General features: G+C 43.3%; 1 protein-coding gene across 1 annotated transcript; it reads right to left on the bottom strand.

The window, feature by feature from the left end:
* Window positions 1–17,980: 17,980 nt before the first annotated feature.
* On the bottom strand, window positions 17,981–69,090 carry NIPAL2 (NIPA like domain containing 2). The gene is made up of 11 exons (XM_072851161.1): window positions 68,986–69,090; window positions 51,244–51,312; window positions 47,903–48,074; window positions 37,856–37,915; window positions 35,745–35,866; window positions 28,698–28,794; window positions 24,284–24,419; window positions 21,789–21,877; window positions 20,011–20,074; window positions 18,585–18,679; window positions 17,981–18,269 (listed from the first exon to the last, which is right to left on the bottom strand). The coding sequence occupies exons 1-11, from the start codon at window positions 69,088–69,090 to the stop codon at window positions 18,148–18,150; spliced, it is 1,131 nt and encodes a 376-aa protein (XP_072707262.1). The 3' UTR covers window positions 17,981–18,147.
* Between the last annotated feature and the right edge of the window lie 2,999 nt (window positions 69,091–72,089).

Here is a 72,089-nt window from a genome sequence, read left to right as displayed (position 1 = left end):
CCTATCTGTGTTTTAAATTCCACTTCGGTCCTGCTCTGAGTAAATCTTGGCCTTCATTTTGAAATACTGTGTATTTTTTATTCAGATTTCCTTCTGTAAAATGCCGTCAAAAGCTGAAAGATTACTGTCCCACAGTACAAGGAGGGATGCTGTTAGTCTGGCCAAGCAGCTATCAAAAATATGCAGGAAATACAACATAAATTCCATTTTCTCCAAATGTTTTCTACAGACAAGATCCCAGGCTATTAGGTTAACTCCAGGGACTATAAAGACAATAACTTGAACTAGAAGTCCCAGGACAGTAGCCAGGTTTCATGTGGTCTTCAGGGATGAGAACAAAAAACCCTACCAAAAATAATAACTTCCCTTTCACCATTGAAAACAGTGAACTGCACGTCAGCTAGATTTCAGAGTTTATTAAGAAGTAAGAGAGGTGACCTCTTCTATCTGCAAGGTCATTAAATTGATGACCATTAAAAATTGATTCTTATCCAGATCCATTTGTAAAATTAATTTGCATATTTTCAAGAATATAAATTAGTCTGTGGGGACCTAGACTTGGAGAAAAACATACAAGTTGTAGTATCTGTTTCCTCCTTTTCATTCCTCAAAATGTTAAGACCACTGAGTATTGAAAAATATGAAAAGCTTCAGCCAACCTCCTGACTGAAGTTTGAGTCTCCTTCTCAAACAGGAGCTAAACAGAGTTTCTGACCTCACAGGCAGGATATACTTTTATCCCGTAACATAAAATTATAGAAAACTCTTAAAAGATTCCCCTTTGAACTTTGGTTGCTATCATTAAAATTCCTGTCCTTTAGGATATCACCTATCTTCTTTCATAGACTGCAGTAGGCACCCTTCAATTAACTGGACGCTTTTCTGTGTGTACCTTCAGTTTTTGTCATGGTAAAATTTTTTCAAGTGGAAAATACAAGGGGGAAAAATGAAAAGCAGATATTTTCTCTGAGCGTTTAGACATCCAGGTAATTTTTTCCCAAATATGAAGCAATATATCTTACAGAAAACTCTATAGGAGTATGATTTTCCAATAAATTAAAATATTAATTTAAATTAAAAATACAAATATTTTTAATAAGTTTTCTGTTTCCGTTTTCAGGCCCTGAAATACCCTTGGACAAACTTGCAGGGCACTTCTTTTCCCTAAGTCTCTTTTGGGCACCAGCATGAACTCCGAATTGATTCCTTTCCTCTAAAGAATAAAACCATCAATCTCTATTTCCTGCCACTTCAAATTCAAGCTGGATGCTGAAGGAAGAAAAATAGTGATTGGCAGAGCTCGGAGAGGGAGCCAGGAGCAGAGAGGAGTGCCAGCTCATCCAGCAGAAAAACTCATGCGAAACAATTCCTGGTCCAAGGAAACCAGACCAAAACTCTCACTATAACATCCATCATTGATAGAAACAAAAGCTGTCGTGCTTCTGAGTGTGTTCCAATTTAATGAAGGGACAAGCAACCAAAAGGAAAAAAAAGAGGAACCCCCAACTGTGACAGCACATATGAACAACATCTCTTCACGAGGGAAATAAGGCACTGAATTAAAATTTATGGCTTCCCAGTAGCATTACATACCCTGGGAACAGTGAATGTTTTGTTCCTTCCCAAAATGACAAGTGTTAAGATCATAAAATCAAACTCAACGGGAGTAGCAAATTGATTCTAGACTATCTAGTTCTTCCAGGCTGTGTCATGCGGAGCGGAGTCGGTGGTTGGTTGCCTAGGGTAGCAAAATATTAGGAATAACACAGTATTTAGTGACTGCTCCTTACAAGAGTGCCTGCGAGAGGGGAGGTGTGTTCATGTGTTACTGTGCTTAGCACAGCAGAAACCCTAGAACTGAGTCAGTCCTGAGTGTTGCCTTTCTAGCCAACTTTCCAACAGCAATGAACTAATAGCATTTCCAAAGGTTAACACTTCTGTAACTTTGCCAAATGGTAGGGTCATGCCCTGTTTTTCTGCTAATACAATTTACTTCCCTCATTTTTTTTCTCATGAACTTTTCCCCACTATTTGCCACCATCCATTTTGGCCCTTTCCCGTATTGCTACAGACCTCTAACATACTGTGAAATTATCAGCTTCACGTTTGTGTTTTGCTCTGTCTGTGCAAGTAAGTGCTGCAGAACTGCTGTAGCTGTAATGAATCTGCCTACGCCTTAGCTGCTAATCATGCAACAAACAAGGTAGCCTCTTAACTTCAGATATGCGCAAGGTTACTCGTGCGTCCAGTGTCTTCAGGGCTTGAATCTGTCTTTAATGGAATATTAACTTGTCGGCAGTAAGCGCATAAGCATGTGGAGTTTACCGTTACACTTTGGTGGCACGTCCTCCCCCCTTTCTTTTTGTTTCAATGAGGCAACACTGCGTTCATCCTAGAAGAATGTGTTCCTAGAAGCCTTGAGTCTTGATAAGGAGACCATGAACACTTTCACCCAACATGCAGTTACCGGATACAGGTGTTCCTGCACTTTGCTCTGGCACCACCTGGTTGTGGCCGGAGACAGGATAATGATCCGGATGCGTCGCTGGTGTTATCTGATGTTGCATGTCTTTTATAAGTTTAGTAGTCCTTCACTGTTGGAGGATATCCAACACGTGGTTCTCAGCCTGAGAAACTCTTCCCTCTGGGTCTGAAACTTTTTCTTAACAATTTTTTTTCACAAGTATGGTGTTTTAATCTTTTCCCCTTGGATGCTACGTGCTATTCCTGATACCGCTGATGTGATGTCTCAGAGGCCCTGCAAGAGATCAGGGCTTCTGTGCCTCTGTGCCATCTCCTGGCTCAACAAAGCCATTTAGTAGCACGAAATGCCGTGAGGACAGATCAGGTATGTACTAAGAAGAGATGCCACTCTTAGCCAAAAGAAAGTAAGAGACACAAATAAGAGATGATCCCTGTCCAAAGATGTCACTCTTCTGTGCAGGTTTCTCTGAAGATATGGCGAGCGTTTTCTGTATCCTTGTGTTGCTTATTGGGCTCTATTATTCCCTAGTTCTCAGAGAAACGGGTCTTCAAAACTATAATTCCACTGTGACCATATTCTCTAGTTAGATGTCCAACTTGTTTGCATTTTCGGAGCACACTGCATTTTTTGTAGCTCAACAGCATCTGAAGGCGGCACTAGCAGAAGAACTTACACAGTGAACAGGAGCTGGCCCACAAGCTTCGGCAAAGCTCTCACCTGCAGCCAACAGGCGGCCAAACGTGCCAGGCTGAGGCTTATAGGGGAGAGCACTACTGTACAATTTTGCAATGTGCAAGAGCTCACCCCGGGCATGGGATTTGTCCTTCTCTCCAGACCCTTGGCTTCCTCAGGCCATTTATTTGTGGAGACAGCAGTTCTGCACGTGGCTGCTGCACAGAAATGCACCAGGTGCAGGTTTAATGAGTGAATGAGACAGTAACACCCTGCCCCACATGCTCGTTAGGTGATTTCCAAATACTTGTGACTATCAAGTGAACAACAAAAATTTCCTCCGGGACCCAGTCCTGTGCTGCACTCCACGAACGTATTTCCATAGCAAATGTCACTGCCCAAGACTGCCTTTTGCTTTGGAGTCTTGCTTGGAGGGTGGGGGAAGGCAGGGAAAAGGTCTGAGGATATTTTTATAATGAGGAGAGGGTTTTTTTCTTCACTTCCCGCTCATGCAGTAATGGCTGAACTTTGCTTCCTTTCTTCTTGTGAAGGAAATGTTCCAAAAGAAACAAAACCACCGAGTTGCAAGCAGCCATGATGCTGGGAAACCTGGAACCAGGAGGCAGCAGTTTCCTAAAGTTAGGGACTGAAAATGAGGTTACCACCAAAGCCTTTTTACCTGCCAACCTCTGTTCTCACCCTAGGTTTTCATATAAACCATTGCCTAAGTAACTTACGTGAAGCCAACATGAAGAGAAGCAACAGGAGAAGGACATGTTGACCAAAAAGGGGTATTCTGGATATCCTAACAGTGGGGCGGTCCACAGAAGATGCAGGAGAGACAGAGGAGCTGTGTGGTGTGCCGCATGGTTATCCACAAGTGCTGAAGGATAGAAGGACAGAAAGGGAGAAACAAACTGAGAGGCTAAAGGTGCTGGGGCCGGTTAATGGGAAGCCTCATGTGAGGAGGGACTGTGAGATAGCTGGTGGGGGACGCGCCTCTGAGACCAGGGAAACGTGCCTCTCTGAGATGTGAAGCTGAACAGAAATGAGAGGAAGGAGATCCCTGCCCACCTTCTCCGGGGACCATCCCGGCTGACCCGCTGGCCCTGGTCCCACTTGCGTGGTGCTCACAGCCTGTCCCACCTACCCCCGGCTGCGCATCAGCTCCTTAGCGGGGCCAACTATTTTTCAGCTGCTTTTCAAACTCAGGCTTGGGACCTGTATTTTAGCTCAAAGATAAATATTTTGAAAGCTGTCTTCTTTCTCACACTGCAGGCACGAGGTGTTTTTAATTATCTTAGGAAAGCTTTCCTTGGCCAGGCCAATTTGTTCACTGTTTCTCTTGTGTAGTTGGTCTGTTTGTCTTGTGGAGCTGGCCTATAAACCAGCTATCAGGGCTTTATTGTATAACATTATCAAGAAAGTAATATTTGAAAAAAAATTAAATTGCTTATAACAACCCTTTTTTCCTTTGCAAATAACTGCATAGAAGCCAAATGATCTGCACAGCTGACCATCGAAACCTGCTGGAAAATGCTTGCTCTAAATGGAGATGTTTAGGTTTAGTCATGTTTTAGTCCTAAAATGTTTTAAGTGATGATTTGGGCAGGAAAAAGAAAGTTCTTCCTGTAGGGGGATGGTATGGGAGAAAGAAGACTTCTTTATTTTTCAGAATGATATATTTTTGAGTCATCAATGCATGATAAGAGCAGAGACAAGCAAATCTTGCTCTTTGCTAGATTTATGTCAGTTTTACACACACACACACACACGTGCTCTTATATAAAGAAAGCGATGGGGAGAGAGAACAGCAGCGATTATTACACCTACTGGTTTTATTGGTTTTGCTGTGCAGACTCTGAAACATGTGGGTGTTGATGGTTGACTTAAGAGACTTAATGAAGGTTACCTGTGGAAATTGTGACATTCATGATGATAAATGTGCTACTCACTTAGAGGAATTCAGTTATCTTAAACAGACTGTAACAAAAATTTAATTTTCCTTTTTTTTTCTTTGACATACTTCTGCACTATACCTTTTCAGAGCTAATGCCAGTATTTTTTGATGACTGTAATTTTACTGCTTTCCTACTGACAAAGGGAAAAGAGGTATCTTTCTTAAGTGCTCCTCAAAAGGAACAGAAAAGCAAGACTGTTGTAAGTACCAAAAGGAGACTCCTCAATATTTACACTTTATTACTATTCAAAAGGAAACTTGATGGGGGGGAGTACTGATTCTAGTCAGACTATCCTTTTATGTCTCATTTCTGAGGCACCTCTCACTCACTGAGAAAATGTTTCCAGACTCTTAAAAGGATACTCCTCAACCCAGAAAATGAAAGAAACCCATTAGGAAACCTGGCTCTTTTCAGGGGTCTGTACATTTACTGTCCGTATCTTCTAGAGCCCACCCACCCGTCTTCCTTGGGATGCTTTTACACTGGTGACTGCTGATGCAACTTTCCTTAAAATCTCTACTCCCTCTCAGTTCTTGCATGTTTTGATCATCACTGACATCAGTTAGAGCGTACAAGGCGTTGAATGTATCAGCTCTGATTTTATACTCCAGTTCATGGGAATACCCAGGAGACCTTACATCTCAGGCTTTCCACGCATGCTTGCAGAAGAACAGGATGGGTTACATTTGCATTGGGGTTTAAACATTTCCTTCGCTATGACAACAATTAGAGCACTATTTTCTATTTTGCTGTAAGTTAGAGCTGTGAATAACAATGGAGAGGTCTAACCATCCCCTGCTCTCCGAGCAATCCCTCATGAACTTGGCAGCTTTGGGGAGCAATGCAGTTCTGCTCTCACATGTTATTGTGTCCATGGGAGAGTATTTCTCAACCTGTGCTCTGGGGACCACTCGTGGTCTGAAAGACTTCAGAGAATGGTTTCTGAGATCACTCTAGAGCAAAGCAATTCTCCCCACTATCTCCCCCATCCCGAAACTGCCCAAACCCACGCACACGTTGTCAAAACTTTCAAAGGGCGGCCTAATTTTTAGTTGATTATTCATGAAGACCACTGCATTCAGACTTTTCAAGCAGCCTGCAGCTTAGTCCTCCAAAATGTTCAGGGATCTTTGGATTAAAACACATGGAGGAACACTGCTTTGGAGAAGTGTGTCCACTATTTTATTTGTTTGGCAAGACACAAAATATCTGCCTCATGTATTGTCTGTACTCTTTAGAGTCAATGACAGATTGCTGCATCAGGCTTCCATTCTTCCACCAAGTGCTTAATACTCATGAATGAAGCATACTAGATGCAATAGTGCTAGTAATAAAAACCAGCAGTTTTATATTATTTTACTCCACTTCTTTTGTCTCCTGGACACCACCTCAGATGCTGCTGAAGCCCTTACTACCACTGTTGCGGTAGGCTGGGTTGGCTTTTCCAGTATAAATATTGCTCCTGGAATATCTCAGCTACTGCATAGCCTCGGCTCAAATGCAAGTCTTTTCCCTTCCTCACAGCTCCACTATACAGAAGGGAGGTGCTTTCTGCTATACACAGAAGCTCACATTGCAGCTTTATAGCTGCAGGAAGCCAAGACTGAATGTAACAGCTACATCAGATTGTGAAGCAAAAGACAGGGAGAGACCTCCATATCAGACGCTCCTGTGCTATTGCAGACAAACAGATCATACGTTTTGCGGGCTCCATCTTAAGACTAGTTAGGTTTCTTGCTCCTGCTGTTTCTATTGTAAAGCTTGTTGGAGCCTTGTTCTAGAGCTTGCTTCTACCAGAGCTTGCTAGAAACTTTGTAATTCCAGACACATTTTTACGGTACATGTAAGCCTATTTATTCTTGTGTTCATGCTGCCTTTTATCTTAGTGGATTATTTGTACTGCAGTCACACCCATGGGCCCTAGCCAGATGCCGCTGAGCACCCAACAAACTCTGTGTATGGAGCCGACCCAAAAGGATTCAGGACGAGACTCTAAGCAAAGATGCCAAACACATATGTGTGCAGAGGAGTCAAACTGGTGTCCTGACTGCTGACAGCTCTGGTGCCTCTTCCATCACAGGGAACACAGAAATACCCCAAAGTCCTGCTGTGAAAGGCAAATGGAGGGAATGGGGAAGAGTCAACAGGAGTGGTTGCTCCAGAGAGGAGGAGGCCAGGTTTTATGGCTATACCTACTTCACCTGAATTTGATTCTTTGAAAAAAGGAACCAAAACATTGCCATACCCACGAGCACACAGGAATTCAGGATTGTCTCTTACCTGTGCTGGGGCACAGTCTGTTGTAAGCACAGGCTCAAGGCAAGGGTCTGAATGCCTCCCAGTAACCCCCCAGCTCACCCCAGCAGTTTGGTTGTTAGTTATTAAGCAGCTGAAGGAAAGCCCAGGGACTCTGGTATCTGCTGAGGCTTCTGCAATCTATGAGCACCAATGTTTGCTGTATCTCAGGCACTCTCCTGTGTCTCAGGACCATTTTGCTGTGTCTCAGGACCATTCCTATAATTTTTTAGCACAACTGTATTCTCGTAGGTTGATGTTGAGATCATCTTAAGCAATGCTTTACTGCAGTGTGTGTTGCACATTTTACCCAGTTTCATACAGCTCCAACTGCAGCCTAGCTCTGCCCGTGGCTTGGTGTGTTTAAAGCCACCATTTAGCATAACAAAACAGATTAACATAGGCTTGAGTTTTGGCCAGCCAGACATGACACATTTTTAAGCTATGATTTTGTTTTGGCCAATGGTTAACGATGACACATTTAAAGCTGTGATTTTATTTTGCATTAGAAGACTTATTTATGCATAGCAAATTAGTATTTTTTCCAATTCTAATGATATGTACTGCATGTTGCACAACTTCAGTCTCTAAGAAAGAAATAAAAAAAAGGTGCACTCTGAGCACCGAGTGGCACACTACATTGCACGCTAATGAACACATGATAGGGCTGGTACCAGTGAGATATTAAGCTATGCCATACAAGTACCCAGTTAACCAGACATATCCACAAACACTTTTTCTTCCAAATAACACTATTTCAAGAAGGCAAATGTCCCGGTCTTGGGCACAGCTGGCAGCACTGCTTTGTTCTCTGCTGTAAGATCCCATTTTGAGCTTATCATAAACCTCTGCCAAATTTCTACCATCTGAGCTGAAATTTTTCATATGAGGTGTTTACCTCAGAGTGCTGCTGATGGCTATTTATAATCAGTTGATTTAACAATATGGTTTAACTTCTTCAGAGAAAAAGGCAGTGAAAACTATTTATTTCTTATCAAAACAACAGCACCGAATTTCTTTTCCTTTTAATGTAGGAGGAAAGAAGCATCTTGTCCTGATGGCCATTGAAGTGCCACCGCAGCACCCTCCGGACTGCAGCAGCAGGGTCACGGCTGAGCAGAAGTCCTCATCCCCCAACAGCCCAGTTCTTCCAGTTCCTGAAGACGTAGCTAGTGGTCTCCAGTTCAGACTAGGAAAGGATTTCAACTTGGACTTTTAAACTTCACATTAATATTTTGACCACTAAGAGGTACCCTGGAGCAGTGCATACCCTGAACTCGCTTAGGCCATAGAAAGCCGTTTGTTTTGTAAAGCGCTGCATCCTTTGAAGCCATGCCCACCTCCTCGGCCCAGGGCTGCAGGGCACCCTCGCAGTGTAGCTGGTGGATGGGGTTATGCGAATGGTCCCTAATCTGCTTCGAGCAGTGACGGTGAGATTAGCAGAGGTGTCCCTTCATCGACAGTGAAGGCAACACAAGGATGCTCAGCGTGCGCTGTGTAATGGCGTTGGCTTCGGTCCATTCAGCTGGCAGAGCTGTGGAGCGTGATGGCAAGCAGCTGGGGGAAATGCCATTTTTTACTGAGCACAGCCTTTGCAAAATTATGGTTTGTCTGCGCTATAAGTGTCTAGGTAAAGTGTCTGGGAAGTACACATCCAGGATACTTCTGGAATTCATGTGAGTACTTTTTTGACATAAGTGGGATTCATGAAAGGCTCAGCTCAGTTAACCATCTGCAGCATCAGACCCTGAATCAGGGAGGAGGGGGCTGACGTTCAGATCACTCCTTGGCAAAATTGACCCAAGACTTCTCTCTTTCCTTTTCCTTCCTTTTCAAGGGTGCCCTTTTGAGTTCTCAGATGAAGACTTTGCTGACTGCAGCTGCAGAGCAAGGGAGTGCAATAAACAGGAAAGTAAGAGTCTATCTAACTCTGGCGCAGCCTGCCTTTTTCTAGTCTGGATGGAAAAGAAGACGAAAGTCCACGGAGCACTTGAGTGAACAACAAATGGCATAAGAACAAATGCAGCAAAAAGGAATGCCAAGGTTGTCATCCCTCGTCAGCGGTTTGGATGGGTTTCCTCCTCGGAGAAGCGTTGGGGAGGCTCGAGGCGGGACCTCGTGCAGGAAGCAGGTGGTTCGCTTTACCAAGAGCCATGTGTAATGGTCAGGGAGCTGCACCGCGCGGCGGGCCAAGCTACAGCAGATGGGCTGCAGTTCGCTCCGCTCAAGGATATTTTTCATGTTATGTGTGGAAAAGAGCAGTAACCCTTGTTTGTTATATGAGGCCTTGTAGGACTTTGTTTGGAAAAAAGCCATTTTTGAGATAAAAAAAAGCCGTTAAAAATGTGAGTCACTGTAATCACATTCAAAGTGCTCCAGCATGGCCTTTTATTTGCAAAGACTTCACTATTAGAAGCAGCTTTTTTTTTTTTAAACAAAGAAGTCTACCACAAATTACCTCAGGCTAATTGAGGTGACATTACTGAGCTGTTAATTTGAAATTACTAAGAAAAACCACCCCAAACACCTCAAAGCACTGAATTCAAACTATTCACAGTGCAACGGTACCAGCAAAATAGCTGTGCCTGCTCTGTGGTGTAGTACAGGAGCCTGGGCTGTAAATGCACCACAACGTTCTCTCCAACACAAATGCATTTCAAAATCTAGATCCCCAAAAGGGCTGGGGGAGACTCGTCCCTTGTGCAGGGAGAAGAAGCAGGACCAGAAGCACAGGGTCCACCCAGAAGCAGGACCCTGTGGGGAGCCTTGGGCAATTCAGGGTGGCAACATCCACAGCCCAAATAAATGGCTGATCACCTGAATGAGCCAACGAGACCAGGGCTGGCACGCACATCCTGCTGCTCTTTGGGGTTTGGATGCCCCATTCAGCATTAGCGGGTCTTGTGTCCTCTTGGAGGGGAGATGCCCAAACTGTTGCTTTCAAATCACATCGTCGCCCTGAGGCTGTGAGCAGCAAGGGGCAGAGGCAGAAGAAGCCCTTCTGTCGTATATAACACATATCAGCATCCCTTCTCTCTGGTGCACCATCACCATCCTTGAGGAGTGACCAACTGACCTAGGCAGGGTCTCCCCACATCCAGGCACCCCGCCCAGAGCCTATTTACTTACTGCACCTTAAACAGTTACTGAATGAGTCACCCTCCTCTCAAATCCAGGCTGAGCTCTCAAATCTCCCAGGCACTGGAGAAAGGGCAGCTCTGCGAGGTTGCTTACTACCCCTGCCAAGTGCCACCATGTCTGTGCCAGCCCCTGGGCCAGAGGGTTTCGCGGTGTCCTGCTGTGCTGGATCTCCGAGGGACCTCTGAGCAGAGGCACCTACTCCTTGGACAGTCACCAAACTCAGCAATGAGTCAGAAGTCAAATCACTGAAAATAATCAAGGGTGCTGCAACTCTGGGCATGCAAAACAGCCGCTGTTACAGTGTCAAGACAGAAAGCGCAGGCACCTCCTGGGAGAGGTGGCCGGGCTGCAGCTGTGGGAAGAGGGGAGGCTGGGCACCCCATCACCGTGCCTGGGTCGGGTCCAGTTCTGTGCTACTTCTTCAGTGCTGCTAGGATCTGATTTTTACTCTGTATTTGGCCAATTGCAGACACTGGAAAAATGGACGGAGAGCAGAAAACAACCACAGAAAACAATGTGAGGGCTGACAGAAATGTCTGATGGTGAGAGACTTAAAAGGTCTGTCTATTTGGCTTAGCGAAAAGCCCAAGTCATCTTACTGTATTTTACTAGAGGGACTTACCGAGTGCTTTAAATCACTGGCAAAAGACAAATAGCTGCAAGCTAAATCTAGACAAGTTAAAATAGACATAAGGCACAGTTCAAAAGCAAACAATGACTCATTGCTAGTACAAATTACTAATGGCATTGGTGGATCCTCTACTTTGAGTAGTAGGAGAGGACGGGGTGCCGCCTTCTGTAGATGGGCCAAAGGGTTCACACAGAAGTGCTTGGAGGAGGTTGCCTGACTGGAGCTGTGCAGGAGGCCAGGCCAGATGACCTCAAGCTGCCTTCTCGTATCAGCAACCTGCTGGTATTCACACTGCTGCATCGAATCCTGCAGCACATCCACGTGTCACGGATGGAGTGATGCACTTCATTCATAAGGGCGAAGCAAAAATATGCTTTATTGATATAAAATAGTGAGTTAACAAGGTTCAATGGTAAATGCAACAGTGGTTTAACAAGATTCGATGGCAAGGTACACTTGATTATTTACTGCATGGAGGACAGGACAAAACTGTCAGGGAGACCCTCCTGTTGAGTCATGAGATTCAGAAAGGATCACCTTGCTTTCTAAGCTCCTTCTCAGAGAGGAGTCTAGGTGCAGCTGGATCCAATCCTAGTCCCAGACTTGGTCAATGGTTTATGTCCAAAGGATTATATATGCGCAATCAATCCTTTATATCACTTAGCCAAGATTTCAAAGTTTAGCATGCTATTAGTCACTTACCGAGGATCTGTTGCAGTAAGGAATCTCTCAACCTCGAGGAGTAACCTTGAGAGGCGTCCCTGCTCAAGGGGAGATCCTGGCGTGCAGCCCACTGCCATGCAGGAGAGCTTAACGGGCTCTTGGGCTGCTCACTATTTATGGGGGTAAGATGATCGACTCATAGTCATATTTGCATACTGACCACAGATTTTAGTTTTTTCACTGTGGTTAGGTGGCCACATCGCACAATAGCCCTTGGCTATTGTGTTGTTATCTCTTTCCCAAATGCACTTTGAGCCAGATGCAGCCATCATGACCAGACGCATCCATTGCGACCACCACTGGTGGTTATCGCTTGAGCAGGGTTACGGGAGATAAGGGTCAGGCTGGGGGCAAGGAAGCACACGGTCACACCATGCACCCAGCATCCAGTCAGTATTGTCAGGACATGCCTGTTAGTTAACTGTTAAATATTGCCTGGAAAAAATAAACACATGGGTAACTGCGATGCTTAGTAATAGTAAATCATATTCCTCAGCTCCTTTCCCTTGTAAAACACAGAACAGCTGTTCTTGGAAAACTGAATAGAAGCTCCAGTACTTTGTTGTTGTACTCTATTGCCGTATGATGTGTTACCAGCAGTAACCTTCAGTGACAGGTAAGAACTGCCTAATTAGGAGCCTCTGTGCCATGCAAGTTTTCTCTCTTACTCTTGACTGAGAGTATTACAGAGCATTAGACAGCATAAATCTCTGGGCCTGGTACACATGCTATTGAAACTCAAGAAAAACCTTTAAATTTTTTTTTAAATTGAGAGAAAAGTCCTGATCTCGTGTTCATGCTGCTCTGGATTTATGCCCACCAGCTATCAAACAGAAGACAAATGACAGTCCTGTTCTTTCAACCAATTTAATGATTCTGGCAGCAGACTCCAAAGATTTCATCTAGGCAAGGCAATGCCTATTCCAAGAGTGGAAATCTCCAACTGGAGAGCTGGCAAGCGCATGTTTGTGCTGGAGGCTTAAATCAATCATTTCTATTTTTCCCAATGTGATCTAGCAAAGTACAGAAATTGGCTCCTTCATCAATGGCCACAGGCCACTTTTCATGTTTAAGGTATTAGTGCCATGGGCTACAGTGATACATTCACTTCATGTAAAACAGTCAGCGTTAGAACCACCTGTTTAATAATTCCTTCACAGTAGCTCTACTTTGAAAACTGTCAACAAATGCCTTGTTGACACTGTCAACAAGGAGTCCAGGAGACCACTGTATATTAGTGGTCCCCTGGAGTCATTCCTCTGTGTTCATGCAAAACTCTCCTGCCACCATGGTACATTTCTGATTCTGCTGCCGAACATCATCCCTCTCATCGTTACCTTGTGAACTGACACAAATTCCCCTGGCACCGATGCCTGAGTCCATCAGCAGTCAAAATGCTACTGCAGATTTGTACTATTAAATGCGCTTTCTCCCTCAAAGGCTTGGACAAACTTTAGGGGCCTAACTGAAAAACTGGAATTCAGATTAAATAAGAAACCTACTCAGCAGCCACCTAACTCTTTATTTAGGGTCCATCTGTTGTGCCTGGAAGTTTCTGAGGTGCCAATAATTCTGCTTCTGTGGATACCCAAAGTTGCCCTTGCTTACTCCAGTGGGAATCCCAAAGTAAAGGGAACATAATCAAAGACTGTGGGTTTGTGCAACTTCCTTGTAGGGCAGCACCCTATAAACACTTCCCAGGTCAAGGGAAATGCCCTGGCAATACTGTATCTTCTTACCAGAGTAAGCCTGTGGTGTGTACCCACCACACAGTCTGATTTTCACACAGGGAGGACCTGGCACGAGCTCTGCATTGTGCGACAGGTACATGCCAAAGAAGCATCAATGGGATGATCAAGGAGCCCAGACCCCAGAGACTGGTTCAGCATGTTTCAAAAATACATTTATGTGCAGCCTAAGGGGCCAGATCAGCTACGTGTGCTCTGAACAGATTTAACGCATGACAAGAGGACAAGGATCCTTTCTAAATGGTCACGACTGCTTAATATGTAGTGATGTATTTGCCAGTGCTGCCTCCTTGTATAACTGCATGGTTACTTCAGCCAGGGTGCTTGGAAGGTGCCTCTACACTTCTCCCAGCTTCAAAAGATTGAAACATCTCCCATCTGCCAAGGGAATGGCTTATTTCCTCTCTGCTTCTCTAGACAGAGAATAGCCATCCTTCACTCCCAAATCAGTAAAAAAGAAAAAAAAAAGCCAAACTAAAATCACATACGAAAATATATGGAATCACTATTTATTCACTAATGTCCCTAATTTTATTCCAGAACCATTTCAAACACAGGATTTCTTAAGCTCCTGCGAATCCAGAGCACTAAACATTTCTCTATATTTTTCTCCTGAAGTGGCCTCAGGTTGTAAACCTTCCAGCTTGGCCCTCCAATAATAATTATGGTAATTAGCCTCTCTCTCCTTTGGGCTAGTTGCTAACACAGTCCAGCTGATTTCTCCAAAAGGAGTAAACAAACAAATTTAAACAAGAAAAAGGCCAAGCCTCAGAGGACAGTAACAAAAGGGCAAACTGAAAGACAGCACGGTCTACTCATCTGCACCCCAGTGTTATCAGAGTCAACATTTTTCTCTGCAAATAACCAACGATCCTGCATAAAGTGGGTTGGAAGGGGACACCATTTTGAGTTCAGAAGACTTTTAGTCCCAGTCCAACCTTCCAGCACTGTTTATGCACCTTATAACAAACAGTCGATGGAAAGAAAAAAATCAGTCCTTAGAATAAGTTGTATAGTCAGACACGTGTCCGGGCTTCCAGCTGACCTTAGGACGCTCCTCGTGCCACAGGATGCCTGTCTTAGCTCCATGTGGAGCCACTCAACGCACAGCCCAGTGAGTCTGGGTCAAGGTTTGCTTCAGGAGTCAGACACTTAAAAATGCTTCAAGAAGCTCATAACTGCTGCATTTGGGACATGGTGACACATGAGGAGTGAGCTTAGCAGGATGCTTGCTGTACGGTGAAGCTCCTCAGGAGAGAACTAATATAATACTTCCCCCTAAAGAAGAGAGGTCTCGCTCCCTCTCCTCCTTTTCCCCTTCTTCCCACCAAATGCTCCAGTCAGCCTCATCGTTGGCTCAGCTCAGAGAGCCAACCCAGCAAGGGGAAGAAAGCAGATGGTTTCTGTGGGATGAGTGAGCTGAACTGGCCCACAGAGAGCCACAGGCCATGAGGGACCTCACAGATGGGAAAAAGAGGATGAGACTTCTAGCAGCACTGAACCATTCGAGCAGCTCGCCAGGTGCATGAAACCACAGCTTCAAACCACAAAAGCTCAAGCCCCCATAATGTCCCACATCTCTCCTTTGGTTTTAGGTGACCACTGCCCTTACGTGCAAAACACGAGGCCACCAAAAGCTGGGCTGTAGTGAGGAGCAGGCAATAAGCCTGCCAGGTGAACGCCAGGCCCCTACCATGGGCAGAAATACAAATCCAGTCCAAAATTCATTTGTTTTTTGCCAGCTGAAACCATTTGGTAAATGCATCCCGATATTTTATGGCAAAAATTAAACGGACTCACTCTACTCCAGAGCTCCCATTTCCAGGCCCATGGCCAGTTAATACTTCATCTCTTACCGCAGCGTGACCAGCAGTGGAACAAGTGCTAAACGAGTCCTGCTGGTTCTGGTCTGTCAAAAATCCCAAGCTGGAGCCTGGGGGACCATGTGAGCCGCCGCCTGCCCACCACGCCTTCCCGTGGTTTGGTTTCCTCAGATGCTGTAGAGGATCTGTTCAAGAAAGTTCAGTCTGCAGGTGCAAGTTTTGCAGCTTATATCTGGCCCACATTTTTGATGTCAGGAAAAACATCGCAAGAAAATAACTCATTATTAAAGAGAAGGGCTCCAGAGACTTTTTTGTATTCCAGTGAAAAGGCTTTTCTTTTAGCAGGCATCTCCCTGTGGTGTTTGCAACCTAAATATCGCAAGCAGAATCTGAAAATGACATTGATTAGAAACTGATTCTTGAAACAAATCATGTCCCTTTCTTGGCAGAGCAGTAATGAATTCTCATCACTGAGTTTTTCCAATCTTGTAATACATTAATTAGTTGGAACATGCTCAAATCTCAAAAATCAGGTCAAATCACAAGTTTTAATTGCACATAATTCCTGCCAGTGTTTTGCTCCATAAATTAATTTCAATTACATTCAAGTTTACAGAAAACATTTTAACCCTTATAATTTTTTTATAAACCCATAGGAAGAAAAGAAGTGTTGTTCAAGAAGAAATACAGTAGTTTGAAATAAATAATAACATTTGCCACAGATTTTTACATTTGATTTCGTGCTTTAAAGAGAAAATCCTATAGCTGGTAACCTTATTATCTCCTCCAGCCCTCCTGAATCATGGAAACAGATTTCAGAAAGATGCCCAAGGCCAATCATTTAAAAAAGAAACAAACCCAAATCCTTTCACCCCTTTGTTTCCCAGTTCACAGAATGAAAAACTGTAGGTCTCCTATTTCCATCTTTAGCGCACACTCTCACTTGAGACTTAGAAAGTGGCTTAAATTTGACTTGCAAAAGAAAGATAGAGGCATGCCCTTATTCCCTGGAGAAAGCATACAAAAAGAATGTGTGGGGTTTTTTATTTTAAGCTTTAGAAACTTGAACTCAAGCTGTAAGAGGGGAAAGGAAGGCCACAGCCAGGCAGCTGGTACAAGTAAGGTGCAGACACAGTCTTGTCCTGTGCCAGCTGGAAAAGATTCACATTGGAAAAGAACTTCACAACCCCCCGCCCCGCGCCCTGGCTCCCGGGACATTGCTGCGTAGGAAAAACTGCAGCTCTGTGTGCAGTTCGTAGAGTTTGAAATGAAACTGTCTTATGGATCTTCAGCTGTACCTATTTTAACATGAAATAAGCAATTATTTGGGGAAAAAAAGAGACCTCGTTTCCTCTTATCCCACTGAAACAATATACGCACAACCTATGGCCCCTATCCATTACTGCAGGTTAATTCAAACCTAAAAGAAGTATCTTGTCCAAGATGCGAACGCTTTTCAAGAGCACTTTCACTTGTTTCTGCAGAGGAGGTGTCTGATCCCCACTGTGCTGGCTGAGGTAGATCGGTGCTACGAGGCAGGGCTAAGTGGACCCACGATGAATGCCCAGAGAAGCTTTCTTGCTGGGAGGCTGCGACTGAGGGACACCGAGACCTCCCAGACCTGAACACAGAGCCTATATTGCCATGGTTCGCATCACTGCTGGCTCTTCAAATCAGTGTGGAGACACTACTATTTAATGAAGGAAAAATTGTACTGTTACCGTGACTCTTTGTGATCCTGATTTTTACAGCCTTTCCTCTTCCAGCATTACCAGTGGTTTAGGAAGGAGGCAGGAGTTGCCCTACTTTTCTTTTTTAGGAGTATTTTTCCGAGAGACAACAAGGGAGGGAGCCTGGCTACCCCATGCCCTCTGGGGAACTTGGCACCTTCTTTACTGAAACCTTGTTTTCCTGAAAACAGAGCCTATACCTCAGGCTAGACTATACTAACAGATAGTACAGCCCAGCCCAGTCCAGCCCAGTGCACCAGACTCTACTGGGAAGATGTAAAATATCAAGCGTGGTTCCCTAGCTCTGCCTTGGCTGAGCACCACAAAAGTGCGCATGTGCCTATGTTTATGGCAAATGCTCTCTTCCTTCCCCCTCCTCACACAAGTGTTTATTTCCTTGGAAGATAAGAGAATTAATCTGATGGCAGAAGATAATCAGGATTTTCCCTCTACCCATAATATAAAATACTTTGTGTGTACATATTTGTGTATACTGTATATATGCCCACAGTTTTGACTCCTGAACAGGAAGGATCAGGTTTTTAAAGGTATTATACATATAGCAGAATACTTCAAAGTCACTTCTGAAAATTATTCTCATTTGCCACCTTTGTCTTTAAGCAACTACACAGACCTGGGGGGTTTCAAAGGGGAATTTTTATAATCCTGTTCTGTGCCTATTTGCATTTCAAGGCAATTAAGACTCTAAAAATATCCCCAAGAGGCATTGATACTAGGAGAATGTTCAGTTTCATTAATGGTTATTTAGTTTTTCTTAAGGCTTCCTTTATCTTCAGAACACATTTGGGACAGCCATGGGATAAATTAAGTAGGATTAAATAATACTATGACTCATCAACATACAGGAGTTCAACATATACTTGAATACATCCAACAAAAAGGTGCTGCTGATCCTTGTTCCAGTGGCGTTCCTTCTGTTAATTAGCATGTAAGATGCTTTCTTCCTTCAGCTTTGACTTCACTGAGTCGTCTTCATTATTCAGAGTGCCATAGCGTGAACTGTGAGAATCTGGTTGTATTTTGCCTGTCAATTTTTGTCCTAAGGAAATGGGGTGAAAGAAGGGAAAAACAACAACTCTGTGAAGAATTTTAATAAAACAAATCCCCCACCAATCCATCATTTAAACATTCTTTGCTCCAGTAATCATTGTTTTCATTTGACTGGTTGTAACAATAGCTTGGAAAAACTCTGAAAAATTCTTTGAAAAATCTGTTGGGAACAGGAATAGAAAATAAGGGAACAGTATATTTATTAAATATGACTAGAGCACATTTGTGACTCAACTCTCCTAGGTCATCCCATTAGCTGATATCTCATTTTTAAACAGAGAGACAGAAAAAAAGCCCTACTTACCAGGAATATGTCCACAGTCAATAAAAGGAATTTGTAAATGCTCTTCTTTTTTATTTCTTGCAATTACAAATACACCAAGGAAAGATAGGAGACACCTGCAAAATAACAGTGGCATAGTATCATTAGAAATAGTTCACTGCCTCTGAGATGAGAATTTCTTTCTAAGTTTCTTTTTCAAGGACTTCCAAACCCAAGCTGCTCAGTTTATAAAGAAACTTTTCTTCCTGGCAGCTCTATAAATTCATCTTGGGCTCCCTTTCAGTCTAGTTTTTGCCTCCTGAAGCTTTATTATCAGTTCCAAAGGCTCCGCAGGCAAAATTACACTTCCAGCAATATATACCTAATCAAATGCCTGTGAGTGTGAGACCACAACATTTGAATCCCTGAGCAAATCTTCACAGAGCATCTAAGCTAACATTTGCAATTTCATTAACAACTCAGTCTAGCTGCAGACAATCAATATCTCTGTTGTTTTTCTCGTTTGACTGTGTGTCTCAGGGGCAAGCTGTAAGCCAGGAGCAATGAGAAACTGCTATGCTTGGATAAATCTTCTATCCGCTCTGTGTTGGACACACAACCACTAATTCCTGCCTGCCAAATACATGGGTTGAATTTGCTCATCTCCATTTTTTGTCACTTTTCCTGCAGTCAAACAAGATAGCGGTTGTGTGCATCAACTCCAGTCTGACTGCAGAGCACGAAGACGTCTGTAGCTATCGGCCCCATTTATTTGACAGCGCTGTGGCAAGACACCTCCAGCAGTTCTGGGAGATGCTTTTAACCATCTCACACCCATTATCAAGTAACTGTCACCTGTCCCCAGAGTCGTTATGATGCTGGTGGTCAGCAGAAGGTTTCTGCTCTCATAACATCTAGGCCTTCCTTCAAAAATTTATTGTTAACAGCTTCTTAGCATGCTCTGAACTTTTCCACAGGCGTGCTGTGTCTTTCTTGGCACAGGAAGATGAAGGAGAGATATTATAGTACTGCCTCGTAGGCAAGCAACTCATGTAATTGCCCACACCTAATGGCAGCAAAGACCAGCCAGACATGCAAGTGGAAGGTAACATGGGAGGAGATTTCTCGCAGTTGTAAAAGCACCCCCTATAACATGATCTTTGGTGGAGAGCAGTGATTTCTCCTTCCTGCTGGAGGAACACATGCTGCTGGTTTTTCATTCCATCATGAGATTAGTAGTTCATAAGTGTCTCACATTTTTACATATTTGGATTCAAAACCAGGCCTCCAAACTCCCAAAGCACAGACATCAATCTTTCCTTTAATGTTTTTTTATCCTACTATAATGGCTATTCCATAATACTTTAATAACAAGATGGGTTTCTTCTTACTGAGAAAAGAAGGGATTCCACAAGGCAATGCTGTTTCAATACAAACGTTAGTGCAGATTTTAGGCCGATACACTTACCCAAACAGAAACATGAACACGCTCAGCAAAGCTGCACTTTGGAATTCCCGATAAAATATGACCCCTGGAATGTGACAGAAACAAGAATTGCAGATCTTGACTGGCTTCCAAGTGATATGAATTACAGCTGGGAGGGTCAGGAGCAGTGTCATGCTCAAATGGAGCAAAAAAATCCCAAATAAGGTATTAATACACATTGTGATGGGTTCACTTTATGTGCCCATATTCCATTATCTAGGCTTTCTCAAGATACTGCATGGGACTGGAGAAGATTTAGTCTATCAGGTTGGAGCATGTGCTCTGTTAGTAACTGCACAGATGCAGGTACTTTTTGCATTGTCAGCAACAGTTTTTATGCAGGTCAAACTCAAGGTCTTATTCACAAGCATAGTCATACCAATATAGCTAACAGGTTCTTCATGGATTTAGTTAAGCCACTCCAACAGACCATGTGGACATCTTAACTCCAATTGGGAACAGGTTTTCGATAACTAGCTGTGTCCCTGATGTTTACACCAAGTTAAGGGCTCGAGCAGCCAAAATCTTTCTGGCTGAAGGGATCACTAGCTCTTTCTGGTCACCCCTCTTCCAGGAATTAGCACCTCTGCAGTGGAGGTGACAGAACCAGATGTGTATCTGGATCTCAGCTGCCCCAATTCACAGCCAAGTACATTAGCTTTAAACCACTGATGAGCATAGTTTTGCTTAGAAACGCGAGTGTGAACCAGTCCAGCTGAAGTGTGACTGTATCTTCAAAGGCTGTAACTGGGGGAATCATGAGATGAGGTATCTTCTACAAGCACCCCAGCAAGATTCAGCAGAGGTTGTTCTTCTAAGCCCTACGCTGGTTTAACTAACTTGGTGCAAATGCATGTGTATCCAGTCTCAAAGCTATTAAGCCATTCCTGAATAGGTACTTGATCTTTTAAGGAGGCACAAGGCCAAATTCCCCATATGGTCACAAGAACGCAACCCCCTTTTGGCACAAGTCTCCTCTCAGTCACAAAGTGTAGGTCTCTTCTAACACAGGTGCTGAGGCAATCTGTGCATGAAGCTAACTCCCCTTCTCATTAATGGCAGCTCTGCATGAGAAACTCCTGCACAGCAATGACAGGAAAGCCCCCAGTGTGTGTTAAAATGAGTCATAAATGTTCTAACAACATGATCATTTTGGCTCATTGCTGATACAGCATCCTAGTCGTCCTCCCTGCTCATGTTCTTACGCTGTGCACCATTTCCAAGATTTGCAGTCCCTCTTTAACAACGCTGAGTTCAAAGTTCTCACCCAGAATAAAATGTTAAATGCTTAAAAGGTCTTTGGAGTAATTTTATTTCCTTCACTTAACCTAGAATTCCACCTTCTGAAACGGAATATATGCTAACCACTATGAAACACAGCTGGTTGTCATTTGAGTAGTTTGCCAGGCTGTTAAAATTACTCTACCAGTTCAGATATGGAGAGGCTGGTGTGCACATGGTAAATGCATTTACTGGATGTCAAGATGAGGCTAGGACAAATGCAGGTACTTCTAGTAAGCCAGCAAGGCACGGTAAATAATACACATCAATTCTGGAAATGCTAGAATTTAATTATTTTTCTTTTGCTTCAAAAGTTGTGAACTTGCTCATTTTCCAGAACTTAAACACCTGTCACTTAGGAAAAACTTATTTTTGTGGAGATAAACATGACTGGTTTGTGTTCCTGTTCACAGGCAGTAATTCTTGAAAACCTGATGTTTAGAAAATCATTCTGTAGAAGCAGAAGGCCAGAAACAAACCTGAAATGATGGCACTGGTGGTGAAGAACACAAAGTTAATGGGCACAACTGCTGTCGCTTCGTACAGATGCATTGCTTGATTCAAGAACCTGGAAGACAAGTGTTATTGCACCTCATGCCTACAGAAGGTTCATTGCACTTTAAGTCAGGTTAAACCACTTTATGTCAGTTTAACAATAAGTGTGACCATTTCTTACCACAACAGCAAGTAGCCCTGGACAGATGCGTACATGTATTGAATTTACCTTCTGGTTTTGACTCGGCAGAGTGCAAACAAATAGGCAAAAGCAAGAAGGTTGGCGTGGATTCTTCTGGCCATAGGCTGTCATTGGAGAGTCTTTTGAAGCAGTGTTGGAAAAATTTTGTCTGCCACAGATAAGGGAGGAATGCTAGGGTATTACTGCTTATGGTCTGCATCGGTTCTTGGAAGCAGTGCTGCCTGAGAGCAGCCAGGGACAAGTTGCTCTAATTTAAACAGGTTGTGTAAGGGTGTATTTCCAGCACAGACATGAACATGCGAGTACTGGTAGGAACTGTTTCACTTTGCTGAAGTCTGCATTGCTGCTACTGCTCAATCCAACTTGGCTAAAACACATATCTGTATGTTTATCCATGCAATCATACCCCAGACACACTCTGTCCTGATGGGAAAGTCCAGGAAGGTGGCTCCAAGCCTGTGCTCCTTGGGTTGGAAACTCTCTTCTGTGCTCCTCAGAAAGGCAACACAAACCCCCACCAGAATCATAAGCAAGAGTGTGCAGGACCACAGGAACGTACACTGCACACAGACCTGCAGGACCGAGACATTGGTCACAGTCTGCATCAGCAGATGAAAAAGGCAAAGCAATTAACCCACTTGTATGGAGACCAGAGCTATCAACATTTACCCACAGGGTGATGAATCATGAGTGTGAACTCTCAGATGCACCAGCAGATAGTCTGTTATGTGAATGGTGCATTTCAGACCGAAAGAGAAAAATCAGGAGGCTGCGGAGTGTATTCAAAACCTATAAAAAGAACCATACTTAAATGTTTCACTGGTACAATATATGTGCACAGTAAAAATCCAAGCTTGGATCTGTTTTAACCATTAAAGTAATTGCACGGTTATTTTAGCAACTGTTGAACAGTCTCCATGGTGCTTTAAAAATAAAGAAATCCTACATATCCACAGGATAGTTAGGATTTTGAAGTCATTGAAAACACCTCATTATTTTCTCCCATTTGCAACAAACTTGGTCACAGGGACTAAAACAGTGATACCAAGGCCCAGCATTGAATCCAGGAGGATGTTGCAGCACAGGCTGTTCTGAGCTAACACATGACAGTCAAATAAAATAAGAGAGGAAACAAATAAAATGAAAAATTTAGACTGACAGCACTATCTCCGTTAGAAAATGTGTCCAACAGAGAAGAGAGAAAGAGACACTGAGGCCAGGGAATGAAATGGGCACATTTCACTTCTGTTTTAATTTTGACCCAGCAAATGAAAGAAAGAAAAAACTGGCAGGAAGGAGAGGTTAATTGAGCAGCTTCCTATTTACCAAGCTTTTATTTCCTTTTTAAAATGCCCTGAGCTGTTCTCCCAGCGAAGACAAGCTGGATGTAAATCACTCTATAATCTGTTACAGGGGAGTTCCTGAGTCAGCCATGGAGAGTCACTGCATAATAACGCATGGGCTTTCTGATTCCACATGGGAATGGTATGTTCTGCCACGAGAAAGCTGGGTTGGCTCTCCTACCGGAAAATAATCATGCAAGTAAACACTCAGACTCACACTGGAGCAGCCTAGATGAGATTACTGAATGATGCTATCAGCACCTGAAGCAGAGGGACCAGCATAAAGGGAATGGACTCTCTGTTCAGCTGCAAGCTGTATTTTACCATGCTGCCACCCCCAGCAGTCTGCGAAGGCAGCATAAAACAATCACTTAACAGGCCAGAGGCCAGCAGGGAAAATTCTGATGTCCGCTGCACACTAAAAGTTAACTATTTCCTAAAAAGGTACAGACATACAGGGTAGCAAAGCACAACATAGAGATTTAACAGAGGCAGGGAGAAAGTTGGGGTAAACTCCCTTCTTCAGTCTGATGAGTGACATAGGCTAGGGAAAAGAGATGCATAATGAGAGTAAACGTGGCCATTTGATTATTCAGCAATGAAGGCTGCTAAAAGTAACAAAAAAATTTGCATAAACATAAATTTCATTTCATGAGTTCAAAACCTGTGCCAAAACTAGAACTAAATTTGGGAAGACCTTGTATAAGGTGATGATGAGATCAGGTAGCATCTGTGTAATTAATCAATTATAAACTGAGAAATAAAGCCTAAATAAACAATATAATCAGCTGTAGGCAATTCATGCATCTGTCAAGGCTCTGCCAGGAATTTGTTGCCTTTAAGTGCAACTTAGATCTGGAGTCGATATCAGTACTGAAGAAAACTGACAGATAAATGGGTACAAAGGTTAGGAGATAAGTAGAAACTCACTTACTTGACTTGGAAAGCACAAGAAGTTGCCATTAAAACAATCATGATATAGAAAACAGGATAAGTTAGCTGCATTTTCCCCTTTGCAGAGAGTGTTATCATGCTGGCCACAGCCTTTACAGCAATGACAGTCAGTGATGCTGAAAGGGAAAGGGAGAGATTAGCAGGACAGGATTCACAGCAGGGACCTCAGAGCATTGGTGAGGGAGGACAAGGTGCCAGGTCAGAGCTACAGAGCTGATCACCTAAAGACACACTGAAGTAGGATTTGGGCACCTAAAGCCAGGCGTGTGATTTTATAAACGCTTGCTAAGCTACTGCCTAAACTCAGAGTGACCTTAACTCCATGCGTGCTTTGTGTTTTGCTTGGAAGTTCTTGTAGTGCTGAGGTTTACAACCCTGCATCTACCCAAAGTTTCCCCATTTTCAACAGGGTAGCTGAGGTTAGAGTCAGATAAAATCTTGCAAGGTAGGACTCTAACCTCAAGGTGTGTGTGTGTGAGAGAGGCTGAGCTCAGGTAGAGGAAAGAACTGGATCCATTTCCCACTGCTGGGCACGTCCTAAACACTGGAGTACCAGCCAGAGGTACTACAACAGCCTCCACATCTTCCAGACTTACTCGATTTAGCTCCAGTTGCTAATTTGGAGCCCATGTTGCATTATTCAGGAGAGGTCTGAGAAGTCTTGTTATCTGTTCAAAGTAGCTGGGACACCTCCTAATAGCAGCCTGCATGTGACACCAGCAGCCTAAAATAACTCCTCACCCTCAGGATTTCTCTGCTGAGACACAAGCTGGCCAAAGCTGGCCAAAGCTGACTTTTGGGTTTGCATCACAGAGAGCTGACAACCAGCACAGGGGTCTGTGGTTTGTTTCAGGGGCCAGGTTCTTAGGACCACTACTGGATTTAGCCCACTGAATAGAATACTTCACTAGTGTGCTTTCAATCCATTTAGTCACTGTCTTTGCATCACCACAAACAAATCTCAGACAGCAGGCAATGGTTTTAATACATGTCGCCAGTTCAGAGAAGTCTTGCAATATACATCTTTTAGAAAAGGGGCTGACAGTTCAGCTAAGAGTTACTTTAGATTTCCTTTTGGAGCGCGCTCTTGGTTTGTTGAAGCTAACCCAAGTAGGCTGTGATTACTGCAAATAAAATGTAACAAATTCAAAAGCAACTAAAAATGATAAGAAGAGTCAGGGTGCAGAGATGACCTTTGAAGAAAGGTAATTAATCATCAGGAGCACTGTCCCTCAGCTGGGATCCAGTTCCACCCTCTTCCAGAGCTGAGGAGTGTTGGATTTCGATGGTCTGATTCATCCTCCTGTAACTGCAAAATTCAGATTGGCAAGGAGAGCTGCACTGTGCAAAAACTTCAGGCCAAGGGTTGGGACAAAAGGTGGGGGAAGGAGAACAAATTCAGGTTTGCGGTTTTGATTGCAGCATTTTTTTTATAGCAAGTCCAAAAGTTCAGGGGGAGTTTAAGAGTTGCATACATCTTGTGATGACACTGTTCACTGTCATGAAATTCACTGTTTTCATGACAACCTTTCCACCTGGTACTTCACTTCTTGCTCTGTATTGGAAATAGGTGGAGCAGTTTAACAAACACAGTGGTAAAAGTGAGCAGAGGAGGTCAAATCCTGGCCTGCAGTGGTGCTAATGGTATGATAAAAAGCCAAAAAATACACTCAAGTCCCAACAAGCAGCCTACATAAAACCTGAGATTTGCACTCTAACATTTGGGGAGTTATTAATTTAAAATAACATTTACAAGTAAAAATTAGTAGTTTGAATTGTGCAGCTAAGGGTAAAGATTGCTGAAAAATTGTTTCTGATGAGAGGGCAATTTCCATCCCTTATAATTTTAACAAACCAGAAAAGAATGCATCAGGGTGTTTTTTAGTTTGGTTGGTTGGTTTGGTTTTTTTTGAAAAGTGGAATGATCTTTTTAGTTAAAGTAGCCCTGGAATAAGTTTCAAAACCTAGGAAATGGTTTTGCTATCTCTGATAGAATGACCCCCCCCAAGGCTAGTGTGACAAATGATGTCACTTTCCAGCTGTTAGGGCAGGAAACTCAGAAATCCCACTTTAATCTGAAATATTTCCCCCCAAACGTATGATAACTCCCAGTATATACATGAGGTAAGATAATTCTCACGAAATGAACTTGCAGAGTTGTACTAAGTAAAACGTTTGCAGATTTTCTGATCACCTCTCTATTTTCTTCATAATGAAAGTAGCTCTCATATCCAATGAAACACAAAGGCTGCCTTCTTTTTAAAGAAACCTTTCTACATTTCATTCACATCTGTACAAACCCTCCACCAGGAATGAATCTGTGCAGATATGAGAAAAGGCAGAAATCCCCTTCCACGAGCTGCCACTGAGAATTTTCTGTACAGACACCCCAAGCCTCGTCCACCCCTCCCGCAGCCAGGGCCCTCTGAGGGCAGTGCATGTGTCAGACAGCTGGGAGCAAAGCTGCTGGGCCCTCTCAGCCCCCCATCACTTTGCTCACCAGAAAGGTCAGAGAGCAAGCAGAAGGCTCTAAGTGTAGCTTTGTGGGGACTGCCAGGCACCAGGATGGCTGCAGGAACCGGAGCCAGCCACAGTTCTGGGTTTCCTGCTTGAGGGAAATGTCAGTATTTCAAAAGTTCCCATGAACTTGGGACTTGTTTGTTTGTGACTTTTTTAATAGAGCAGAAAAAAATGACACATTTTTCCTGAAGCTGCATATGCTCACCAAAACCTCAGCAGCCATCAGCTGAAATCGTTATTTTTGGTTGATTGCAGCCTGACCACCAAATTGCAGTTAGTGCCTGCTGGGGCACGGGTTTGCAGCCCTGCTGCTGTTCAGCAGCTCCACGTGTCCCTTTGGCACCGGTGGCATCAGGGCTGGCAGGCTCCACGGCAAAATAAGCACGCAGAGCTACGCAGCCCAATGGCCCAGGTCTCCCAGAGCCGTGAGTTGACCTTGCTTGGGGCAGCCATCATGGTGGGTCTGCCCAGAACTGCGGCAGTCAAGTACAGAAGCCTATCTGGGGATCTTCAGGCTTTCAGCTGTGCAACAGGGAGGCTGGACTCTCTCATCGCTCCTCGTGGCAGGGCTGGAAGCTGCAGAGCAGCTCCAGTGAGCTCTGCCAAAGCACCCAGGCTCCATGCTAGGAGGTGAGGGATGGCTGGACTCACACTTCACTTGTCCAAACCAAGAGCAGTTGAACAGTTAGACCTAAGGCTTTTGGGGATCTTCCATCTCTGCCTCATGCAGGGAGCATGGAAATCCTTCAAGGCTTCTGCAGAGCTACAGAACATAATGTTCCTAGCACTGGGAAACTTAAATGGAAATACTGTCCCAAAAAAGTTGATCTTAAAGTCTGAGCTTTTCAGCTGGGTAAGAAACCAGTCAGGGGTCTGAAGGAAGGCAGTTAATAAATCTGTGAGGGTTTTTCACATTCAGTTAAATCCAGATTGTGTAACTGGCAAACTTTAGTGAAATTCTGTTTTATCAAAACACTCATGACCAGCTCCATTAGAAACATGCTTTATAAGAGCAGACTGATACATGCATCCACTGAACTCAGTGAAAATATAACCATTGGCTTCAGTGGCACAGTTCAAGCACCTTTCACTTCAACCAAGGAAATGTGGTGTCCCATCAGGGTTTCATGGAGAAGTGACAAGACAAGGATGGGAGAAGACATGAGGTGGTGACAAATTCTTAATATATGCCTGCAAGCAGTAGAGCTTTAGAGATAGCCTCCTGACATTTTTCAAAATTGATTCAGGTTTAACTTTATTGAAAGCTGCCTGATCAAATGATCTCCCTTGTTTCCCTGGGTATTGATTGTGGCAACGTTAATCAGAAGGCAAACCTCAGTGTCCCACTGAGTTCTTGCTATGCTTCTGGAAAGGTGGTAAAGTATGAAATGTTGCATATGCAAACAGGCATAGATAATTCAAAGAAAAGTTCCTGTACAGTCACAGCATATCACTGCATTTGCTTACAGAGTGCTTACAAGGTCTTAAGCTGCTCTGTTTTAAAGAACTGATTTGCACAGCTAGCCTGCTCTCCAGAACAAAGTTGCAAACAGTTCCCTTTCCCAGGATCTAAAGCTAAAGTGTTATTTTAAAAAAAAAGCTTCAGAATACCATTACATACAGCATATTAATTTCAGGAAAACTGTAAAAAGAAATAGTCCCAGTAATAAGCACAGAAACTATGTTTCATAATCAGCTTTTCTCTTCAAAAAGAGACCACAGTAAGAATAATGTGAAATGTTTCAATGATTCTCCTTCAGCACACTGAAAGAGAATCATTGAAATGTCCCTAATCTAAACTAGCTGGGGAGACTCAGTGACAAGGAATTATCAAGTAACAGACAGGAACACTAAAGTGAATAATATGTTCTTACCCAGTAGTGCTACCATCATTAACAAAACCACGATGTGCTTCACAGCCTTTCTTTTGTAAAAATAGAGGAGAATGCAGAATATTATAATTTCTAAGATCTGAAAATAAAGGGGAACAAAGTTAAAGCTGTGAAATTGTGTAATAAATGCTTAATTCAGAGTCTTTGAGATATCACATTCATTTGCTCTAACAGTTCAAAGGCGAATTACTTTATTAAGCATCTTCTGCTAAAAACTAACATTATTGCCAGTTGACTGAGCTATCACACAATTGTTGTCATTTATCTTTCCTATTATAGTAAAAGTTAAACTTTGAGCATTTCTTATTTCTTTAATTTTTCTTTTTTCACTTCTAGCTATATTTTGTCACTGGTACTGTTGAGAAGACTTTTTTAATGTGACAGCAAAGATGCCCATGTTTATTGGCAATAATTCTTACAGAAACTCTGTTTATAATTCCTATGGAGTAAAGCACTTACCTGGAGGAACAGCAGTCTCTCCTAGCTACGGTATTCCTAGTGTCACTCTTTGTGACATCCAAGCTTATTTTTGCTACCCTCTTTGCCCTTCTCCCCAGTCCTACTAAAAAAATTCCCCCAAACACTGTCTTTTTGTTCAAACTTTCTGCCATACATCGTAGAATCATAGAATCATAGAATCGTTTAGGTTGGAAAAGACCTTTAAGATCATCGAGTCCAACCATTAACCTAGCACTGCCAAGTCCACCACTAAACCATGTCCCTGAGCACCACATCTACACGTCTTTTAAATGCCTTCAGGGATGGTGACTCCACCACTTCCCTAGGCAGCCTGTTCCAAGGCTTGACAACCCTTTTGGTGTAGAAAATTTTCCTAATATCCCCTTAAACCTCCCCTGGCACAACTTGAGGCCATTTCCTCTTGTCCTATTGCTTGTTACTTGGGAGAAGAGACCAACACCCACCTCACTACACGCTCCTTTCAGGCAGTTGTAGAGAGCAAGAAGGTCTCCCCTCAGCCTCCTTTTCTCCAGACTAAACAACCCCAGTTCCCTCAGCCGCTCCTCAGAAGACTTGTGCTCTAGACTCTTCACCAGCTTTGTTGCCCTTCTCTGGACACGCTCCAGCACCTCAATGTCCTTCTTGTAGTGAGGGGCCCAAATCTGAACACAGTATTTGAGGTGCAGCCTCACCAGTGCCGAGTACAGGGGGACAATCCCTCCCCTAGTCCTGCTGGCCACGCTATTTTTGATACAAGCCAGGATGCTATTGGCCTTCTTGGCCACCTGGGCACACTGCTGGCTCACATTCAGGTGGCTGTCGACCAACACCCCCCAGGTCCTTTTCTGCCAGGCAGCTTTCCAGCCACTCTTCCCCAAGCCTGTAGCGTTGCATGGGGTTGTTGTGACCCAAGTGCAGGACCCGACACTTGGCGTTGTTGAACCTCATACAATTGGCCTCGGCCCATCGATCCAGCCTGTGCAGATCCCTCTGTAGAGCCTTCCTAGCCTCAAGCAGATCAACACTCCCACCCAACTTGGTGTCATCTGCAAAATTACTGAGGATGCACATCATAAGGAGGAAAACATTTATTTCATGTGGTGGTTCTCAAATCACAGGTACATGTCAGGAGCTTACCTTGAAAAGCTCAATGACACACTAGCAGACCACGCTGCAGGACATCTGCAGCTGCTGAAGCAGCTTTAACTACATTGTGCATGGTCCAAACTTGCTCCTTCAATAACATCTGACAGCTAAATGACAGACAGTTAAATTTAGTGACTTGCTGTTAATGTGTCTCTTTGCAGATTCCCTTAGTAACTCTTGTCTTTTGCCATCTTAAAAGTGTGGGTATTCTCCCTCCTGCCCATGTTGCCCAAATACCCCTCCATGCCTAAAGAAAACAGCAAGTGCAAGAGCCAAAAAGCTTTTGTGAAGCCCAGAAGACTCATGAAAACGGGGATGATGGACCTCTGCACTGAGAGGTGCTCAGAAGCCTGGTAGCCTTAGAGACTGCATGGAGAAAGAGAATTTCATTTGTGCATGTTGGAAAGTAATCGAACGGGGGAAATAAGACAGAAAATGAGATTGTCATCATTAATGAGTCTGGTTATTGTCATTTCTTACCAACAAAACAAGTCATAGAAAAACCTCATGTCTATCTCCTTGGTTTCATCAGCAACAAACTAATTTATGTTTTATAATGCCACTTCACTCTTAAACAAATAGTCGCCATAAGGCAGCACTAGACTCAGAAAGACCTGGGTGTTGCGCTGATTAAATTTCCAAAGAAACGACTGAACAGTTACTAGCGGCGGTTATGTAATGTAACATAGCTGATTTCTCATTTTGGAGAGTGACTGCAGCAGGAAAGCAGTCATCAGCTACATTCAGTTACTAAAATTCTCTACCACACTCACACCTCCCCCAGTTTAGTAGTGTTCAAAAAGATGAACAAAACGTAATTATGCTTTAATTCATTTTTTATTTACCTTCACACTGATCCCTTGCTCCCAAAGACAGCTGAGACACAATTGCATCTCAGAACATTAAAAACACAAATTTGGATTTTATACTACCTTTCTTTAAAAAATGTCAAATATTTATCACAAGGTTTAAGAAAAAAAAAGGCAAAGTGTGGTGGGTTTTTTTTGTAAAATGTGTTGAATATAATAAAACATTTTGCTGTTGGTTAAAAAAAAGCATTGCTGGACTACTCCTTGTTTAATAATCTTTGCAATCTCTTGTGGAGTGCTGGTCTTGCCTCTCTCCAGAGCGACATGCCTCCCCACTGGGCTTGCACCCAGAGGTGAAAGCTGGGCCACCAGATGGTAGAACAGAGGCCTTTGCCTCAGTCTCACAGTAAGTAACTTGGCCAGCGTCCCCAGCTTTATTCAACAGTGTAACACTGGGTATGTCTAAAACAGGAACCAAGGCAGAAGTCAAGTTAAGATCTGCAGACATGTGAGTTCATCTTGGCCTCCCTGTGGAAGGCTACGACATGGTTTTGAGGGAAGTCGAGAGGAGAAGTAAAGGTAGCAGTTTCGCTCTTCATGCTACTGGCAAACACATCTTAGGGCCAGAGGGGAATATCGCATTATCAGGCTGCAGCTACAACAGCCTCCAAATAGCTTCAGTTGCTATTTTGACAGTGAACAATTGCTAACAGAATGGAAGAAAGCTGTGCTAAATAAATATTCCCTGCATGGAAAGGTACCCAGGCTAAGAAAGAAGTTCCAGAGATGTCCCAGGTATCCTCTTCCATGCCATGCCAGTTCAGGACTCGCACACAGGATGGTGTGACTGGGATGGGGCCATGGCACCAGGTGAGACAGCACTGTGAGACCTGCTTCCACCCCAGTGCAAATCTGAGCACCCATCACCTCTCCCAGACCCTTGGACTGGTTGCCACAGAGTGTGCAGAAACCCATGAGACAGCCCTACTGTAGGCAGCCAGCTACACCTCAGGTATTGATTAATTTTATATCCCCTAGACAACTTTAATCACAATGCCAATAGAAGGAAGAACCATCACCTGCCCTGTGACTTAGATTTCAAACTACACAAGAACAATCATCCAAAACCAAGCCCAGGGACAGTTGCTGGCTCAAACCACTCCATCACACCAGCTCTGGTGCTCCACTCCCTCTTCCACCTCACTCCGACGCCCAGAGTGGCATGTAGTGCTGAGCACCACTGACCTTGACTGAGCCAAGTCACTGTTGCTGGCTCTGTCCATCAGCTTTCCATCAGTCCTCATCCTGTCATCACCTCTTCTCCTGCTAAATCTACCATAAAGTTCCACTGTGATCTCCTCCTGTTTAAAAGCAAACAAATGCACCAAGACGACTAATTTCTGAAAGGAAACAGCCAAGCAAAACCATCAAAAGGACATGAAAGAGTCCTTGATGGCAGCTCTGGAAGGGGTGCACAGGTCTGTGTGCTTGGCTGCTTCTGCCTCCTGGGGAAGACCCAAGAGCAGCAGTGGTATGGGGCCAGAGATGGTAGTTCTGTGACCAAACCTGGGGAGAAAGCTGATGTTTGCTTTTCAGGGCTGTTATTTAAGTTTACTCAGCTCTGTCAAGTCTCGCACACTAAGCATGAAATTCAAACAATTAGTTCTCACCTCATGCTGCCCAGCAGCCAAACTATTCTTCCATGGTTCTCTGCCGCTCAGGGACCTACCAACAGGTCACCTTTAATCACAAGACAAGGGAGAGGCCATCACCTTGAGTCACACTGTGAGCAGAGTGCATGGCTCCTAACAGGACCTCACACTGATGAGGACCCTCCTGGGGTGCCTCAGCTGTTACCTATGGTTGTGTCCTGAGAATTACCCAAAATATTGCTTGCTCTCATAGTTGATAGCTGTGATAGTGTTAAATACAAAGTCCAGGAATGGGAAGTGCGTAGATTGTATCAGCTTCTCATATTCTGTTTAGAGGAACTGAAGGAACTTGACCTGCCTACAATAATTTTTGCCGTTATAACTATTCTCTACTGAAGTCTCCTCAAGCCCACATCTCATCAACATTTTTTTATAATCATGATGTTTTCCACATTTCTAAGCATTACCAGAAGGCACCAGAACAAAATATCACATTGTCTGCCTCAGCTGTTTTTCTGGGATATACAGCAACATAGGGACCAATGAACCAGGAGGGTCTTCTAGGCACTTTGAAGGAAAGCAGAAATGCTTTGAACCTGATTTTACAGAGGTTAAATATTAACAACCCAATACTCACTATGCTTCTGTTTAGGGAAACCTAAGAGCTTCATCTATAATCGATGTCTTCTGTAGTGACTCAAAGTGCACATAAGCAAAAGAGAAAAAAAACAAGCTAGGATAGTCATTCTTGCTCAGACATGATTATGCTACTTCAGAGTCTCAGAAGGTGACTCAAAGTTGTCTCATGTGGGAACTAGAGGCTGTTTCTGCAGAACTCCTCTGATGCCAGTGGAGTGCCGCATAGGGATGGTTTATCACCCACACAGAACATTTTGTACCATTGGGGCTTTGTATTTCTCAGCAGACCACACTTGGGGCTACTTTTAGAAAGACTGTTGGATTGCATTATACTGCTCTACTGTCTCCTTGCTATATATACTGGAAACTCTGCAACTTCTGCTCCACTTTTTTATATCTCAGCAGCCAACCTGTGCTAGGCATTTTACAAACAATTATGAAGAGCTAGTTCCCTGCCCAAAGAGAATGTTTACAGCAGGGTTTGCTTGAACTTCCAGCAGCATACCAGCATAATCAGGCTAGTATCTCAGAGTCTTTTGTGGAGCCTTTCACTCCTCCCTCTTCTTTGGACAGAGGAAGCTCAAAACAGATGAATCCAAGGAGCAGAAGGAATAAATAAAGCTTGATATGTTGTTGAGTCAACAAGATTTGCTGTGTACTTGCTCCATCCTTCCCTGCAACCCATGCTGTACATGTAGAATTGGATGCTGGCTGAGGCAGGGAAAAGAGAGGAGAGGGGAAAGAAAGTCCAGGGGTTACCTACCACCTCCACTTAATGTCTCCTAAGAATACAGCACAGTTTTCGTAGGCATTCAACTGTGTTCTTATTGACTTTTCCTGAAACAAAGTTTAAAAAGTCCTCAGATGGGGAAAAGCCCTTTTTCAGCAACCTGTTGGTTTTAAGAAAATGTGAAGACCACACAGCACAGACATTTGTGGTGTCACTGGGCGTACATGGAGAGTTTTCTCACTCCACCACCTCTACACAAATCGTTGAGGCAGCAATTTAAAATCAGTGCCAGGCTGTTTTAGTACCTATAGGTGGAACTGCATGGTAGAGGGGGATATTCAGTAGTAAAGAGAGAGGGTCCTCCAGTGAGCACCAAGACCCCTGTTCTAAACCACCTCCTAAAGAAATCCCTCTCCCTCCGCTGATTACATGGATATGCTGAAGCTCTTGCTGAGACTGAAGCTACCCTTACTAAGTACCCCAAAACTCTTGGGCATTGCTTTCAAAAGCCTCTCTACTGCCTGATTGAAAGTGCATGTTATGATTTATGTAGCATGATCATTAATTTCTTCCACTGAGCTGTATCACCATCTTTCATGAGCTTTTAAAATGCACAAAAAATTGAGCAAGAGGATCAAAATGTTTTTGTGTTAGCATGTACTTTCTGCTTAATCAGTAGTCTCATGGATAGTTAAGACGTATTTAAAGCCTGCAGGTTGGATAAAAGATTAAGGTCCTTAAACTGTCTACTCAGTGGCTTTCTAACTGAGCTTCCTACTGAGAAAAGCCTGGGCACTAATAATCTAACCCAAGTGAGTCACTTTACTGGGAAAAAAGTAACTGCTTCTGAAGCTCCTGTATTGCATCTTTTACATTCAGCTGGAGGAAAAAATTTTCATCATTCCAGAGGAAAAGAGAGAGAGAAATTCCTCCTACTCACTCTGGTCTTGTTCCTGATGCTAATTAAATACATCAAAGAAGATGTATGGTATTTGAAGTTTGTATACAGATACTTTAATCAAAATGGTATTTTTGTATTTGAATTCAAACTCAGGTTCAGATTAACCGGAGTGGCAGTGAAGCAGGCCGCGTTTCCACATCTCAGCTCCATACAAAGCTCCTTTCGGCCGGGCTTAGCAACATGGGGATAAAACAGAGTGATATGAAAGAAAAAAAGCAGGACGAAGAGCATACGTAGCCTCGTTTTTAAAAACACAAGTCCATCACATTCCAGAAAAGCACTGTAACATAGACGTACATGCAGACAGTGTGGCATGAACACATATATAGGAAATATAAGCAGTGCCAATATGTAGGTTTTTCCTCAAGCCCACTAAAACCAAAACCTTTCCATTCTTGTTAATCCTGCACAACTGTGACTTTCCCCTGGCACATAGTTCAAAAGACATCTTTTGGTTCAGCCTATTTTCAGCTTGCGGACTGGAGTGATGACCCAGAGACTTGCTCTCTCTCCTATGAAAATCACACAATTTATCTTCACGAGCAGTTTTTCTGCCACTAATTCATAATGCTGCAAAAAGCCCAATAACCCCAGTTTTTCTGATTTAAGGAGTAGTATGAACCAGATACTCACCGAATATACCAAAAAAGGCCAGCTCACTAAGTAATTCTGTACTCGTCTTGCTGTGAGCTCTTGGGGTACATTTGGAGCAAATGTCACCAACAAGTATGTCCCTGTTACTGTCAGTGTTCCTCCTTTAAAGAAAAGGACACATTGTTTTGGTAATACAATAGTTGTTAATCATGGTCATCCTTGCTCTCCAGCTGACTTGGAAATAGTTTCTAGAAGAAAATTTAAGTCCATTTAATCAGATCTGGGCTTAGGTAATTGGGTTGCCTTGCATTGGTGGTCTTCTCTAGTGTGATTTTTATTAAAGACTCAAAGGGTTTTGGAAATATGAAAAAAGCTGTCAGTAAAGCCTCATGAATTAGGGTTCCAACTCAGCAATGTATTTTCAAATACTTTCAATTGTAATACCAAGTGCCCGAAAAAGGAGAATCGATCCTTTGTATTTCTCACAGGCAGAAAGCAGGTCACATAAACTTACCCTAAACTGAAAGGACAAGTTGGTAACTGAGGCAGACAGCTAGATCATTAACCAGGGTAAATAAACACAGTTCTCTTGAAATCAGTGTGGCCACAGAGATCTGCACCAGCTATGGACCTGCCCTGGAAACATTAAGCGCAACAGATATGTTCCAATCCAATGCTCATGTGAAGCTGTCATGAAGCCAACATTTTGGCCGCTCCCTGTTGTATTTGCAGACCTATGAACTGTTTTATAAAAGGTTGATTTGCAAAAGACTGTTTAGCCATTAGGTTGCCAGGGCCCCTTTTCAAGGTTGAACTTGCATTATTGTGCTTTCAATAAAAATCTGGAAGTTCTGCCTTGTGGACAGCCAGCTGACAAACACAGATGTTCATCGAGGTATTGAGATAGAAGTGAGCCGATCCTGAGCTCATAAACTGTATTGGATTAAGGAAGATATTAGCTAATCAATTTTTTTTCAAGTAATCTTTAAAATTCTTGGCAAACCTATAAATTGGTGTGGAATACAAGGCTCAGGAATACAAAGCAAAGCACATCCGGAGGACTTTGCTGGCACTGCTATTGCACACAGTTCCTTTGGAAAAGCAGAACTGTTCTATATTTATGTGCTTGCAAAAACATCACCATATTTCCCATCATACAGCTCATTCCTATGGAATGTAGCAACATTGTTAAATCCTTCTGCAAAGTCGAACTCACAGAAATAAAATAAATCAGTGCTTGAACACTAGTTAAAGCAACATACAATGTATAAGGCCATAAGGGAAACATGATCAGTCAAGGGAGGGGGGATTTTGAATGTAGCAGCTGAGCTGGCAAACTTGGATCCCAAACCTAAATAAATATTATATAGTATTCCTGGAAGAATACTGAACAGATCTCTCCAAAACATTTATGAGAACAGCTGGGATGTCCTTGTTATAGTACGGACAATCAAGCCTAGATGCTAGGGACCCCACAGAAATACCAGGTGCCCCATAGCAACATCAGGTGCACTGTCCCAGCCAAGATGGCTTGTGTAAAGCCCAAGCCCTGAAATATGCTTGTCTCTTGCTATTACTGTGTTCAAACAGGGCAGTTCTGATATGCAAAAAAATCTTGGACACAGACGAAACGTTGACATGCTTTTACAGTGAAGACCATGTTTCCCAACAAAACATTGGTGACATGGTTATTTGTTCTTTGAAGTGATAAAATTAATACCAAAAGGGAAGTTGTCACTTTTAATTGAGCTTGAATTTTTGTGCAATGTCTATGCAGTAAGAAAAAAAACCCTTATACTTGAATGAATAACTCAATAGTTTCATTGTTTTTATTAAAATTGTGTTGTACTCATAAAGATAATGCTAAATACGACCTCAGAGGCAAAAATAGACAATGAAAATAAATTTAAGCAATAAGGACACATAAGGAATGAGTTATGGTTATAAAAGCAGAGGATTTGGGAATGCAGTCTTTTCCACATGCATTGAAGATTCTGTCTCTTTTTGTCACTTCCTCCCAATTTTGAAAGTATCTGCCTCGAACCACTTGCTCGGGAAAGTGGGAGTGTGAAGGTGGGGGGCTGTGTGAGAGTTACAGCTTGCTAAGCATATGGCGACACACATGTCCATATTAGCAAATGCTTACTTACCCAATATATCAGCAGCCCTCATGGTCTTCTTTAGGAATAAGACAGAAATAAATGCACTACCTAGAACAGAAATATAAAGACATTTTTTATATTTGATAGAATATCAAGTGCTATAGCAAAAAGCTGCCCTGGGCCAAGTATAAATATATCTCATGGCCATTCTTGTTGCACCATACCATGACATAACCAGCCAGGAGTCCATTCCAGCAACCAACCAACCCTCAGTTTTTGTAAGATTTTAAACGTATCCAGCAGGCTCTTATGTGGTTGAAGAGATGCAATACCCTTCCCGTCTCCCACGCACACACTGCTTAAACTGCTCTAATTCAGTCATATATGGAAGTGTCAGGAAAGCTGGGCCCCGATCAGCCTTACCATTCCACTCCACGTTTTGCCGCCAGCTCACTGGATGGACTTGTCCAAGGCAAATTGCCTCATAGAAGGATAAAATTCTGCTTCTTTAGACTTCAATGTATTAGTAGAAGAAAAGTAGCAGCAGTACAACCGAGAGGAAGAAAGCCACTGCAAAAGTGTAATATTTAGTATGAACTAAGAGAGTGGTCATGATGTCTGCAAACAAGCAGGTGGAAGAACCAACATATGTACCATACAGGAGCACTGCCCATGGTCTTCTAGAATGACTTGTAATGAGGAAGAAGAATGGAAGTGAGCCCTGGAAATGACCTCCTGTTCCCTGGGGAACTCTTTCCCTTGTTCAGCTCTTGTATCTCCCCTCCACCAGCTCCTAGCCCTGCCTCTTCAGGATGGGCAGCAGTGGGGGGTGAGCAGCAGTGGTGATCAGGCCAGAATTTCTGGTAAGCAGCTCAGTGTGGACATGTGCTAGAGAGGGAAGAAGGGGTTTGGACTTTAGACAGATGAGACTGTTGGCCACCTGGGAGAGATGGCTTGATTCCAGCACACAACATTAGAGCATCTACCTCTAAGGAGGAGCAAGGCTGAATAGCTCCTATGTAAAAGATGAGGAAAGGCCTTTGGGAGAGGTTCATTGGTAATGTTAGATTCATTTAGAAACCTCAAAGAAAGACTCTGCCCAGGAGGGACAGTGAAGGGACACATTGAACCTGAATCATGGGATGCTGTTCCAAGAGCTCTGTTCCTGCCTACAGCGTGAAATTCTTGGTTTATTCTTGAAATAACAGTTCAACCTTTTTGCAACCATCTTTGCCTCTATCTCTATTGTTCTGACGGAAAATTTAATTTGTGGTTAGCTAGTAGAGGTACTCTAGATAAATCTAGGGAGGTTCATACCAAGAGGTGAACAGAGAGCTGGAATTCAGCATCGTGTCTGTGTTATCCAGTCAGCAGAAAATCAGATATAGCAGAAGTAATAAATTTAAACTATATCAAGGGTGATGGAGATCTATGCAAATGAATAAATGCAATAAAGGCAATAAAAGAATCTTCAACTGAAAATGCCTCACTGAAAGTAGGCTGCCTGACACGGTTTACTTTATTCAATGTTTCATTGGTGTATAAATGAATGTCTTTCCTCCTTTGCTGGAGGAAAGACACTGGTATCCAGGCAACACTGATAATAACAGAGCTACCTAGGTTTAGGAAAGAGAGAGGACAAAAACCAGGAAAGAAGCAGCAGCAACCCAAGATAGTGCAGGGATTCATTACTGCTCTGTCTCCCTGCTGTCATAGCTCTCCCAAATTCCACCTCAGCCCACCCACCTAGGCAGTCACTGTCACAGCAAAGACCTGTTGCTTAATGAACTGATGCTTCAGTGATTTTTTTTTTTTTTTAGTATCCCCTTGCCTGGTCTCTCTGCATTCAGCAGAGATCTAGTAAATGCAATTTAGGGTTCAATTCCAGTGTTGGCATCCAATTTGGGGTGAGATGAGTTATGCCCAAAATTCCACTGCCTACTTCTCTGGAGATGACAAATGGCAACTTGTGGGGATCACAGTCTCTGAGACTGGCAGTGGGCACAGGGAGGCACCGGAATGCATCCAGATAATGAAACTTGGCACTCAGCCTGTCATCCACTTTAATAATGCATTCAAATGCAGCAAGCTCTTTCTCCAGGGATAGCTGGTAATGCACAAGAGATCATGAGCTTAACAGAAAGTATGTATAATTAATGTTCTTTATGATGTGTAATATGTAGAGGAATCTAAAAACAGGAGAGGTTTTAAGAACATATATTAGGCCATCTGGGATTGGAGGAAAAACTGAAGTAGGAGGCAAGGTGCAACACGAAGGTGAGGAGAGTGAGACCCAGGAGAGACTCTGAACACAAAAGACAACTGTCCCTGTGCATAAGCCACCAACACTTCATATGCATTCAAGTGAAGAAGAAAAGCAAATGGGGTAAATCTAAATGAAGAAGCAGAGAACAGTTACACAGACCTGATGAGATGCTAGAGGGCATACATGACTGATCAGAAGCCTGGCAAACTCTGGCTATTACCTTCAGGGCTGAATTTTAAGCAAGTTATGGTAGCACAGCCAAGAGAGCACCTTGTTATTACACACTGGCTAACACAATATTTTAATTTTGTTAATTTTCTGGGATTTAAGCTTCAGAAGTTTGACTTTCAAATAGTCTTATATGTTATTCAATTTGCTAGGTGGGTTTGAACCAGGTTAAATCAAAGAAACCAAGGGCAGATTGCCTTGACGCAGACAGTGGCTCACTAGAAACGATGGGCCAGAGGAAGAGGGGTATGAAGGGAGCCTGTGAGCCCCAGGAGCACAGGCTGCCATTTGCTCATTTTGCCCTCTCCTGGCTTTGCAGCTTTCCCTGCCCAGCAAGACAAATGGCAGGCACCAAATGGCAGGCACAAATGGCAGGCTCCAGGTACCCCAGGAGCCCAGTAAGAACCATTTCTCACAGCTGCTCTGACCCTCTTCCTTAACTCCTTTGGGCTCTGGCTCACAGTCTCAGGTGCATTTAGCTGCTTAAGACATTAACTCCTCCACAAAAGTCAGTTTAAGACAATACGCTAGATGGCCAACACATTCCCCCCACCATCTCTGCTTTGCCTCGTGGCCTCCAAGATGACCCTGCTGTGAGCAGGAGGTTGGGTTAGGGACTTCCTGAGGTCCCTTCCAATCTGAGTTATCCTAGGACCCTGTGAACCCGTGGCAGAAGAGTAAGTGGGCATCCAGAGGCCATAGCTAAGCCTACCAGATATATGAGTTAAAGCCCTTACTGTGTCCCAAATTCAGCTCCTAAATGCAGCCCTGCTGAAACCTCTGTTCTCAGCTCCCCAGACTGTCCACTCCTTTCCCACCATCCCTCAGATCACAGGCGAGGTGCCTCCCATCTCTCCACCTCTCCTCCTCACTACCAGTGATGTTACGCCCTTGCACTTTCCTCCTAGCCCGCCTCCCCTTCACCATGATTTCACCGCATCACCGCAGCATGAGTCTAACTTCCTACCACCCAGCCCCAATTTTCCCTTTCCCATCCCAGGGTCTTCTTGTTCCCCCTCTGTCACAGAACCTGTGTACCTCCTCCTCCTACACCATTATACTGATCTGGGAAATAAAACACTGAACATTATGTTCAACTCTATGGATTAATAGACAGGGGAACTTGGGCAATTGCTGTGCTGAAAAGTATTAATGTGTCTTTGCAACTCTTCATTTGTTTGCCTGTTCTTTTTAAAAAAGCTATAGACAGTTATAGACATTGAGATCTCTGTCAGAGTGAGGAATAGTCTGTATTTTTTTTTAATTGACCAGCAATAGAATACAACAATACAGAAATGCAGACAAAAAACTGTGTCAAAGTGTAAGCTGGCAACAGCTTGGCAACAAAACAAGCAATTTATAATTGTTCTGAAGCCTCATTGGTTTTGAACCACTGGTTTTAGCAATACAACACATGCATGACTCCAAGCCCGAATTGTCAGCCTGTAAGTCATGGCAGCAAAGACTGCATCCCTGGTCGTCTGAGAAGACTTGTATACTTTGGGGTGAATCAGAACATTTTTAGCTTTATAACTAATTATTAAGGTAAAACTTTCAAAACTAGGCACAGATCCTGCTCCCACTGAGAGTGGTGGCAGATAGTCTGCTAGATCAAGAGAAGAGCAGAAAATCTGGGAGATGATCTGTTAAGGATTAAATATTACAGAACCAACACATCCTAATGAAATCCTTGGGTTCATTTCATGCCTTGATTGTGTCATGCTTGTATTAATATCTACAAATTGAGAAGTAAATAGGTCCTGTAAAATATCTGTATCTATATGACAGAGCCTTTCTGAAGGCTCATGAAGCTCTTCAATCTGGAAATAGACAGTTAGTATTTCAAATGAAAAATATTATGACTTGGCACTACATCAAAATCGTGATAAATAAAAACTATTGGGTAGAAAATGGGAAAAAAAAGATTGTTCAGGAGCTTAATTGCTATGTTGAACAACTTCATCTTCTCATACAGTAGCATAAAACAGGTTGTTTTGTAGTCATTATTGAATGAATATATATTCACATTATTGAATGAATATATATTCACTGCAGCATGTGAATTTCAATTTAAATCTAAAAAATGGTAGAAAATGTCCACTTTTGTCATGATATGCAATTAAATGCCTTAAGGAAGGGCTGTAATGCTGCTACACATAGCTTAGCCAGCTGCTTATTCTCTTAGGAGAGTAATCGTTTACAATTATCTCCATATGTAAGTTTTCTCCAGCACAAATAGAAATAAAAAGTAGTGTGATATGTGGGTTCTGCCACTAGCAGACACTGAATGGTGAGAACCCAGCTCACAAAACAACTCCTCTGCCTCCTAGACATGAAAGCTGAAGTTAGGATTTTTTCTTGTTTGTTTCTTTAAGAAAGGGATACTATACGACAGGGGAAGTTAAAGATAGAAAATACATACTGATCTGTAGAGTGTATTTTCTGGATTTTGTCCAATCCAGCCTTAAAAAACTCAAACGAAAGAGTGTCCATCACTTATTTTTCCTACACAAAACTATTTCACAAATAAGTATATTTCATTATTAAGTAATTTTCCTGGTACTGAGGCTATTTATGAATCTCATCTTTTTACCTCTATTTTTATTGTCAGGTCTTACACTAAATAATTCCTTGTTTAATGTTTGCACCTCTGCCAGTTTGTGCACCAAGAAAAGCATTTCACTTTGAGACCAAGCATTTATGCTGTTTTATGCAACTTAAGGGTCTGCCTCCATCTAATGAAGCAGTTTAAGGTCACCCAGTTGATTTTGCACTAAATCTGTTGAGCAGTGCTCAAGCTGTGAGGATGCAGTTGCTGCTGGTCACATTTTAAAATGTGACCTTGAAGTATGCTTTATGCAGACAGACCCTCAGTCTACCTTCCAAGCTGAAGAGATTCAGGACCATCCCAGTACAGAAGCACTTGGAGATGCTTTAATCCATCCCCAAACTCAAGCTATTGTAGTTTGCCACACAGTCAGGAAGATCTGGAGGGATGATGAGGCAGGTAGTGCATTTGATCACTGCAGATCAAATGAACAGGAGGTTAAGGGGGCAGAGAATGGGAGCAGGTCTTCCTGGGCAAGTACCAGTATTTCCACAGGGGATCCAGAGGCTGCACACTAAGAGGGGGACAAGTAAAAGGGCTGAACTGATGAGGTTGCTGGTCATGAGAAGAATGTGGTTTAGCTGAAGGATAGTGTGAAAAAAATATTTTTAAAAGTGCCCAAGAATTTTCATTAAGCACATTCAGAAAGAAAGGAGCTGTTTTGGAGAAAGGAGCTGTGCTCATAGCCTTGGAGCAGACTAAAATATCTCTCTCCCATGCAAAGGGCTACTGGGGGGGACACAGAAGGACAGGAAGCACAGACAGCCCCTCATGACTGTGCACAAAGCACAAGGACAGGCAAGTCCATGTGCACTCTGCAGGCACTGACAGATAAATCACAGCTTGTTTTGAGTGCCTGTAGCACCATCTCCACGATGGAGTCTGGATATAGACAATTCATGCCTGAGAATCTCCCTGCTCTGAGACTATTCGCTTAAAACCTCCTTCATCTTATCGTGCCTACATCTCAGATATACTGTTTTGTTCCAGGGGAGGGTAGGAGCTCAAGGAAAACCAGTCTGCTGACCTACTGTGGGTCATTTTGGGGTAGACAGGGGAGACAATCCAGGTATGAGGAGGATGGATGCATTTAGACCTGGTGGGACCTGGGTCTCCTTCAGGGCCAGAGGTGTGTGTCAGGGAGAATTAACACAAATTTGGAGAAACTTAAAGAATACCTGTATGCATAGCCAGAGTTAAACAGAGAGCTAGCTCTGCCCAAGACATCTGGGAACAAATTCATCACAGCTAATTGCCTACTCAAGCCTATTCTTAGATTATGTGATAGATATTAATGATGCACTGAACACAGAGGAAGATATTACAGAATTTAGTCAGTTGGTGCATGACCTCGATAGCTATCCTGCACACTGAACATGTTACATTCTAACATGATTAAATATTAGTACTGGAGAAGTGGGGGACAAAACATGAAACATTTTTCCCCATCCTTAATGCCAATATCCTAATAAAAAAGCAAGACAAATATCAGAGGAATTGCTCAAAAGAGAGACCATTACGGTGAGCTTAATTCTGGAAACTGGACTGTAGGACATACACACTGCAGAGAGAAGGAAGAACCCTGAAAATCCTTTTGTTGCATCTTCTAGACAAGTACAAATGAAGTATTTTAAAGAATAGTCTGGTGAATGTTTCCCAGTTCTCATTAGTAACAGAGTTCTCAAAATCCCAAGTTCTTGGGCCACAAAGATGTTACATTACAGTGAGTGGGAGAAATATCTGAGAATCTTTTTCCTAAAGCACCATCAGGGATATCAATTTTCAAAGCCTAGAGTAATTTCTTGCCCTACAGCTATTTAGAAGGAGCATATAAAAATGCAAAGGGATCTCAACAATGTCAGTCTAAACGAGTTAAGTGTAAAACAACTCTCTACAGAATGATGAAAACTGCAGAAGAAATGATCTCTGATACCAATGGCCTCTCATCCCCCCTCCCCCAATTATTTCTGCAGGCAAAAGCAAGACAATAAGCTAAAAACCACAGAAGCCTAAAATTACCCAAGCTACATGTAAAACATGATTTTTAATTTTTAAGTATAAAAAGCTTTTTAATGATCACATCAAACATGTATTACTCCTCCACTTTTAAATTAAAAATTTACCAATTTCTCTTCTTGAAGAAAACAACTGCTGTCTTCTCAAACTATTTAAAGCCCTGAACAGATGTAGAGCTTGCATCATTGCAACCACACACAGAAATACTTCCACTGTGTAAGAAGAAAAATATAGTCTTTGTAGCTTAATTCTAAGAAAAAAAAATTTAAAATCTGCTGGTGCCATGCCAATTCATGATCTGTGGTGCTGGATTCTTTCTAAAACCAGCCATCAGAAGCACCCAGCTCAATAGAATGAGGCACAAACTTTTCACTATTTAATTGGTACCGGGTTAAGTGCAAAATTCAATTGGATGCAGTTAAATGTGGTAGCAGAGCATAATAGACGTTGGCTCCATCTATTTTAAGACCCAGGATACTTCCTGTCTCAGAGGTCTGGAGATATATGATGGGTACAGCCCAAATCCATTCTGGGCAGAGACTCCAGTCTGCCTTATCCTCCTCCAAAACCCTGGTTTCCAAGCAAAGGAAACTTTCCATGCAGACCCAGAGTGACGGAGATCTTCGGAGAATCTCCTAGATGACTGGGCATACTGCAAAGCACATTTCCCCTCAGTACACCATAGGTACTGAGTACTCAATGTCAGTGAGAGTCAGCTCTTACCATGTGGGATGAGTTGACACAAAATTTGTGAAAAAATGCTCATCAGAAGGCTGGACTTAGGGTTCAGATACACATTTGGAGTTTGTTATCAAGTGCTTAATTTCTTCATTTAAAAAATTAACTTCTGAAAGACACACATTCAACAATACCTCAAAACAACTGCCAACTAGACTGTGCGAAGTCCACCCTCCACCACCTAAAAGAGGTCACAGCTTAGTGAGAAAAATATTTCTTGATCTTTTAAATTGGAAGACCTGCTGCCTAAACTATCCTTTGCCCAGTTGTTAGCAGATCATGCACATGTGTCTTGGTCAGTTTGTCGTTGCCCTCATTGACTCATGTCATTGCATGAATTCATTAGATGAACTCTCCTAAAATTAAAAGGATGCTCTCTCTATCTGGCTTTAATTTCAGAAGGCAGGGAAGTATCTAGTGGTAGGAAGTGTTACTGGGAAGTTATTGTTGTAATTGGCTGCTACATCATTTTTACTTTCTCTTCCTTAAGGGAATGTTTGCTAGACTAAATAAAATTTCAGATATCTCTATTGTTTGGGCTATGAAATGGATACTGTCAGCTGATATATGGGAATGGAATATAAGATATTAAAATGCTTTCTGGGGTCTTCCAAGATAAGCATTTTGGGTCAGTTAAAAAAAAAAGTGGATGAGAATTTTGATAAGATATAACAGTTAGGAAAATGGTTTCTTGGTGTTTGTTACAAGTAAGGGGAAATGGAGAACGGAGGAAACAGATGCAACATTTCTTCGCATATTGCAAAGGTAAAGAAGAAGGAATCTACTCAGATAAAAATCAATCCTAAATGCGACCTCTTCTTTGTAGCAGTTTAATAACCAATGGAATTTTTTCCCTTCCCGCTGCTTTTCACTTCTTCTTTCTAGTTTTCTGTATTTGCATTTTGTTCAGTTTGGGCAACAAATTAGATCGGTCAATGTCCCTTTATGTTCAGAGACATCTGGAAATGTCTACATTGTTAACGATATAACTACTGCCACCAAAATCACACTGGGATATGTCATATTAATTTACATTTTCACCTCAAGTAATATCTCATTCCTTTCTTGGAGAAATCTTTCCTACAATGGTGAACTACTGTGGCTTTATATCTCATTCTCCAAAATTCTGCAATAGTTTAACATTAAAGGTTACAGTAAATTGCCTGCAGTTTCCTTCCCCCACTGTCTTTGCTAAATTGCACCCACATATGGTTGGCTGCCTCCTTCCACTACAGCTGGGCAGTCCACCACGAAGATAATTCATCTTTTCTACCTTCCCAGGCAGAATCACTCACTGCAATGTCACTTCCAAGCATGGAACTGGTAGCTAGAGACAGACTATGAAATGTTATCACTTGTCAATAGCAAGCGAATGAGCTCCAACGTATGCAGAGCCGTTGTGATATCTCAGCCCTGGATGTTTCAGCTGTGGGTATGAAGCGACTCAATTAAGGGATACAGCTGCACCCTGTATTCCTGTTTTCACAGCCTCTGTACAATATTGCCCTGTCCACTCTGCTTTGCATTAGCACAGCATGACAGCATATTTAAAAATGTATGTTTCTTTATGAAAGAAACAGACATCTCATACCTGTCAATACCTTAATTACAAAAAACCACATGAAATAGAGTAAGATCATACCAAATGAGTCCTAAGGACAGGACTTCTGCTAAAGTTCAATTAATCTGCACATGAAGGAACAAATGAACGACTTTGATAATGTCCATAAATAAAATAAATATTTGAGGAAATTCCTAGGCCCTTTTTGTCATACACTGCAGAGGGTCAAGCAAGTTTGCCCATGTCAGCACGAATCATGGTGATGGGCAGGCAGCAGAAACTGCTTGATGTGACGGTAACATGGAAAACACATTGTAGGTACTCAGGACCAGACCACAGCTCTGTGCACTCAGCAGGATGCCAGCCCCCTGCTTCAGGGGGCTTGCAGAGCCGGCAACGCTGGTACAGCACTGGGTGACCAACTGGCAGGAACTAGCAGAGCACAGAGTGACACAAAACTATGGAAAAAGAAAGATATTAGAAGAGTCTCTGAGTTAAGTAGGAGGTTTGTGTTAAACTGTCAGCTCATGTAAATATATGAATAATTTCTTTTCAAACCACAACATTAACATTTTCCCCTTGTGTTTCTGCTGCAGTTCCTGCGGTATTATTCCTCTAGTCACAAACAAGCGTTTGATTAAAGTATGCACCCAAGCAAGAAGTGGCAAACCATCTCACCTATGACAGATACAGATCCCAGTGGAGCGACAAGGGCAACGGGGGCAAATCCATAGGCCGTGAAATTCCCCACGTCTCCAAGCCCCAGGAGGGTAATCCCACACCACCATAGCTTGCTTGTGTAGTAGGGCTTCGGCTCTGCTTGGCAAGCCAGTCGGAGATGAGCGCATTTCTAGAAAATTAATTATTAGGAACAGGCATGAAAAGAAAGACTTCCATTGTGTTCTTATGTCTGACAAAAGTTGAATAATTAAGGGGGCTGTCAACTTCAAATTCCAGGTGCGTCAAGGTTTTCTTTTTAAACATAACTTTCAGCTTGTTGTTGCAGACACACTGCTTTGTGTTAACTCTGTGCTGCTTCAGATGTGTGCTTTCTTAGCCGTGGTGGAAATGACTGAAAAATTAGACCTCTGAATAAACCTGAAAAATATTAAGTGAATACTAGCTAGTGCTTCCTACCTATCACTGCACACCTCTGTTCTTCTCTCAAAGTAAAGCTTGGCAGTTGTGCTGTGAATCTGGAAACACTCAAAGGCAGGAGATGGGGCAGAATCAGAACGGTGGCAACAAACTGGGAGAAGGGGACCACACAACATGGTATTCCTGCTCTGTGATACATATCCTCGCCAAAAATACAATTTCAAAATGAAGAAGGCAGAACTTAATCACATCTGTTGTAGGGAGGACTCTAAATTAATTAGGTAGAATTTAGGATTTGGCTACAATGTCCTGTTTGACCTTAGAAGAAGATCTCAGGTAAAGCATTATTTTCAGAAGGAAAACCAGCTACACCTGTATCAACAAGTATAATATATACACAAGTAATACCTCATCCACACTTCTTGTTACATGGAAAAGGTATCATTGCCACATGTGGTAATTGTTTTCTCTCTGGTTGTACAGCAAGAACCTGTATATAACAGGTAATTTGATAAATTTGATTAACAACCCTATATATAAAAAGATAATTTCACTTTGATCACACTGGTCTTCTGAAACAGAGTCCAGGCAGTCTCCATCAGGAAGGCGTCATGACTGGGAAGGTTGCAACATTTACCACATTAGTTCTGCAGAATATCGTTTCCTTTCTCAGATTCCTCACCAGCCTCTCTGCACATGGGTCAAAAAAGTTGGAAACCAAATGATACGACTATTGTAGTATAAATGGTGGTAAAATACATTTTTTTCTCCATCACTTGATATTTGATTTTGGAAGTGTCCCTGCAGAGCCCCAGGGAAGTTGTAAACAATTTTCCTCATACTCCCATTCTACTCTGTAGGCTATGCTACAGAGAATGGGCCAAACAGTGACATCTGTGATACACCATAGTCTCAGTAATTCCTCTTGTTGAGAAGATACAGCACATTATTGCAGCTTCATGCTGTGGAACACATTGAGGGGATGAAATCCTAAGAAGTGTAGCCCTCCAAGGAGAAAGGGAGCATTAGGAAGTCAAACTTCTCTGAGCAACAGACCAGCGCTTCACAGTAACGTCCAGGATTTTGCATGTTTCATTTTTATAAACAAACAAACAAACAAACAAAGCCCAAAAGAGAAATGGATATTGAATAATATTGTGAAATCAAGAATCCAAGTTTCTGCTGAAAACCAAATAGGACAAGTTCTTAACTGAATCCTGAGCTTTGGTTTCTCCCCAGATTCTTGTAGGAATAACTCTTGAGGGCATGGTGTGATTGAAAAGATGTGCGACGAACACAGAAGGGTGAGCTCAGCGGCTCCCCTGCAGCCTTCTTTCTCCAGATGTCCGCCTTCTTTGCATAGCAATGTGTGTGGATGGTATTTAGGTGGAGGCTGTTTATAATCCAGCTGAAATACATTGCAAATGGTGGGTTGCTCTTTAGCTGACAACCAGCTCGAGGGAAGAGAGGGAGGATAACTGACTGCATGGTGGGAAAGGGAGAGAGAACAATAAAATTTGGCCTGTCCATTTCATATGAGTGTGAAAATAAATGTTGAGATCTAGGGAAAGTCATTATTCATATTTATAAGATATTGTTACTAAATGGAGAAAAACCTATTTTAGAGGATAAAGAAAAATTTCAGTTGAAACTGTCTGTCAAATGGCAATGCAGAGCTATTGGGTTTTCCTAAACAGCATTTAAAAAGCTGGAAGATAGTTCAAATCCAGTAAATGCTATTAATGATTACAGGTCAATAAAAGTCTGTCTGCATGCCTCAGCACATCCCCTGGGAAGCCATCCACTTTGGCACTCAGTGCCCTCAGCAGACAAAAGATACGAAGTCTGAACAACCTCATTATTATGGGCTAGACTGAATTTCCACTTCATCAACATGAGTTTTTCCATTGAAACAGAGCCTGTCCTAGTACTGTCACCGTCAGCAGGTTGGAACTCATATTGGAGAGGCAGCTGTCATCTCATCCTGCCTGCCATCTCTGGCTAAACAGATTTCTTTCTATGGGATTCTCCAACTAGAGATACTTAAAATAGAAGGGAATCATTGAAGAACCTTCCAGCATTAATAAAATGGGTTATTATGAATAGAATATTACATATTCCACAGCTTTCTGTTTCATCCTTTAGAGAAAAAGCAAGAAGTAGCTTTATATGAGACATATACAACTCATAAAATATAAGATAGCAAAAATACTTTTTCTGGACAACTTACACAACAATGTCTTCTGCACTTTAAAAAATTTTGTTAGAAGACCTAAAAATACCATGAAGTCTACAAGATACAGCTTATAATGCGTTATTTAACTTTCTACTGAGTATGTATTCTAATTATTAACACAGAAAGGATTTTGTAAATCTCATCCTACAATCCTTTGCCATAGTTGTAAGGTCAGCACCTCCCATTGCTTTTATGATTTAAAATAGTATTTACTCAGATTATTTCATCCTAATTCCCGAAGGAAAACTAAATTGGTCAAAGTTGTTTTGGGGCCCAATATTGCAAGAAACTTTATGTCTCTATGCATTTAATTACATTAATCGCTCCATTAAGCAGCCCCTAAGACCTTGTGATCAATTCCATTTTAGATTTGGACACTCTGAGACAGACTCACATGACATCCAGTAGGACGACAAGCGGGTCACAGCTGGTATTTCCTTATGGCACATTACAAGGAGGAGGAGGAGTTATGAATTTTTATTCTGTTCCCATATGGGAATCACAGCACAAAACAGGTTGAGAGCTATCATACTGCCAACAACTACAGCAGGACACTAGTTAAAGAGAGGGAATGCTTATTAAATGCCACAAAATTTGTATTTTGAACTTCACCATAAAAACAAATTGTAACATAAATTACTTGCTAAATATAAACAACTCAGAATAAAGATAAATAATTGTATACCTGTATATTCAAGGAGACACTAATCAGAAAATTTGAAGCAGCAGCAAGTAAAACTCCCAAGAGCTGAGTCTGCAAGATCACAAAACAAATACAAAAATACTTATTAGTTTAAGAAGAACAATAAAACAGTGGTTTTCTGATAGCACATTGTAACCCAATCAAAAACAAATTATTGCACTTTTCAGTCACTGAGTTCATGCTGCACTGAGTAAACTGATTAAAAAAATATCTCTGCACAGTTGACTAGGGCTTAAGTAGCAAACATCTGGGAACGGAAAGGGCATCCCAGTGCAGGAGGTGGTTTTGCTGTCCATCAGTAGAACACCTTCTTAAATCTCATGAAAGAAAAAAACTAGACAGGTCTCAGTTGAACACTACACACATGTATTCTTCTTTTCCAAAAAAAAAAGGACCTGTTTTATTACATAATCCAGAAGGAAAATCAACAGCAATCGAACTGTTCATACTGGAACACAATTATCTTATGTGTTAACATATCCACTGTTTGACAGGGCAGCCAGGAACATAGGTCTCCTGATAGTTTATTTAATGTATTGTGTTATTTCATCAAATTCTTTTCTAATCAGCCTGTCTAATTTTCAGTAAGATTTGCAAACTTTCTATGAAGCTGAGAAATTAAAAACATTCAAGCAGGATTCATTATTTTGGAAAGGAGCCATTTAAAGACGCCATTTCAGCAAGCTCAAATAACAGGTACATGGTAGAGCTCCCTGTCTACTTTCAAAATGTTGTAACACTTTGTACGTTGTCATAAGTGTATTCAAGACCCATTCAAGGTCACTGGTATAGTGCTGTGAGGAGCCCCATTAGCTTGTAGAGAAGACAAACATACTATCAGTGAGTTTTTATAAACAAGGTCATAGTAACATAACCCAGCATAACTATTGCTTGCAAGCTGTAAAGCAGCATCCAGCTCCAGGCTCAAAGCCTCAGCTTTTATGACTCTTCTCCAAGAAGGTCCCTGGGCACCTATGAACAGGCAGTGCCTACCAGCCACAGAGACTGTCGCCCCTCAACATTTATAAAGAGGCAATACATGGTCCAGCAAGCCCTTGGAGATGGCAACAGAGGGGGATTATCATTGTGGCTAGATAATTCCCAGACTAGGAAAGAGCATCCCCAAAGATGTGAAGAAACAACAGCCTTACTACAAATGGATGATAATATTCTTATTTAAGAGACACAGCTGAATCCAACTGTCTCCAGCCCATGCATTTCTGTAGTGGCTTAGACTCAGAAGGACATGCAGACACCAGAATCACTCTGGGTGAAATGCTTGGCCGACTGCCAGGTGTCACCGAGACGTGACTGATGGGTACAAGAGGATGTAGAGAGGGGAATGCAGGAGGTGAGAGGGCTCCCTTTGCTCACACACCCTCTGTGCTAAGTAATACAGCACCAGTGCCACAGTCTGTGTGCAAGAAGCATCCAATGAGAAGCAGTACTCAAGAGTTTTGCCCATGCCCTCTGGTGCCCGGCCACAGGAGGTCCCTCCCATCTTGCATCCTCTCCCCCCCACCCCAGTATCCCCCAGTAGATGCTCCAGCAGCACGTCCTGGGCTCTCACACACAGTGTATTTTCCATGCCCTGGGAACACCCTTCGCTGGGAGCAGTGGGGAGTGTGGGACAAGATGTCTCAGCACACCTCAGCACAGATGTCTCTGCTGAGGTTAGGCACTAACTGTTACAGGGACACGAGCAGCCTTGCAGCCTCCTTACACACTGGGGAAATGCTGTCAAATGGCCCCCACCCAGGGCTCCACAGGAGCAGAGGCGATGGGTTTTCCTTCCTGAGGCTTTGATGCTGGTGGTACTACATCTTGCACAAAGTTTGACCACCTCACAGGTGGATTATTGCACTCCCCTCATCATCGAGCACACACAGAAGCTTCAATAAAACAGCAGTTAAATAAAAATTGTTTTCTTGCTCCCAAAGACTTGTTCTTTTTAAATGACAACATGCTCCCTTGTGAGGGGGTGGAGAAGTGGCCTTGTCAGCCTCGTCATGAAGGGTTTAAGAAAAAGGAGACAGCAGGGAATAGAAAACAGAAACTGCCACCTCATTTACCCCGTCATTTTATTGCTTTCACATCACTAACTGTAACACATCCACACTACTCCCGGCAGAGAACCCAGTCTCTCTGCAGCTCTTTCCATTTCAGTGGCCGTTCCTGCCCTTACGGCTGCATCTCTGGATAACCCCGTGCAGCTCCTCACTCCCAGCTTCCAGCCGGGGGTCACAGACACTGTGCAGGACTCAGGAGGCAACCAGCACCCCAGGGAGGAAACACAGCTGGTCTCAAGCCAGCCCAAAGGAGGGTCTCCATCCGGCTCTTGAGTAAAACTTGCATGCAGCTGGTGGGCAGAGGATGAGGCTACGTGTTCCATCTGTCATCCAAAAAAATGTGCAAAATCGGATCCATCTATGGGTACTGATGATGACCTGAGTACCTGCCTCCAGAGACTGTGAACTGAATGCCCCTTTCATGGCTTTACACATTGCACAGATAAGGACTCCAGGAGGAAGTCTTCCAGTGCCCTGCGTCACTGGTGTCCTCTCCAGAACAGACTGCTTTTGTACCGTGGTGGTTGCTTCCTCAGGTACCTGTGAGCTTGGCTCAGATATCCTTGTGGGATGTGCAAGATTTCTAACCTGCTGACCACCCCGTGTCTGAACAGGAACCATCTCCCAAAAGTCACTGCTCTTCTTACAGATTCCAGAAACTGCCAGGAACAGAAAGCAGCTCAAAAACTTGGGTATTCTCAGTCTCCTCCTCATTTTCTGGGAAATACTGAGACATGTGTGACCAATGTCTCAGTACTTCCCTGTGAAATACCGAGATCACTATTTCCTTCAGCATTGCCACTGACATGTCCCAGGCCTGGTCGAGTCCAGGGCTCCCCATAGCAGCAGGGAAGGACCTGGTAGCCCAAGCCTATCCCCCCGCAGCCAGAAGGAGGGCAGCTGGGGGCACCAGGGCAGCCCCAGCCCCAGGCATCGGGCACCTCCCTGGAGATGGGGACAGGCCGAGGCTGGGCCAGTACACGGGCCTGTGAGTGGGCCCGTCTCAGCGGGTCCCGTGGCTGGCTACGGCAAGGCTGTGGGGAGCTGGAGATAGGTCCTGCTGCAGTGTTGCTGGGGCAGGGACTGACAGCCCCAGGGGGCTGACATGGGGTCCTGTGCCGTGGGCAGGGCGGGCGAGCCCCAGGGGTGGGCAGGGACGGGCAGGGCTGTGGGTGCTCTCAGGGCCCTGGCAAACACATGCAAAGTTGTTGAGGTGACACTCCCTTGTGTCTAACTTAGGCAACTTTGTGTGTCTGCACATAAGCTACAGGAAAAACAGTGCATGTTTTGCGTAGTGACAGTCTGGGCTCAAAACTTACCCTCATTGCTCAGGTCATTTTATCGTAATGACCACGTTTCACCTGAGCATCGCTGTTGGCATATATACTGCGCTGCCTGCTCCAGACTGACATGTGTTAATGAGCTCTGGTTAATATGGTGATAGCACCATACTTCCAAACCCAGGGCTGGACAGGCCCCTAAAGATTAAAAGCAGCATACGATGCCCTAAGGAGGTCAAATATCACATGGTTCCCTTCAGGGAAATGAGATGAAAGTACAGTAACACCACGCAGCTATAACATGGCAAAATGGTCTTGTACAGATTCATACTCAGACATGCCACTATTAAAGAAAACAACAGGGAACAAAAATGCAGTAAAGAGGAAAATTGGATTGCAAACTTCACAAATCAGAGCACATCTTAAATCAGCAGGCATTTTCTAATGCACATGAGCTATCATACACAGCAGTGCTCAAAGCAGGAGAGAAAAAAAATAGGATACCATATCTCAGGCTAGTAAAACCATGCATGAATGAAAGATGACCTGCAACAGAAGATAGATCACCCTATCAAACTATAATGGTTGCTGTATTGCCCTGAAGGCCACCAGAACCCTTCTGTTCCCATCTTCTCATGTAAAAGGCTTCATTATTTGTGCTGTGTCTGCCATTCAGCATCCTTTAGAGGCTAGAGGAGTGGTGAAACAGCCAGTTTTATAAGTAATAAACATGATAATCTCTGAACACAGAGTTTCCAGTTGTGATATCCAGTTGTGATATCATCTGCAGCACTGCAGGGCTTCCCACACACAAGTCTTGAGACAAACCTCCGTGAGGGAATTCAGTTGCAGACACAACTTCAGAGCCATGGTGCTACTTCAGTCAACTAAGGACTTCCACAGGAAAAAGCCTTAAATGTTCAAAACTGTTGGCTTAAAATGCAAGTCCCTTCATCACCAAAACATCTGTCTGAACGTACAGGCCACTTTGTCGGACCCCAGATTTCAAACTGTTGACGCATTCTTCCAGTGCTTCCAAATGCATGAGGCTCGTCACAGAAACATCCTGTCCTTAAGTTTTCCAGAAAGTAAAAAAACACCACAGAAATTTGATTTCCTTCACCTTAATATGGTTTGGAACAAGCCGTGAAAGTCACTTGCTGGCTTTGCAGTCCTTTCTAGGCAGTCCCCAAGCACACAGACCATGGACTGAGGCTGTGGATCTGCTGACATTTTCCTTGGTGGCAGAGCTGGCTTGAGGAATGACTTCCCCTGGCCCCTCATTCCCTCACTGCCTCGTTTGCATTAAAACAACTATTTGTGAGGCTGGCAAGGCACTGTTTCAGGTTTGAAATAACCCTCCCAAAATATACCCCATTAGCATTATGTTCTTTATAAGCCACCTGCCAATGTTTAACACTGAAGGCAGATTAAAATTCACAAGCCACAGTAAGGGTCTTGAAATGGTGACCCTGCACGGTCTGCCAGTGGTGCCAGTGGCCAAGGGGATTTGACTGTACAGGGGCTGCCAGGGGGAAAGAGTTTGAGAAGTGGCAAATTCATCTCAAGCAAGGCACCCTCCACAGTCACCTGGCATCTCCCGTCCCAGCTGCGTGAGGTTCTTGCACAAGCCCAGGCGTGGGGAAGGGAGGTTTGAAGGATCGGTCAGGAGGCATCCATTTGCCAAGTGGAGTGGCAACTTATTGCTATTCAAAATATATGAGCGGCAGTGTAGCATACTGCTGCATACAGTCCTGCTCAAACACTCATGCAGGACCTGATGCTTATTTACTCTAACACCTTTTCACGTCATTCTGGCAGTGCTTTAAAAGACATTTTACATGCAAGGTCTCTTTTTATTGTCAAAGTAAAGTAAGGGGTTTATGGCAAATGAAAGCCAGGCTGAAATCTAAATCTTTGGCACTAATTCTAATAAATTTATCCCTTGCAGACTAAAATCTGCATTGGAGACTCAGTTATACAGTGAGATGCAATTTACCCGTATGACATGTATGTTTTCCTAATGCACATTAAACTGCAGTTGCCAGGCCTGTGAAATGAAAACTTAGAAAGATGAACTTAATTTGCATTGACTAAAAGGTATATGTCCATTATTTATGGAAACATGCTATGTCTATAAATTGAACTGATGAGCAGAAAAAAAACACTTCAAATGTATGTTGTCGGCTCACTCATCAAGGCTAGTTAAACTGCTCCTCCTATTTTTCTTTATTTCTGCATTTATTTGTGATCTAAAGGTGTTCCCAACAAATGTAAAGACATATACTGCTTCAAAAACTACACATCGTTTCCAGTAATTGGGATTTTTTTCAGATCTCAATGGATTTTATAAAACAAAGGGAGGAAAATGCCTCCTAAACGTCCAATTCTGAGTTAACTCTGAAGCAAGGGCAATTCAGAGTCGTTAACAAAAAACATATTTTTCAAAGAGCCACCATGTGGAATTAGGAGAGGCTTATCATTTAGCTGTTATTATTCACAGAGTTCTGGCTCTACTCAGTGCTTTACAGATGTATAAAGAAAACAAGGTCCTTGTTTCAATGGTTTTCATAGTTCAATTCACATACTCATATATGGGTTCAGGCCGATATGAAGTACTGAAGGAGACCTGAAATAAGAGTAAAAGGGCAATTACCAGTGTTGGAACATGTAATGAAAATACATTTGATTTGTTCGTTGTGACATAAAAGAAAAAGGACATTGTTCAATATACAAGAAGGAGAGAATTAAAGTATTTGGCACCATTTTTGTTAGGAACAGAAGGAGAGAGGAGAACTTGGTAACTAAGTCAGGATAAATTTGAGTGGAGACAAGACAGTTTGTAGGTTTACACAGGTCGCCAGTCTAGATTCTAGACCACAGTAGATAAAGTTCCTATCTCATGAATGTTACAGTACCCTTGACTTCACTAGGTTTTACCTTTCGTTACCTCACAAATTTAAAATGCATCTTTTTCCAGAAAAAACTGTAAAGCCTGGAAGGAGAGCCTGTAAGTTATCAAAAGGTGTGGGAACTTGAGAGGATAAAGCAACTACAGAAGTGGGACCCTTCTATTCATCTCCATGCATTAATCATTTTCATGAGATCTTATTTATATTCATTAGTCTGATTAATTAATGTCCATAATGGATAACAAACTGAGACGAAGAATATGGATTGTGAAATATACTAAAGTAACTTTCAATATGCTCACTAAGGTTATATACAAACATATCCATCCACTCTAATGTTAACAAGCATTACGAGTAGTAATTTTTTTCCTTTTTCAATAGTTACAACCAAACCTCCCAACTCCTAAATTTTGATTTCTTATTCTCAGGAAACAAATCTCAAAATTAAAAATAAATAGGAGAATGGGGAAGGGGAAGAATGGATTTTTACACTGTTCCTCAGGTGAATATCCTGGGACACTTTGAGGCATAATCAAAGACCATTTCATGGTTTTAATACTGTCTGTTAGATTGCAAATAAAAACCTCTCCAATGACTGTATAACGGAGGCTCTAAAAATTTCAGTCATAGTTGATAACATCTTAATAGAAAGATTTTCTCAAGGACTATCACATAACATCTCCATGGCAACTATAGAAATTACATAGTAGGAAAAGCAAGGATTATAAACTTTTGCCAGTTTCCGGGTCCCTCAGGAGAAACAAGGAGGCAAGCCAGCATTGCCTGACCAGCTTATCCCACAAAATGGCCAGCTGGCTCGGGGATGCTCCTCTATTGCTGCCCAGGAGCAGGCTTTCTGGATATTCCTGTTTGACCCTGTCTAGTTCCTGGTGTACAAGGCAAGGTTCAAGCCAGACCACTCAAAGCCTAGGTATATTAATTCCTGGAAACTACAGGCTGGCTTACCTTGAGAGGCTGCGCTGCTCCTCTCCCTGCTTCATGTGGCTCCCTGGACCCCTAAATCGAGAGCCAAGGAGGGGACAGAAGGCTCAGGGGGAGCTGGAGTGTACCGGTTCATGCCCTGTGAGATGGAGCTAGCTCTGACTGTGCTCGGAAAGACAGGCAAGCTCAAAAGGGAGCTATCTGAACAACTGAGTAAATAGTGCTGTTAAGTATTACATCAGGTTGCAGGACAAGGCACAGGGAGTACTGTTGAAGAGATGGCTTGCTCTGCATGTACACAGAAACGTGCCTCCAAACCAAGCATAGCTAGCTCCTTCCTTCTTGTTATTGTAGTACAAGTCTTGCTGGAGTACACATGAGCTATTTCTAATTCCACTTAAATCAGATACACAAAACCCTGACAGCGATGTAGCCAGCTTAATACATTATTTACCAAATCCTAAAAAGAACTTTTATATAAAAATCTCCCTTTACCAGCTGAAAGGAGCAGGGGAATGACATGCCTTTTCCAGCACGCACCTCTTCAGCATCACTTTCCAACAAAGGCAGGCTTGTTTCCCATCCTGTCTCAATTAATCCTCTGTTAGCTATAACTAACCCTTCCTTTGATGTGCACAGAAAACGCTTCTCCACATCACAGCCCGAGTGAACATGCTCAGTTGCTGAACCCCGGTGTCACATGTGCGGGCCAGGGGTAAACGTAGGCTGGAAGTGAGGACACTTCCAAGCCAGTGGCGTTTCAGAACAGTTTCTAACAGGAGTAACAACAGGGGAGGGGGAAAAACCAAAAGATTTTGCTGCATTTAGAATGAAGTTTGATCCATCTGTTAAAAGAACGATTTGATTTTATGGTAGGGGAATGGGTGGCCCAAAGGCCCTTCCAGTTTGCTGTTCCTACAGAGGAGGGGTGCTGTACATTAGCTCCTTGCTTTCCTTCCTGCACCTCACGCACTTGGCTCTCCTAGTTTCATTTCCACAGAGAGTGTTAATCATTTACAGATAGTTCCTAATGCAAAAAAAATGACTGGACTCCAGAAGGCAGAACCTTCTGGTTAGCAGCATTATTCATTTAAATATAAACAACTGCTAGATTATCAGTGATGATTTAAAAACAGGAGGTCTTGCACTCTTTAAAATATTCACATGTATGTATATTGGTGCATACACCCACAAACACACAACTGGATGCATTTAATTCGCAGATGCTTCTGGTCAAAACTTTAAGATGTAAATCTGGGGATAACAAATAAACTCTTTAAAGAAATGATCTCATATGCAAATTTCTTGCAGGGGCCTGAGATATAGGCAATGGGCTCATGTTTTCCCAGCTGTCTCCCTGTGACACATTGCAGTTGCGCATTTTGATCTTTTACTACAAACTGTAACCTGGTTTAAAGTATTGGTTACCATTTTCTAGTTCATAGTGGGTGTTGACATAAGGAGTAGAGGGTCTAGTTCACAAGAATCCAAAACATCTACTACATAGTTGCCTTCTGTTGCAGAAAACATAAATCAGTTAAACTGGATGATCCTTCTAGGTACCTTTATCACCTTTTAATATTCTCTGTTGCACTTAAAGAGATAACAAGGTGGCGGGTTTTTTCCCCAGTTTTGAGTATTATTGACCTTTCAGCAAGTGTACCTTATGTGGATTCTCCCATGTAGAACTTGGTGTCTTTTTTTCCAGTATTTTAGCATTAGTATAGAATATAATCATTAGAAAGTTTCTTCTTCACAGGGATTACTATAGAGATGGCGTCATGAAGATAAATTCTGTATGCTCCCTTTCAGGAATTAAAAAAATGATGGAGAACTGAGCACCCTTTTCCTGAGTCAGATGCTATCATCTCTATGCTTTTGTAAACCACTCATTGCTTTTTAGTTTGTCCTAGTAGCCTCTGATCTGTAGTTGTTGTGGTTTAACTCCAGGCAGCAGCTCAGCCCCACACAGCCATTCGCTCACTCCTCCCCAACAAGATGAGGGAGAGAATCCGAAGGGTAAAAGCGCAAAAACTCGTGAGTTGAGCTAAAGAGAGTTTAATAGGTAAAGCAAAAGCTGCATGTGCAAGCAAAGCAAAACAAGGAATTCATTCACTACTTCCCATGGGCAGGCAGGTGTTCAGCCATTACTAGGAAAGCAGGGCTCCACCACGTGTAACAGTTACTTGGGAAGACAAATGCCATCGCTCCGAATGTCCCCCCATTCTTCTTCCCACAGCTTTTATTACTGAGCATGGTGTCATACAATATGTCAGTTGGGGTCAGCTGTCCCAGCTGTGTCCCCTCCTAACTTCTTGTGCACCCCCAGTCTACTCGCTGGCAGGGCAGCATGAGAAACAAGAAATGCCTCGATGCTGTGCAAGCACTGTTCAGTAATAACTAAAACAGGCCCATGTTATCAACGCTGTTTTCATTACAAATCCAAAGCATAGCACCATACAAACTACTATGAAGAAAATTGACTCCAGCCAAAACCGGTGCAATAGTCAAGAGGTGGAGCTAGAGTCTTGATCAGATGAAAGCTGCTATTATTTGTTTGACTGAAGCTTCTGCAGACACTACAAGCTTTGCTCCCATCATCTTGACATGATCACTGAGTCATTGCTGCATGATAACACAGACACTGAATGATAATGTTCGTGGTGCTTTAGTCACTGCAGGGAGCAAAAGATTGTCACTGAAAGAGAGAGAAACAAAGGAAAGAGATTAATGTCATTAGAAGTCAATAAATACAAGAGCCTTGTGACAATTCCAAAGCAGGGAAAAAAAAAAACAAAACAAACCCAACCCCCCCACAAAAATGGAAGAGAAACATTAAGGAATAGTAGGTTAGAGTCATAAACAAAGTAAATGGAGTCATGATCCCTTTACTCCCAAGCTGGAGCCCCAAAAAATTAAAGTAGGTTTTAATTGGGAGTTAACTATCCGGGTACAAGTCTGTTATGTACACAAAACCCATATTTTGGTTGTTTTTCACAGGAATCTCTTTCCAGTGGAGATATCCTTGGCTGTTGAAGAAAAAGGCTTCAAGTGCAATCCATATCAGCTGGCAAAATGACTTTGTTTTGAGGAGAATAAGTTAAGTCATTGGACATGTTAGCTAAGACTCTGGTGGAGATTTAGCTCCCATTAAGCTGATTTGGTTCTAGGGGATTAAATGTCAGCAAGAGCTAGAGCTAGGCTTGTCCACAAAAGGAGATGTACTTCTGTGTCACTACTTCGCCTCAGCCGGCATGAAGAAGCCACATCCAAGGAGCCAGCATTTGCTTTGCTGTGAGTCATTGCTTCCACACATGGAGGGGTTTCCTCCAAACCTTGCACTCATCATGGTCCAGACCTTGCATTCACCATAGGCCTCTGCATCACAGGGTTGTTTCTGCAGAACACAGCAGGATATGAAGGGGAATATAGCCAGAGAGTCACTGCGTGCCTCATCCAAGAGTTAAACTCCAATGATCCTGTGATTTCTCTCTGTCACAGTTCCATAATCTCTCTTCACTTCCCCATTATGGGCTAAACAGTTCATATCACCAAGCAAGGCCAAAGCTTCTAGCCTAGATGATGCAAATCAACCATGGACATCATGGAGGAGAATGCAGTTATACTGGTATAACCTCAATTTAAGCAGTACACATCTGTTTGATTTGATATTGACTGTTTACTTTTGAGCATACTCTGCAAATATCACTGCCACATTTCTTAAGATCTCTGCTCCAGGCCTGGCGTTGATTCGCGCACCAACTGGCTGTCTTTTGAATCTGCTGGCAGTACGTTTCAAAGTCCAGATTAGTCACAGAATGGAAAGGATATCTCCCAACTGTTCATATTAACAAATGCCATTCTTCTGGGACAATCTGTGGTGACATTATAAACATGAGCGTAACAGTTTATACATGTCACCAAAACTCCAAATGGAATAATCACAGCCTCCAGTTACTAGGTTAGCCAAAGGTCCTCACCTCCCTTATGACTGAAGTGCACAGTCTGCTGTTTGCTCATCTTTCTAAAGCCTTGGGTTTTGAGTTTGGTCAGATTTCTACTTGAGTCATTTGGATTCTTTTGATTCCTTCAAACAGGAGTGAATCAGTTCCAGCAGACTGTTGGAGACATGCAAGAATAAGATTCAGACATCTTTTTTTTCAATGCCCAAAGCAGACTTCAAGAGCATAGGAAGAGAAAGATCACACTTCAGCTTCAAAGAGCAATAAAGTCTTCTTTGGGTCACAAAATCATAAGGGGCCACAGTGTCACAGGTGAGATTTTATGAGAAGGGCAACTTCTATTTAAAAAATGATGTCAATGAGTATTTTCCTGTCACTTTAGCCAGACAAACTGCCTCATCAAGGAGTCAGATGAGCGCTAGGGCAAATGAAGCAGCAGAAGCACAGATTCAAGATAGGAGCAACACCATGTCTTTGGGTGGCAGCAATGTCCTAGATCCACACAGCAACCTCATGAAATCTCAGTAGCAGACAGGTGTTTGCCTGAGCAGCCAGACCTTCACCATACATTACCTTGCAACTCCCAGGCAAGGCTGTGAGACACCAAAATCAACACAGTAGCCATGGCCAATTTAATTTAAAGTCCATTATTTGCAGAGTAGTCTAGAAGTTGGGGGCAGGGAGGGCAAAGCTGTGCACTGAGCCAGACACCTCCAAAGCAGGGTAGGGATTCAGACTTGTCCCATGCCTGATATTTCCTACTCAGTGCTGACTAAGGGAAGAGGAGCACTCACCCTACTCTGCTGACTCCAGACTAAATCTGATTCTGCTGCTCTGGATCACTGTGCTGAAGAGCAGTGCCTATGTTTTAAGCCCTGTAGTCAGTGGCTGAGCTGGATATCAGACAGAGTCTGCACTATGCCCCCAAGCTTTCTGTAAGATACCATTTTGAAGCAATACAAAGCAAACTAATTTCTGCACTAGGTAGGATATGTGTAACTTGTGACTCAAGTTTCCTTGCATTTGTCTTCTGCACCCCACTTTCTGACAAATTACAAGAATTGTAATGTTCCTTATTGCCTAGAAATTTCCAAATTAACATTCTCAAACCTCTTAAAACAGATTAGCATAATTACGAAGCTCCTATTTAACTCACTGTCACCTTAATCATTAAAAAAAAAAACAAACCAAATGCACATGTTCTTTAATGTCCTCAGAAAAACTGAAAACTCATTTTACCATAGCAGCTGTTGGGAGGGGAAGCATTGAAAACAGGCTGAGATTTGGGAAAAATAGCCCAGTGAGAATCAGGGAACACGCACTCGGCAGAGCTATAGCTGGTCCTCAGCATGGCCCCAGCCCTGCAAGGGCAGTTGTTTCCAGTGTCCTGGCTGAGGTGTCCAGGAGGAGCCACCAAGACTTCTTTGGTCAAAATGAACTGTGAGTCATCAGCCTAAATAAAAGGTCTTTGCTCATCAGCTTCTGTGGCTGTCAGGCTAGGAAGCACTCATTCAAACAGCTCTGCCAGCAATGCTGAAGAGATGAAAGTGTCCAGAACAGATGGAGAATGAACTCTTCCATCAACAGCATTTGCTTTGGGTCTGTGTGCCCCAAGCTCAAAACATGGAGCTGAGTTGGTTTGCTGTATCTGCTGCCCAGCACTGTGCTGGGCTTTGGGGGGAAACTGCCACAGGGACCTGACTCCTTCCAGCCTTGGTAGGAGAAAACCAGGCAGGGTGATAGAGGCCTGCCAATAACACAGCACTAGGAAATTAGGCTGTTCTGGGACCCAGAGTAGTGCCTGGTGGAAACCAGATAAGCAGGTCACTCCTCAGGCTGGCTCGGAAAGCTGCATGCTACCTCCAGTCTTTGGGCTACTTTCCCACCCAGCATCTGTTCCAGACCTGCTGCCCCATCCCCTGCCTCCTCTATATTCAGAGGTATAAACAGTTCCATGACTTACTCCCACTCTGCTTGCAGTGATTGAAGGAAAAAAGCTACATTTCCCTAAGGAATTTGAGAGTTGTGATGATACAAACATGCTTATGGTACTGTGCAAGGGGACAGGCAAGGGGTAAGGCTCTCCTGTACTTATATCCCTTACCTTTGAGTAATTAATAGGTTCCCATGCAGCAGCTGATCTTTCTTTAACCTGGAGGCTGCAGCTTATATAAGCCGTGTGCTTATTTCACACCGGACATGTGATCTTTACATCTACAGGGACAGCTGATGTTTGGCAGGGCAGAATAGATATATGAGGTTGTAAAAAAGATATGGGTGATCCTTTCTAACCAGTGCTCTATTTTACTTTCTCGTGTCAGCTTCTCACTCACACTAAAGCTAATCGGAGCACAACCCCCAGCAGATCAGACTCACAGCTCTGGCAGAGCCTGAAAGCTTGGGTGCAAAGCTGGCCCAGCTGACATCCTGCATTTATGACCCAAAGACACACACCCTTTTCTAGCAGAGCTTAATTAAATGGGGACTAAGCCATGGAAATGCTGCTGGATTCTCAATAGCAGAACGATACCAGAAGAGTGTGAATCGGTGCTGGCAGCAACTGTTTAAAATGCTTCTTCATTATAAGCTTTGACTTTTGGATTCCCTATGACTGATTCAAAAAAGGTGTATTTGAGAGGCTGAACAAAGTCCTCTTCCTAACTTTTGATTTATAATGGCTGAAAATAACGTACATTTCTTACGTAAGAAAACAGTATGCATTTTTTCCCATACACATTCCCCCATAAGATAAAGGAAACAGAAACTGTGTGAACTCTGGAATCTGACAGGTAAAGAACAACACAGTGAAATGGAGTCAGTGTTTTGATACCCTTGTTTGCTTTCAGTGAACAGTTTTAGAATAAGGAGCTGGGGTGGGGAGAGGAAAAACTTTTTGCCATAGTCTTCACAGATGAGTACAGCAGCAGAGAGCTGGGTGAGGACATGTTTGTCTCTACTCTCCCCATGCTCAGGGACTGGTTTACCAATTAACATCTGCAGTCCATCAGGGAGTAGACTGTAGCATGAGGTATCCTACAGAGACTGAGAAAATGGCAATAAAAATGGCATCAAATGGCCAGTACAGAACACTTGAAGTGGAAAAAAAATGAAGGGTTTGCCTTCACCTTTAATAGCCTGATAATATCTGGTGGTTGCTTCTCGCAGAGGAAAGCTGCCCTGGTTGAAACCCATGTGCGCTGTGACCATGCTGCCCTTTTGGCTCCCACTCGCACTTCCATGGACACCTTGGCTTGCTCTAGAGCTTTCCCTGATTGAAAACCGTGGTTGGAAATGTCATTGTTTAAGTGCTTAAAGTATCCTGGTGAATGTTTGTAAGATATGCCATGACAACTCTTTTCTCTGGTGGCAGTGCCAGCTGAAGAGGCCCTCACTGTTTCTGGGGTGCTTCCTCTGCCAAGGGAAATGGAGAAATAATCTTCTTCTCCATGGTGGCAGCTCCCTGCCCTCCTGCACTGGGTCTCTCACAGCACAGGGGCAGCAGCCCCGGCAGAAGTACCAGCAGGGACTGTGCTGCCACTGGCAGAAACCGGGACCAAACCATGCTCTCACCTTGCTGAGGCTCATTGGCACTAGGCATCAAGCCCTTAGCAAGGTGGGGTGAGTTGAAGCACTGAAGACTTTCTCCTTGAACAGAATGAGCTAAAAACCTTAATTGTGGCACTTCACACAAAATCTAGATTTCATCTATACGATAGAAGGCGGCATAGAAAGACCTCACAATGATGTGTTTAATCTGTGGGATTTCTCATCGCCCCTGATAGCAGCCACCACCGCCTGCTGATTAGAGCACATGAAGGATCAGGTTTCCTGGCTGCACATACTCGCCACCTGCACGTATGGCCTGTGACAGGCTGTGATATATTGTCATGGAACAAGAGGCCACGGATCCATCTGAAGGAGCTGTCAACATTTTAAACCTCAAATAAGGAGCCAAAATGATTTATTGCCACAACCCACAAAATAAAACAATCTCTCGAGGTGAGTGTCTGGGCAGCCAGTAATAACTCCGAGTTTTTAAGAGACAGGCAAAGGAGGAAAAAGAAGCAGAAATGAAATGAATTTCCACCTCCAGCTCAGCTTCCGCACTTGAACAACTACACACAGTGACTACACACAACAGCCGTGCGAACTACTGAGTTATGGAAGAAGTATTACATCCAAGCTTTCATTGACTATTGCCACCCAGCTCTTTTCTCCTTCTCTGATACAAAGTCAAACCAAGATCAATATTGTAGTTAATAATCTCAACTGACCTTGCAAAATGCTTTTGTCCAGGAACAATGATATTGGAAATAAAGAAACAATTTTTGGGAAGTGCTGAAGGAAATAAGAAAGAATTAAACTTGAAGCAATTACATACACTTTCTATTAAGCAGACCAAATCCACATGTGGTGGCTTCTTATGTTCGTTAGTCCAGCAGACCCAAAAATATTACAATAATATTAGTTTGTCAGGAAATACTTCACGTAACTAAGTACATATTTCATCAGATTTTACTGCATCATTAAACACGCCCATGTCCCATGACAAACAATGCAGGGCTGAGACAGGGAAGGCTGTGGGAGCACAGGATCCTGTGTTGCAGGTTTCAGAGGTGCAGTTCCTTGAGCAGCATCAACCAAGCTACATCCACGTTGATGCCAAGGAGAAGTCCTACCTCCACCCTTGTTTCCCATGACCACGCATTCCCCCTGCTACCCTCATGCCGACAGCTAGCACCAATTAGCCTGATCAGGGACCTGGCAGGAGAATAACCGCAATTAAAAAAACACAAAGAAATGTAATGCCAGCACAGGGAAGCATTATACTACACAGCCATGTGGACACAGGCACTTTAACTTCTTCCAGGGAGTTGCATGTTTACAGACATTGTTTAAGGCTTACTCTAGTGCCACGGATTTCCCTAATGCGTGTGTCAGATCTGCTGATCCCATGTGAATGTCTCTGATGCCCACGTGGCACTAGGCAGCTGTGACTGGAAGCCATGATGAGCCCCTCATATCTAGGGGGTCTTGAAAGGCAATCTTACTCTTTCACCTCCTGCTGGTTTGTGGAGCTGAAGGGGCTGAAAAATATCCCCCCCTGAAAGCCATTCGCCTCAGCTTTCCTGGGATGTTTCCAGGCAGATGAGAGCTAGTGCAGTTATGGTCTCTTGTAGGGGCAGAAAACAAAGAGCTCCTCTTCAAACCAAACCAAAAGGATGAAATGGCCTCAAAAAAAGGGGAAGGGAAAGAGCCCCATGTGAAGACCTGAAACTGGGCTGATCCACTGAATCACAGCCAGGATAGCCAGGAATGGAGGGAGGAAATGTTTACTGATATTTCCAGAAATGTAAAATGTGAAAATGAGGGTGCACAGAAGAAATTAACTATTGGGAAAATGAAGGTTGGCAGCAACACATGACCCATAGTTACCCATTACCTGCTCCAAAGCCTCAACTCTACAAGTAAATGGAAGCACAGAAAATCAGTCTTGCCTGCAGATACCCAAGCAACACTAAAAAATGATTCAGGTCTTCCCAGAAAACTACCAGGCTTAAAACACAGCAATCCTCACACAACCACCCCAAGAAGTAGAGGAGCAGGGCTGGGATGTTTTGCAAGCAAACCAATAACCCCACCGTGACGTGGAGGTGGGTGTCCCCATGCCAAGGGAGTTCCCTATTGCTGCCTTCCTCCGGCAGCTCTGCAAGCACTCCCAGCCCCAGGGCCCTAACTCCCAAACCCACAGTAACCCTTGGCTCCACAGTCTTGTCTCCCATAAAAGAACCCAGCTCTGGTCCTGGGAAGCACTGCCACCAACCATCGACCAGGAGTCATGCTGCTCTGGGGACCCAAGCACAGGAATTCACAGTTTTTCCTTCCCTCTGATAACATGGGGCTGAGAAATGCCTCCTGCCATCTGGATAGCAGTAGCAAATGCAGAATCCAGAGGGGAAAGTTTTTGGGACCTTCCCCGGGTTATGACCTGCTACTGGGCTGCTCACAGAGAAAGGAGAGCAGTTAGTTGCAAGCCATTTTATGCACAATTTATACCAATACTTTACATCGTAAAACAGTGGTTTGCTTCTTATGCAGTGAAAAACAAGAATGTAGAGTATCCTCCAATGCATCCTAGTTTGTGAAGCAAAAAGCAGGGAAAAGGTAAAGGGTTTAATCAACCTCCAATTCATTTTTATTGTTAGCAGATGCTACAACTTGCTAGTTCTTGGGGGCCGCTTCAGTCTCTCTTTTGCAGTTGCCCAAATACATTGTTAGCACTGACAGCAACAGAAACACCGATGACAAAAACCAGTGATGCTCTAGTGCAGAACAGCACAGCTCTCTGCCCGGTTCCTACTCAGAAAGGACTGCCTGGAGGGGGAAGCCAGGGCAGCACGGGCTGAACAACGGGGTGAAGAGGGAGCAGGTGTCAGCAGCAAATGGGCGCTGGAAGGGGGCTCTTTGGAGGACAGTGGGGAGAGGCTGAAATTATTATCCCGCTCTCCCCACGCCCACTCGTCGTTCCGCAGCACAGTGCTGCACAGCAGGCACTTACCTTGTGTGTGCTGTACCAGGGGCCGGAGAGGGGCCCGCTCCCGGCTCCCGGCCCCCCAAAGGTTGTGTTCCAGGATGCCCACTCTGAAACGGGGAGGATGCCCATGTCCCTGCCCTCAGGCCCCGGCCACTGGCCGTGCCATGCGCTGTCACACCAGTGGGGACGGGTGGCTGCGAGGGGAGGTGAGCAGGAGCAGGACGTGGCACCCGCTTCCTGGTGTGGGAAAGGCTGCTCGCGGGGGTCACCCCGCACGCAGGTGTGTGCGGCCGAGGGCTGCGGCTGCCGGTGGGCACCAGGACACCCTCGGCTGGGGAGTATTTGTAGCGTAGGGGAGGAAGGGCAACTTGGCAGAAAGTTTTGCTGCTCCTTCCCAGGGCATTCAGGTGCCTTTTTTTTCCTCTCTCTCACTTCCCCAATGCCCCACCCTGCTCTGAAAAGGTAGCCTGGGAATTTAACTCCTTCAAATCAGTGCCTAAATCTAATGGTCAATTATGAATTCCTCAGTGCTAGGTTACAAGAGCTGGAAGTTGTTGTTCCCATATGCATGTAGTCACTTGCACAAATGCTTACTTCTGCCATGTATTCTTCGCTTGTATGTATTTCCTTGCAGAGGTTGCAGGCAATGGGTTTGTTCCCAGGCTGTGGCTTTATCCATTCATTCTGTTAGTTTTGATTTAATCACTTAAGCTCTCCTGGGGAAAACAACAACTAAAAGAGCTCCTTAAATGGAGAGTAGGAGCTAGCAAGGTAGGAGCTTGGCAGAATTACATGGGAGACAGAAATAGGCTTCTAGAGAAGCACAGAAAGAACAAATTAAGCCACTGCATCTTCAGGCTCTGGACGGGATAACTGCTTGTAATCTAGAGAGCTCATACTGTACCTCGGAGGTATTGGGTTGTATTAGTTTATCCTGTTGGTCATCTGTGCCTGAAAATATCCAAAGTCCTGACAATTACTGGAGCAGACAAGTAATTCTGCTCCACCTGCTACAGCAGAGTTTTCTCCTACTCTTAAGAGGAAGATGTGGGACTGATTGCTTAGTTCCATTGGGACTGGTGGTCCTCCCATCAGCAAGAGACATCAGGAGAGAAGAGAACAAGTCAGCAAGCGGGAGAGCAGGCTGGGGAGTGAGCTTCCAGCAGGTGAGGAGACATGATACCTAATAGAAACGAGCAGCAGCAAAGTTGACTGGAGAGAGAGAAATGAGGATACAGCTCCTCGGTATGCTTAACTTGTTCGAAGATGGAAGGAACATGCAATTACAGGAAAGAAACTGAAGTTAAATCAATACTCTCCTACTTGACTACACAAACAATGCCTGCATTAGCCACAAGGATGTTATTTGAAACCTGCCAGAAGGTAACATAGGAAAGGCAGAAGTGGGACGGTAGTGCTTCAGTTAGATGATGATATAACACCCCAAAATACAAAACCTTGCCTTATAACAAGAACTGTTTTGTTCTTGTGGCCTAACTTGAAATACCAGTTTCTGTGATCGCAGCCCCACTGAGTTCTCTGTAAATATTGGAGCTAGCTGCAGCCATGTATACGTAGGTACACTGAAAAAAACCAGCTCCAATATTTCACGGCTATGTAAATTGCTGCAGACTATTTTTACAGCATTGTGTAATTATTCTCTGGAGTCTAAGCTTACATGTAAAAAAAAAAGTTTCTAGGCAATTTGGCTTATGGTTGCAAAAAAACCCTTTAAAGTGGAACGGGAGTGTAAACTGCTGCAGTGATATTTCCCCAGTCTAGAGAGAGTTGAAACAATAGCTCAGAGGGAAGTGTGAATGGACCCATTCTTCTAGCTGCAGTGCTAAACTGGAAGTCTGCTGACAATTTAAGTGTCAACATCAGCTACTTCAAGGCGGATCATTTTAGCAGAAACACCAGGCTAATGTTCTTATTTGTCATCCTCAATTTGCACTTGTTGGATAGCAGATCCTGGGGCGAAGAGGAAAAGCAGCAACTGGTTGTCAAAGGTTGCTGGGCTGAGGAAAGTTCTCCTGTTCCTCTGCCTCCTTCACCCACAGTCACCTCTGCCCCAGCTCCAAATGGGGAGCAGAGGTGGACGCTTCCCCAGGCTGGAGAAGTTGTCTTTGGTAGCCAAAAGACGCAGCGGTCCCCACCAGCCTGCTAGTGATCTCTGCAGTATGGTTCTCTGTTGCCAAAAATGCACAAACTGGTAAGAGATTGAAAAGGAGTGTAAGGGGAGTGGGAGGAGAGGAGCAGCCCGAAATATCTCTTGAGGACAGTTCTTGTTGTTTTGCTTCATTCTTGTTGGTTCACTGCCTAAAATACAAATGTGACTGTGGTTTTCTCTTGCATAAGAAAGCTATTGGAACAGGTTCTCTGTAATGTTGTCTACGTGGAGCCCTTGTTGAATTTTGAAGTTGATCTAGCAGTGATGGATCGCTGTTCTGCACTGGGTCCAGACATGCCCACTCCGTCTCAACATGCCAGGGGCCCTTATGGCATCCTTTGTTTATTAAAAATCTCTGATTGTCTTGCATGTATAAGAGTCCAAAGTTATTCAGATGAATTTAACCTTTCTTTATGTTGTAAACCAGCCCTATTAAGAAAGTAAGCAGCCTTTTAGAAACAATTTCTGCTCAGTTACCACCCTCCGTTAGAAAAACCAACTGTACAAATGTCCCTATACTTCTGCATTGCTGTTATCAGGCTGAAAGTGATGCTAAGGTGATTGCCATAAAGGTATTAAAGCCCTTGGGGCTGACACTTAAAATATTCTGAAGAAATGTCCCATAGAGTGGAAGCAGAAGATCAGATCTGCAGGATGTTTTGACTGAGAACATTATTTCCAGTTTTCAGTGGCGCTCAGCTGTGCTGCAAGCTTCTGCCCACAGTCAAGTTCTGTTTGAGGGTCCCTCAAAGCAGGGGTGTCCTCTGCCAGGTGGGCCAGCAGAATAGACTAGAGCCATTTCAAAACCATGGAAATATAAGGTGTTTTCAACGGGCACCACAATACATTAGCAAAACAGCATAGCAGAGATCTGGCACCAGAGTCAGGGTCACATCACTGGGGACGTGTTCAGAACATACCATGTATGATTCCCCGCGTGTGTATTTCCAGTTGTTGT

The sequence above is a fragment of the Ciconia boyciana genome, chromosome 2 (genome assembly GCF_034638445.1).
Source record: "Ciconia boyciana chromosome 2, ASM3463844v1, whole genome shotgun sequence".
In the NCBI taxonomy this organism is placed as follows: domain Eukaryota; kingdom Metazoa; phylum Chordata; class Aves; order Ciconiiformes; family Ciconiidae; genus Ciconia; species Ciconia boyciana.
This window is presented reverse-complemented; position numbering and strand designations above follow the sequence as displayed.

Bases quoted from the DNA above. Each gene is read 5' to 3' on its own strand.
- NIPAL2 (XM_072851161.1), bottom strand. From the start codon at position 69,090: ATGGGCATCCTCCCCGTTTCAGAGTGGGCATCCTGGAACACAACCTTT. The intron at 20,075-21,788 runs GTTTGTTTCTGG...GTCACATTCCAG, and splicing joins CACCAGTGCCATCATTTCAG to GGGTCATATTTTATCGGGAA. The intron at 18,270-18,584 runs GTAAGTAGGGCT...CCATTTCCTTAG, and splicing joins TGACTGTGGACATATTCCTG to GACAAAAATTGACAGGCAAA.